The sequence below is a fragment of the Phoca vitulina genome, unplaced genomic scaffold (genome assembly GCF_004348235.1).
Source record: "Phoca vitulina isolate PV1807 unplaced genomic scaffold, GSC_HSeal_1.0 scaffold9, whole genome shotgun sequence".
Lineage (NCBI taxonomy): Eukaryota > Metazoa > Chordata > Mammalia > Carnivora > Phocidae > Phoca > Phoca vitulina.
In genome coordinates, this window is record NW_022589712.1 from 4,281,047 (window position 1) to 4,353,135 (window position 72,089).

Here is a 72,089-nt window from a genome sequence, read left to right on the forward strand (position 1 = left end):
TATTGCTAAGCATTTTCTTTTTGATGTTATTGTAAATGGGACTATTTTCTTAATTTCTTTTTTGGATAGTTTGTTGTTAGTGTATGGAGATGCAACTGATTTTTGTATGTTGATTCTATTTCCTGCAACTTTACTAATTTTTTTCTTTTGTTTTAATGGTTTGTTGGAGTCTTTTGAGCTCTTTTATATATGAGATCAAGCCATCTGCAAACAGAGACAGTTTTATTTCTTCCTTTCTGATTTGGATGCCTTTTCTTTCTTTTATCTTCTTTTCTTAATTTTCTCCTTTTCCCCCCAGTTGTTTTGGCTAGAACTTCTAAAACTATATTTAATAGAAGTGGTGAGAGTGGGCATCCTTGTTCCTGATCTTAGAGGAAAAGTTTTCAGCCTTTCATCATTAAATATGACATTAGTGGGACACCTGGGTGGCTCAGTCAGTTAAGCGTCTGCCTTCGGCTCAGGTCATGATCCCAGGGTCCTGGGATCCAGTCCTGCTTTGGGGTCCCTGCTCAGCGGGGAGCCTGCTTCTCCCTCTGCCTGCCACTCCCCCTGCTTGTGTTCTCTCTCTCTCTTTCTCTGACAAATAAATAAATAAAATCTTTGAATAAGACATTAGCTATGGAACCTGTGCTATTCATACACCTTATACTTTCATACATTATATTTTGACACAACAAACACCTTTTATATACTGAATTCAGGCTTTCATAGATCCACTGAGTAAAGTCTCAGCATTTTGAGATCACAAACTCATGGTCTTATAGACCAATGTCTTATAAGCCAATTAGGCTTATAGATGTGTTTAGGGTGGCCCACATGCATTAGAACACACAATCCTTTAAATTAGGTGGCAATATTTAAACATCAAGAAATATAAATATCCAGACTTCTGGTCTTTTTGCAAATTCACAATGTATGGCCAGGTAAACCTTCGTTGTTTCATGGCAACATCCAGATGAAGCAGGTTTGAATTGTCCCTTTACTCCAAGAATGTTCCCTTCAACTAAACCCGGGCCCCATCACTTACTCAGGCATTCCTGATTCATCTTATATTTTGCCTGCTTTGCTCATCCCATGTCACCTCCCTGGTGCCTGGTGTCACCAGCAGCTCAGAGTAAGCAGGGGGAGATAGACTGGGCCAGGTTCCAGCTGATGTCCTCTCAGGTATCTCTCCCCTTTTGCTTTTTTCCTTCTATATCCCTGGGGCACTGTTTGTTGGCCATAGACCATGCCCCAGCAGGCTGGACAGCTGCTTCACTTAATGAGGGCTGCTTTGCCCAGAGACGGAAGGAGAGAGAGCACGAGAGAGTAAGAAAAAGAGCCCAGGGAGAGAAGTTATCTTAACTTTGCTGCAGATTCTGCAAGTATTTTAATGCTGAAGAAACAGGCATGATTTGGTAAAAGATGCCTACAAGGTTCTCAATGAGAGACCTTATAACCTTTTATTAAAACTCTTCTTGAAATGGAAATCTTTTATCTTTTTTTTAAGATTTATTTATTTGAGAGAGAGAGAGAGAGCACAAGCAGGAGGGGCAGAGGGAGAGGGAGAGGGAGAATCCCAAGCATACTCTCCGTTGAGTGCAGAGCCCGGTTTGGGGCTCCATCCCACAGCCCTGAGATTACGACCTGAGCCGAAACCCAGAGTCAGATGCTTAATCCACCGCACCACCCAGGCGCCTTCAAATCTCATTTCAATGTATAGATCTGCTGTGACACTTGTGGAGGTTTCTAGGCATTAGGAATATAATGAGCATATAAGAACAGGGCTCTTTGCTATCCCTCTGTCCCAGTGCCCACCTTGTTTATGTGGAGACTTGAGCTGTCAGCGTTCGCTGGGCACACACATTTATGGTCAGAGAAGAGCTAAAGTCATTTCAAATGGACTTGTCAAACCACAGCTTTAAAATATTCTTTTATTAAATTGTATCAGATAAATAGAAAAGTTCACAAATCATAATTATATAGTTCAACAGTTATCCCTACATGAGCACACCCATGAACTTCAATCAAGTTCCTTGTGTTTTTACTTAATGAGGTATCTAACCTTAGGCCAACTTTAAAAATTTCCATCTGAAATATAGTCTTTTGATTTCAGTCCATCGTTATAATTCTATCCATCATGTTAAAGAAACAGGATCTCCAGTGGACCAGAAAACAATTCTTGTGGGTTTCTTTTGTCCCTACTGAACATTCAAACCCACTCTGTGGGACAAGTTTTTCTCTTACACATGAATGAAATCTGGGCCAAGTGCAATAATTTTTCAGTTCACTTTTTTAGTGATAGAAAGTTTTCAATTATTTCCATCCCTCCACAAGTGCTCTCAATTCCATAATTTTCCACAATTAAAATGTCCATAATTTTAGTAAGAAGAAGAAAAAAATCTAAATTAATTGGAAATTAAATCTATTAATTTGAGCCCGCCTGCACATAAGGGTCCAGATATTAAGGAAGGGTTGATGTGGTCTGCTTACCCACCTTATTTAAGATTGTTTTCTGATTCTTCTGAGCTCAGGGATGGAAGTTTGGAGTAAAGCAGTAGAGAGGCAGGAAATATTTTACTTCTGCTGGTACCGTCCTGAGAATTCCCAGGACTTGGTTATTATTCAAAGCTGCCTCTGTCTATATTTGATGCACGATCAACTACTCAAATTCTTTTCAAAACATTTCCGAGTGTTTCGGGGACCCTCCCAGGGCCATGAAGCTCTTTCACTCAACTGATCTGTGACTTTGGCTGTCTCCCTCAGCCTTTTGTGGTCCACCCAGCAGTTATGATCCTATTTCCATTTTGAGCATTTCACCTGGGTCAGATCTAAGGTTAATCCAAAGGAAGTTCCCTCTGTGAGCAGGAAATCCTAACAGATTTGTGGCCTCACTACACACTGGGATACTCTCTGTATTCATATTGCTCCATCTTCAGAGCATGCAGGCATCCCACAACTCTTCCTTAAAAACTTCTCAGCTAGGAGTCTGACACCAGTGGACACATGTGAACCTCTCCAGTGTTTTCCTTGATAGTCTTCTTGATATGGTTTTGCAGGACACACTCTTTGCTGAGGCAGCTGTAGGGGAATGAGAAGCTGGATCAGAAAGTGTCATACTATCATTTTATTACATGGTCTATGGAAATCTTTTTGAAATCTGGCTGTCAAAGTAAATTTACTATCCCTTTTAGCTTGGTTTCACTTACAAATTTTAAATGCAGATTTTCTGCCATTAACACTTTAACTGACAGTTGGAAGAAAGGGCCATGGCCAGGGATAAAGTCCACCTGGTAAGCCACTGCTCCTGAGCTGGTGTGATCCAGAGAGCAGCACTGTTCATGCATGATTTGACTGCATTGCTACCTAACTGTATTATCAGTCAAAATCTCTATGTTGTGCTCACAATTATGTATCACGGGTATTCTTTTCAAATGCTTTGTAGAAATCCACAGATATTAAGTGCATTTTTAAAAGGAAGTCTACTCAGAAGAATATACAAGAAACACACCAAAAAATAGGTAATGAAAGGAGGCTTTTAAAAAATTATTTGAGATTTCCTGGCAGGAGCTTCTGACTGAGATGCTAGAAATTGAAAAACCTAGTTTGAATGTCATTAGAAAATTATTAGTGTGAAAAAAGGCAAATTACAAACTGGGAAGAATATTTGTAACATGACAGGCAAATGATTAATGCTTTTTATTATTTCAAAACCCCAAGAAATCAGTAAGACAAAGACAATGTCTCCATTAAAACTGGCAAAAGATACGAGCAAGTAATTCATAAATTACCATGATGAAATCCAAATTTGTTAATTATCCAAGAAATGCAAATATAAACAAAATAGGAAGCCATTTTTTATCTTTCAAACTGGCAATGGTAAATGGTAGTGCTTGATGTTGGCAAATGTTCAAGATATTCTCATGCAAAGCTGATAGAAGAGAAAAAAATGTTATATATCTCAATTTGGCAAAGTGGATGAAAATGCTTACAATATGGATATCCTTTGACCCATCAACAGGTCTAGAAATCTAAATCAGAGAGCTAACGAAGGTTGTGTGCCAAGATTAGCCACAGGAATGCACAGCATTGCTTCTCATAGTGAAAATTTTGAAAACAAAATTAAACATGAAATACTAGATCAATAGTTGAATTACTTTATATACTTCTTTATAATGGTGTATCCTTTATCCACCAAACCACATGTAGCAAATTAAATGAAAAACGAATTATTCTTTAACAATTTGTATTTATTCAACATGCACATTATGTGAGGGGCTTTTCTAGGTGCTTATGATAAAGCAATGAACAAGATTGGTGAAGTCCCTAATCTCACAGACTTTACCTTCCAGCGAGTTCAAGCTAATTTCAGATAGCAAACACTTTGATAAAAATAAAGCAGGCTATGGACTAGAATAAAACAAATTAGGTAACAGTATCTATTGTATGATCTCATTTTAAGGGATAATTGTATACACACGCATAGAATAGATTCTATAATTTCACTTTTTTGGTGTCCTATATGTTTAAAAAGTATGCATATATTGCTTTCTTTTTAAGACAAGTTATTTGTAAACTTAAAAGTTAATCTGAGGGGTGCCTGGGTGGCTTGGTTGGTGGGGCGACCAACTCTTGATTTTGGTTCAGACCATGATTTGGGCGTGTTGGGATCCAGCCCCCAGTTGGGCTTCCACTCACCTGGGAGTATGCTTCTCTCCCTCTCCCTCTGCCCTTCCCCGATCCCTTGCACACTGTCTCTCTCTCTAAAATAAATAAATAAATAAATCTTTTAAAAGAAGTTAATCTAAGCAGCAGAAATACTTTAAATCATTTTCCTTTTAATGTTTTATAATTAACTGTTATAATTTCCTATATCTATTAATTATCATAAATTAAAACTCAGATTTTCTAATATCAAGTGACCTAAAGCATAATTGGATAAGGTGCATCTCTGTTCCTTTTCATCCACTTAGTAAATATTTATTAGGATAGCATGTGTTCACTGTATACATTTTTAAACCCACCCCCATAAATAATCTTATAGCAATACATAAATTTGGTTATATGCATGTATGTATAGTCCTTTCATAGTGAAGTCTGTATTTCTTCACACTCTTTTTTGCTTTATTGAACAGGTGTCTGCAAATTTCTTCTTTACCTGCACGTGGTGACCTGCATTATCAGCCCAAATGCACCATTCTACTTTTCCTCTTCCTCAGCTCCCTGGTCATATGCTACTCTGAAGACAAGTAAGCATCATGTGGAAATGCAGGGCGACCCTCAACCACCTGGACATGGGAGATGCTGGAGAAATTCGTTACTTCCTATTCTTCAGACTGATGATTCTGGAGACCCCCTGTATGATTCACAGGGGTCTCAGCAGATACGGGCTCGGGATGGTACAGCCCTATTGGCCTTTGTCATCCTTTCTGTTTCCTCGTGCCTACTAAGGTGCCGCCTCCTAGAAACTCAGTTCACCCAAGTCCCATCCCAGGTTCTGATTAAAATAAGATGTCACATGCACTCACAAAGGGTTGTGGGTTTTGTTGTTGTTCATTTTATAAAAATGAGCTGCGTTATAGAAAATGTTTTGTGTTGTGATTTGTTCATTTTTTAAATGGAAATTCCTCTCAGCATGTTAGTGCATATGAATATATCTCTCCCACTTATTCTCTCTCCCACCCTCCCTCTCTGCCTGCCTCAGGATGCATATGCACATAAGAGATATGATGAGTAATACACATACAGATATATAGATATAGATATGATTCTGGTTCTTTGTTTATCCTTTTACCATCTCAAATAAAGCTGGAAGGAACCTTGGTATGTTCTAGTACTTGTTTTCTGTGGGCTGAATTGAAGAGTGAGAGTTCCTTGTCAAAAGGTATGTCAATAGTATTTTAATAGTGTTACATGATGACAGATGGGAGCTACACCTGTTGTAGGCACAGCATAATGTATAGACTTGTTGAATCACTATGTTGTATACCTGAAACTAATGTAATATCCTGCGTCACTTATACTCAATTTTTTTTCTAAAAAGGTGTGCATATACTCTTCTTTATAATTTTAACAATGATGTTGCCAATTATTGTCTTTAAAAAAGGTAGTATTACTTCCCATTTTTATGAAAAATGTTTTAAAATATTCTTTACCACACAAAACCTACTGGAAATAGGCTTTATAACTTACTTGTTTTCAGTTTAATGTAAAATGGTATATTATTGTTACTTTTATTTACATTTGTCTACTAGTGAATTTCACTTTTCATATGCTTCATGGCCTTTACATTTGTACCTCTGTTAATTATTATATTTAATTTTCTTTCCATTGTTTGTTCTTTCTTCTGCAAATTTGTATTATGTCATTTTATATCATGATAATAACATATCACCATCTGCATAATGAAAGCTTTCCACCTCACATGTTTGTCTACTGGCATTTTTTATGGTAACTTTTGTTCAACAAAGGTTTACATTTTTCTGTAATTCAATATGCAAATTTTTCTTTAAGAAATACTTAGGTTTCAAGCCTTGATTAAAAAGAGAATTTCTTTGACTCCCCATTTGTACTCTGCTAGGTTTTCTGTTGGCGTTAACTCTTTTCATTTTGTTTTTAACATTCAACCATCTAAAATTTATTTTGATAGGAGGTCTAAGATTTGCGTGAGTGTAGAGCCCTTTATTTTCATCTAGATAGACAGTCGACTGTGGCAATACCATTCATTAAATAAGCCACTGATTTTTTATTAGATTATGCTAACACCTATTTCTATATTCTGATACCCACTTTTGTTCCAGTGATTTATTTTTCTAATTTCATGTTTCAGTAGTGATCAGTTAGCTTATGCTGAGCTTCAAACATCCCCAAAATGTCAATGTTTTAAACCAACAAATGTCTATTTTTTGCTCATTATGCATGTTTGGTGCAGCTATTTTGAGATCCATGGTGAACTAGTCTCCAGTAACATGCATCCTTCCACTGTTTATAGCAAGTAGAAGGGAGTTATGACCAGACATTCACTGTGTTTCTGCCTGGAAAGGACACACTAAGCATTACGCTAAATATATTTCACTGGTCAAAGCAAGGTACATGGCTATATTTCTTCAGAAATGATGAGGAAGGAAAAGGAGAATTAAAATAGCTGTGGACAACCATAATGTTTATCCTTACGTGCAAGTACCAGACTGATTTTATTAGTGTTTGTGGTACTGTGGATTGGTGTCTTTCATCAGTTCAAAAAAACCCCTCAGTCTTTACCTCTTCCATTGAACCCAGCTCATTTTCTATCTTTGCTTTCCTTCTGGAAATTCAAATAGATGATAGTTGATGCTCATACATAGTCCTCCATGTATGTTATTTATTATTTTACATTTCTACCTCTTTGCCATCTATGCTGCATTATAATTTATTTTTTTTTAATTTTTAAAAAGATTTTATTTATTCATTTAAGACACAGAGATACAGAGAGAGAGAGAGAGCTTGAGCAGGGGCAGAGACAGGAGCCCGATATGGGGCTTGATCCCAGAATCCTGGGATCAGGACCCCAGCCGTAGGCAGACACTTAACCATCTGAGCCACCCAGGTGCTCCTGTAATTTATTTTGATATATTATCCTACCAATTAATTTCTTCTGCTGCTATGTCTATTTTTAGAACATATTTATTGTGTTTTAATTTCATTCTCAGCATTTTTTACTTGTAGTATTTGCTTCTTTTGCAAGTCTGATAAGTTGTTTTTATTAATTCCCAGATTTTTACCATTTTTTCAAATTTAATTTGTATTTCTTTTTTTAAAAGATTTTATTTATTTGAGAGCAAGCGTGAGAGTGAGAGCAAGAGTGAGAGAGAGAGAAAGAGAGAGAGAGAGAGAGAGCATGAGCAGGGTGGAGGGGCAGAGGGAGAGGGAGAAGCAGACTCCCTGCTGAGTAGGGAGCTCAATGTAGGGCTCAATGTGGGGCTCAATCCCAGGACCCTGGGATCATGACCTGAGCCAAAGGCAGTCGGTTAACCGACTGAACCACCCAGGTGCCCCTAATTTGTATTTCTTTAACCAAGGTAAGATAGTTGCTATATCATATATTGTCTGATAATTTCCATATGTAAACAGTTTTAAGTCTATTTTTTCAATCTATTTTTTTCTACTTATTCTTGGTTGTGATGTCTTGATTCCTTGTGGGGTTAGGTATTTTTGATTGTTAGGTGCTAGTTTTCCTTGAATAATCATTTGTGGGGATTATTCAGGGCATAGGATGAAGGTGTTATCATTTGAAAAACATTTGAATCTGTCTCTCCCTGGGGCCTATAAACATTTTAAATTGGGGCCACTTTAAATTAAATTGATGGCTACAAGTGTTGCAGACCAGCCACGTTACATACGTTGAGTTGCAAGATGAACAAGCGCAGCTTTGTGTTCAAAGAAAGAAAATGGTCTCCTTGAAGGGCTAGAGAACTTGAATGGAGAAATAGAAAATATAAGAACTAAAACTCCATGCAGTGTGATAATTGAAATGAAAAATTCACTAGATGGATTCAACAGCAGAGTGGAGATGACAGAAGAAACACTCAGTGAAACTGAGGATAGCTCGATAGACATTAGCAAATCTGAAAAACAAAGAAAAAGCCAATGAGAAATGAACAGAGTCTCAGAGCCCTGTGGCACCAGGTCAATGTGTCAGTAGGAATGTAATTGGAATTTCAGAAAGAGAAGAGACAGAGAAAGGAGCAGAGAAAATATATGAAGGAACAATGATTAAAATTTTTCTACATTTAGTGAAAATGTTATACAGATCCATGAAGATCAACACACTCCAAGCAGGATAGATTTAAAAAAAAAAAATTCACCTGGGAACATTGCAACTGAACCACTGAAGGTTAAATATAAGGAGAAATTATGAAAACAAGAGAAACGTCCCATAAAAAGGACAAAAAGACAATCCATCCTGAGTTCCTTTTAGAAAAAATAAGAGCCAGAAAATATTGGCCCAATGTATTCACGCTGTTGAAAAACAAGCAATATCAAAATCCTTAAAAAATTTCTTTTGAGGGACACCTGGGTGGCTCAGTCGGTTAAGTGGCTGCCTTCGGCTCAGGTCATGATCCTGGGGTCCTGGGATCAAGTCATGCTTCCGGGGGGGTGTCCCTGCTCAGCGGGGAGCCTGCTTCTCCCTCTGCTTACTACCCCTCCCCCTGCTTGTGCTCTCTCTCTGTCAAATAAATAAATAAAATCTTTTAAAAAATTTATTTTGAGTATACTCAATGTTATATTAGTTTCAGGCATAAAATATAGTGGTTCTACTTCTTTATATGTTAGGCTGTGCTCAGCACACGTCTAGCTGCCGGCTGTTACCGCACAGCCCCCTTAAAATGCCATGACCTGTATTCTCTCCGTGCTGTCCTTCTTGCCCCCATGACTTATTCACTCCGTAACGGGAAGCCTGTACCTTCTATGCCCCTGCCCCCATTTTTCCCATCCCCCCACTCACCTTCCCTCTAACAAATGTTTGTTCTCTGTATTTGCAAGTCTGATTCTGGTTTTGTTTGTTTGTTTATTCATTTGCTTGTTATTTTTTTTTTTATTCCACATGAGTCAAAACTCAATGAAGAATTCTACCTGCAACTAACTTATCCTGAGAAAAATGAAGATGAAATATATTTTTGGTACCAGAGAAACAAAATGGAAACTATTTGTCACCAGAAGATATGCATTATAAGAAATGCTAAAAAAAAAAAAAAAAAAGGTACTCCAGGCCAAGGGAAATGATCCAAGATGAAAAATCCAATCTACAGGAAGGAATGACATGTTGCATGAATGGGGAATATGTGAGTAAACATGAAAGATTATCACATACACACACACAAGTGTGGACACCTGCACACACACGTGTATCCACACACACACATTCACGTTCACACACTTTGAAGGTTAATCATAGCAGTGGCCCTGGAGTTGGCTTGAGCTGTTGTGTTGAAGTAAGTGATGCACCTGCATAGCACTGACCCCTAGTGAAGGCATTAAAGGTACTGGTTAATTAATATGCTGTTTGTGATGAGGGGTCCAAGGAGAGTTCGGGGGGTTTGTGCAACAGAGTTGATGATTTGTGCTGGTCCAGGTAAGAAACCCAGAGGGCTCCACCTTGGGGGGCTTGTTGTACAGCAAGCTGGTCATACACCATGTGATGAGCCAGGTATAAGAAGCCCTGGTTGAGAATCTATTCTGATGTACTCCATGAACATGTTAGTGATTCTGAATTTGAAAAGAAAGCACACCCAGTTGTGAGCCCCTGAAGAAAGAGGACTATCAGGGCTGATCCTGGTCTCTGTAGGACTGTGCAGTGAGAAAACCCATAGATATCCTCACCTTAGTGTAGTCGCTACTTGTATCCTTTTCCTGAAGTAAGCGATTCATTGATGTTGCCATCTGGGGTCCCATGAGTCTCCTTTATTAAGAAAAATCAAACCCTGTGTGACTGAAACCACTAGTGTTTTATCTATCTCATTAAAAGATACATGACTATTTAAAGCAAAAATGGTAACATTTTTGTTCAGTTTATAATGTATATAGATAAGTAGGACAATAAGCCCTACAGATGGGAGTGTTACAAACATACTGATCAGAAGTCTCCTATTTTACCTGACGTAATTGAAAAATATTTCTAAGACTACTATCATAAATTAAAGATGCATATTATAATCACTAAAGAAACTACTAAAAAGTAATTCAAGTAAATAGACCAAAAAAGCCATTAGTGGGAATAAAATGGAATCCTCAAGAATATTTAATTAACAAAGAAATTAATGAGGGCAAGGAGGAACAAACATGAAGCAAAACAGAAAAGTAGTAAACAATTAGGAATAATGGTATACTGACACCCAACCATATCAGTAACAGTGTTAAATCAATCAAGACAAAGATTTTCAGACTGGATTTGAAAAGTGTCAATTCTAGTCTGTCTACAAGAAATACCTAAAACAACATAAATAGGTTTAAAATATGTTAGAAATAATATGCCCTGAAAACAAACAACATCAGAAAGAAGAGAGGCTATAAAGAGCTCATAATGATCAATAGGCCAACACATCAGGAAGCCATAACTATTACATACATATATATAAAACGGTTGTAGCTAAAACTGACAGGATTTTAGGGGGAAATAGAGAAAGGGGAACCCTCCTACACTGTTGGTGGGAATGCAAGCTGGTGCAGCCACTCTGGAAAACAGTATGGAGGTTCCTCAAAAAGTTGAAAATAGAGCTACCGTATGACCCAGCAATCGCACTACTGGGTATTTACCCCAAAGATACAAATGTAGGGATCTGAAGGGGTACGTGCACCCCGATGTTTATAGCAGCAATGTCCACAATAGCCAAACTGTGGAAAGAGCCAAGATGTCCATCGACAGATGAATGGAAAAAGAAGATGTGGTATATATATACAATGGAATATTATGCAGCCATCAAAAGGAATAAGATCTTGCCATTTGCAACGACATGGATGGAACTGGAGGGTGTTATGCTGAGTGAAATAAGTCAATCAGAAAAAGACATGTATCATATGTTCTCACTGATATGAGGAATTCTTAATCTCAGGAAACAAACTGAGGTTGCTGGAGTGGTGAGGGGTGGGAGGGATGGGGTGGCTGGGTGATAGACACTGGGGAGTGTGTGTGCTATGGTGAGCACTGTGAATTGCATAAGACTGTTGAATCACAGACCTGTACCTCTGAAACAAATAATATATTGTATGTTAAAAAAAAAAAAAGAAGACAGTAGGAAGGGAAAAATGAAGGGGGGGAATCGGAGGGGGAGACGAACCATGACTCCTCTATGGACTCTGAGAAACAGACTGAGGGTTCTTGGGGGGGTGGGAGGATGGGTTAGCCTGATGATGGGTGTTGAGGAGGGCACGTTCTGCATGGAGCACTGGGTGTTATGCACAAACAATGAATCATGGAACACTACATCAAAAACTAATGATGTAATGTATGGTGATTAACATAACATAATAAAAGAAAAGAAAAAAAAACCCTCACACAAATTTGGAGATATTAACAGTTGGCAATATTAATTCATCTTTCTTTGTAACTTACTAGACAATCAGAGAAAAATAATTCGGAGTAAAGTAGATCTGAAGAACCACTTTAGCCTAATTGACATTTCTGTAAGGGCCTTCTTGTCATTTTAAACCCTACTGCTGTATGAACACTATCTGGACCGGCTACTGCTACTCCTCTTGTTGTTTCCTCTGCTGGGTTCACACACTGTTGTTTCTTCTGCTTCATTGTTTCAGTTTTACTTTTTTTTGATAGAGTCTTTTTTATTAAAGATTTTTTTTATTATTTGAGAGAGAGACAAAGAGAGAGGGAGCTCGAGTGGGGGGGGAGGGGCAGAAGGAGAAGCAGACTCCCTGCTAAGCAGGGAGCCCATGACAATGATGACTATGACGTGGGGCTCAATCCCAGGACCCCGGGGTCATGACCTGAGCTGAAGGCAGATGCTTAGCCGACTGAGCCCCCAGGCGCCGCTGATAAGTGTCTTTTCTCACACGGTTTTCTGACAGCAATATACTTGGCTTGTTTGCATACCCCTTAGTTAGGCTTTTATTTTTCTTTTTATCCTGACAATTATAAATGTGATTATTTGGGCATCTCTCTCTCTTTTTATTTCCTCTTTGTTTCCAGTGTTGGTTTTTTTATCTGATAGGATACTGGATTTTCAGTTTAAAAACCTTTGAGATTTTCCCTGTATCCTCCAAATTATCCTCAAACCATGCCTTGATTTGATTCATAACTGTTTGTATCAATCCTCTCTGCAAATGGTGAGCCATTCTATTTTGCAGGCTCAGCTCCTTTTACCTGTCTTATCATCATTTGATTAATTAATTAATTAGTGTAAAGAATCAAATGATTATTATTACGAATAAGTTCTTGATTTGTCTATATTCTTTTTCTGAAGCTTCTGTTATGAATATTTTTGTCCTTCTAGTCTACCCTCCAATTTCTAATGTTTCCCTCAAGATGTCCTTTTTTTTTACATTTGTGCACTATGGGTTTGAAATTTCTTGAACTTGATTTTACAAACCACAATCACAGTGGTGACTGTGTTTTTCTTCAGTGCACCTATTCCGTTTTATAGAAGGCCTCATGCTTTTTTCTTCAGACCCAAAAAGATGAGTAGACATTTGTGTGTTACATTTCAAACCTTAATGTTCTCCCTCTCTCTCTCATATTTTTGTGGGGCTCCTCTGTGTCCCCTGGCAGACCAATATCCTGTTTTCCTGCAAGGTCTCCCTCTCTCTAGCTATTTGGCTATTCAGCCTACCCTAGATGGTTGTGTTGTTCATTGGCTTGTTTTATAGGAAGCTGTCACTATGGCATAGAGCTGAGAGAATGCTTGTTGCCTGCTGAGGATTCAGAGGAGTTTTTCACTCTCTGGCCCCAGTCTTTGGGGCATAGAAGACTCAACCCCCCTTGTCAGCTCTCTCGATCCAGTCAGCAACCTGTAATTGTCACATGATGGAGGGGTGACTTTCTTCTAAGGCCATGTCTTTATGTTGCCTTTGAGTCCTTTCCCCCAGCCATGACATTGTTCCTCAGTGTTTATTGAAGGGGATGAAAGCCTGCAGGGCATGCTTGTTCTCTTTGCAGGGACCCCCATGAATACCCCCCTCCTCACTTCGATCATCTTGCACTGCAGCTCTGTTTAGGAATGACCTGCTCCATGTTGTGCTCCCAGCAGAGCTATTTCTCCAAGCAGTATGCTCCAGAGCTGCGTGATTGCAGTTGCCTTTCCTCTAGCCCTTTTGGACATTATGTCATCTTGAAATTGAGGTTATAATAGATTTGTGAAAAATTCAGAACAATGAAGGATAACCCTCAGCAACCCTGTGCCAGAGGGAATCCTTTAGAATCTTGTGACTCTCCAAAGCACACATGAAAAAAATAAATCTTCTGTTTTTCTTGATTGGAAGCAGGAAGAAAATGAAAGAGCAATGGAAGAGCATTTTTGGAAGTCAACAAGACATGAGTTCCTGGGATGGGAAGACCATGAACATGGAGAAATCCCAGCAGTAATTACATGAGACTGGGAAGGTAATCGCACTGAGAAACATAATTGCAACTTTTCAAGAAAAATTGCCAGGACAACTTTGAGATAGTACTGGTTACAGAGCCAGAACCATTGAATTGTGTGCCTAATAAGAACCGTAAATAACAAATATATTGAAAGAAATTTTAATATATATTTTTGGTTTCAGAATTGATGAAATATATCTGAATAATACATAAAGTCAGATAGCATTTCCTGCAAATAATTCTCCAAGCTTCACCGGTTAATTATACTTTCAACTGAAATAAAGAAAAAAATACATTGTATTCCATGTAAGATGTTAAAATGACCTGAGACAATTTACCTATTATAATAAATATTCTAATCAAGTTTCTCCACTAGAAAAAAAACCATACGTAATGCATTGAAAAGAAATTACTATAGCTTTATTCAAACTCTAATTTGTACCACTGGCTATTGAAGCCTTTCTATAGAAACACCACACATACAGATTCATAGGAGAGAAAGGGAAAAAAAAGTCTACATTGTTGCTGCTTTTCTTGCAAAAAAAATTCTAGGGAAATGCCAAGTTGACATGAATGTGAAAAGAATTATAGCAGGTGTAATACATGGCCATTTAAATAAATGGTATTGATCTCCACTTATCGTAAACTGAAAAGCCCAAGAATCATTGACATTCTCGCTATTGGCTTTTCTCTCTAAATCTGTTCTAGAAGATAGCAATTTGTTATGACAACCTGTTCTATTCATTAGGGCTAGAAAGCATCAGGCATTTGTCAATATACATTCTGAGCAATGTATTCAGTACAAACAGCATACTGTAGCTGAAAATTAGTCTGCAAAACCAGCTACTTGATAAACTAGGTACCAATGCGGCATTTAGACCTTTTCTATAGAAACTGCAAAATGTAAGAAGAAATTTTGCTTTTTCCTGAATGCATATGTATATATCCATTTTCTTCAATACATTAAATGCTGGGTTGTGCTTTGGAAGCATGACATGTAAATGGCAATAAAACATATGCACATAAATTCAAACAATCTTACCTTAGGTATAATGAGTTGCTGAATTTTACCGAGATAAAAGTTCTATGGGTCCAAATAGTCTCTATTATTCTGTAACGACAAACAATCTCAGTGAATTACTCATAAAAAGAGGGTGTTTTTTCCCACAGATAGTGTGCTCTGGGTCTGTGTAACTCACTAGGGCAGCTGCCCCATGTGTTGGCTTGACATTCTGAGCTGCGTCAGTCAGGGCTTCCTTGCAGACATCTCCAAAGCAGTAAATGCTTCTGAGCTCACTACACCATGGGAAGAGCCACCTGGAGACGGAGCACCAGCTGGGAGGCGTACGACTATGTTTGCAAGTGATGAGAGTGACTCGTGTCACTTCTCATCATCAGGGCAAGTCAGGTGTACCTGCTTTTGAGGGGATGAAGGAACACAAGAATCCCGTATATGCAGGTGTCGAGGAGAACTGGACAACTGGACATTGCTGAACAATGGTTGCCTACCTCCTTTGCTGCTCTTTTGAATTCTTCCAACCCTCAAGTTCACCAATAAACATGTCCCACAGCCTTCAACACCATTGTGAATAATAGCTTTTATCCCAGATTGACTGAGAGCCTGGCACTGTGCTAGACACCCTGGAAGTGTTCTCTTACTCGGTCCTTACATACGTCTATATGGTCAGTGTTTTGGCATCCCCATTATTCAGACTGCGAAACTTTATTATCACAGTATGCATGCAGTCAGGACTCGAATCCAGTTCTTTTTCTGATTCCAAAGCTTATTTCCCATGTTACTGTCTCACCTTATGATTTGCTTCCATTCACCAATTACTGGCCTAGTTCTTTTATTTTAAAACCTACCATCATAAAATGCTTATGAAATGATATTAGAGAATGAAGAGTGGGAAATAACAGCTTAGAAGCTGGTCTGTAACGCATCCTTTTTATTGGAGAACATCCAGGGTGAGAGGGAAAAAGAGAAAAAAGAAAAAAAAAAATGATTAGATCTCCCTTTACACCTGCTAATCTGAATTCCTAGTAGAACTTACTAGTGGAAGATAATGAAGAGTCCTTATCTCCAGAATGCCTTTAGCAGGTTCTATCTGCACTGCTTGTATTTCTTATACTAAACCAATTTTATGGATTTATGGTTTATTGAATTTTGGGGCATTCCCACTTAAAATATCAATGGCAGTATCTATTTATAAGGGTATAAAATGGAGATGTTTTGTGCCCCAAATATCCCTCTTTGTGTAGGTGACACCTGTTTTTTTTTGGGGTTTTTTTTTGTTTTTTTTTTTAGGTGACACCTGTTTTAATATCAGAGATCTCACGTCAGTCTGGGGCAGAGAATGTCCTGATGCAGCAAGGAATGACCTGTAGCCTCAGGCAGACTCTGTGCTTCACTAGGTCTCAAAGCTGTCTCTGCCTTCTGGTTTATCAAAAAGGCTGATACTGCTTTGAATCTCCAATTCTTGTAGGAATGATTTGGCCACCCCAAACTTTGTGCTGTCCTAATGTCTAACCAACTTTATCACCTGTCTGATTTATATTATTAATGCTTAGGAAATAGGATTGTGCTCTTTTTTTAATTTAAATTTTAGTTAGTTAACATACAGTAAAATAATGATCTCTGGGGTAGAATTCAGTGATTCATCACTTAAACACAACACCCGGTGCTCATCACAAGTGCCCTCTTTAATCACCATCATCCATTTATCCCATCCCCCACCCACCTCCCTCCATCAACCCTCAGTTTGTTCTCTGTTGTTAAGAGTGTCTTATGGCTTGTTTCCCTCTCTCTTTTTCCACCTTCCCATATGTTCATCTGTTTTCTTTCTTAAATTCCACATATGAGTGAGGTCATATGGTATTTGCCTTTTTCTGACTGACTTACTTCACTTAGCATGATACACTCTAGCTCCATCTAGGTCATTGCAAATGGCAAGATTTCATTCTTTTTGATGGCTGAGTAAAATTCCATTATATGTATATACCACATCTTCTTTATCCATTCTTCAGTTGATAGGCTCTCTTTATAGTTTGGCTATCGTTGATAAGGTTGCTTTAAACATCGGGGTGCATGTAACCCTTTGAATCTGTATTATTGCATCCTTTGGGTAAATACCTAATAGTGTAATTACTGGATCATAGGGTAGTCCTATTTTTATATTTTTGAGGAACCTCCATACTGTTCTCCAGAGTGGCTGCACCAGTTTGTATTCCCACCAACAGTGTAAGAGGATTCCCCTTTCTCTACATCCTTACCAACACCTGTTGTTTCTTGTATTGTTGACTTTAGACATTCTGACAGGTGTGAGGTGGTATCTCATTGTGGTTTTGATTTGTATTTCCCAGATGAGTGATGTTGCGCATCTTTTCATGTATCTATTACCTATCTGGATATCTTTGAAAAAGTGTCTGTTCATGTCTTCTGCCCATTTTTTAACTGGATTATTTGTTTTTTGGGTGTTGAGTTTGATAAGTTCTTTATAGATTTTGGATACTAACCCTTCATCAGCTATGTCGTTTGCAAGTATCTTCTCCCAATCTGTAGGCCGTTTTTCAGATTTGTTGATTGTTCCCTTCACTGTACAGAAGCCTTTTATCTTGATGAAGTCCCAATGGTTCATTTTCACTTTTGTTTTCCTTGCCAACGTGTCTAGTAAGAAGTTGCTACACCTGATGTCAAAGAGGTTGCTGCCTGTTTTCTCCTCTAGGATTTTGATGGTTTCTTATCTCACATTTAGGTCTTTCATCCATTTTGAATTTAGTTTTGTGTATGGTATAAGAAAGTGGTCCACTTTCATTCTTCTGCATGTGGCTGTCCACTTTTCCCAATGCCATTTATTGAAGAGACTATCTTTTTCCCATTGGAGATTCTTTCCTGCTTTATTGAAGATTAGTTGATTGTAGAGTTGAGGGTCAACTTCTGGGCTCTTTATTCTGTTCCATTGATCTATGTGTCTGTTTTTCTGTCAGTACCATACTGTCTTGATGATTACAGCTTTGTAATAGAGCTTGAAATCTGGAATTGTAATGCCTCCAGTTTTGTTTTTCTTTTTCATGATTGCTTTGGCTATTGGGGTCTTTTGTGGTTCCATACAAATTTTAGGATTGTTTGTTTTAACTCTCTGAAAAATTCTGATGGTATTTTGATAGGGATGGCATTAAATGTGTAGATTGCTTTGGGTAGCAAACTTTTTAACAATGTTTGTTCTTCCTGGGGCACCTAGGTGGCTCAGCCATTAAGCATATGCCTTTGGCTCAGGTCATGATCCCGGGGTCCTGGGATCGAGCCACGCACCAGGCTCCCTGCTCAGTGGGAAGCCTGCTTCTCCCTCTCCCACTCCCCCTGCTTGTGTTCCCTCTTTCAGTGTCTCTCTCTGTCAAATAAATAAATAAAATTTTATAAACAAAACAAAACAAAAACCAGTGTTTGTTCTTCCAATCCATGAGCAAGGAATGCTGTTCCATTTCTTTGTGTCTTTAATATCTTTCATAAGTTTCTATAGTTTTCAGCATACAGATCTTCTACCTCTTTAATTAGGTTTATTCCTAGGTATCTTACTGTTTTTGGTACAATTGCAGATGGGATCAATTCCTTGATTTCTTTTGCTGCAGCTTTGCTATTGGTGTATAGAAATCCAACAGATTTCTGCACATTGATTTTATATCATGCAACTTTTCTGAATTCATGTCTTATTCTAGAAATTTTTTTGGTGGAGTCTTTTGGGTTTTCTACATAGAGTATCATGTCTTCTGCAAATTATAAAACTTTGACTTCTTCCTTGCTGATTTGGATGCCTTTTATTTCTTTCTGTTCTCTGATTGCTGAGGTGAAAACTTTCCAGTACTATGTTAAATAGTAATGGTGAGAATGGACATCCTTGTTTTGTTCCTGACTGTAGGGGAAAGGCTCTCAGTTTTTCCCCATTGAGATGATATTAGCTGTGGGTCTTTCGTATATGGCTTTTATGATGTTGAAGTATGTTCTCTCTACCCCTACTTTGTTGAGGGTTTTTTATCAAGAAAGAATGTTGTATTTTGTCAAATGCTTTTTCTGCATCTATTGACAAGATCATATGATTCTTATTCTTTCTTTTATTAATGTGGTGTATCATGTCGATTGATTTGCAAATATTGAACTATGTCTGCAGCCCAGGAATAAATCCCACTTGATTGTGGTGAATAATTCTTTTAATGTACTATTGGATTCGATTTGCTCGTATTTTAGAGAATTTTTGCAAGCATGATCATTAGGGATACTGGTCTGTAATTCTCATTTTTAGTGTGGTCTTTGTCTGGCTTTGGAATCAAGGTCATGTTGGCTTTGTAGAATGAGTTTGGAAGTTTTCCTTCCATTTCTATTTTTTGGAACAGTTTGAGGAGAATAGTTATTAACTCTTCAAATGTCTGGTAGAATTTCCCTGGGAAACCATCTGGCCCTGGACTTTTGTTTATTGGGAGATTTTTGATTAGTGATTCAATTTCTTTGCTGGTTATGTGTCTGTTCAAATTTTCTATTTCTTCCTGTTCAGTTTTGGTGGTTTATATGTTTCTAGGAATTTGTCCATTTCTTCCAGATTGCCCAGTTTGTTGGCATATAATTTTTCATAGTAATCTCTTATAATTGTTTGTATTTCTGTGGTGTTGGTTGTGATCTCTTCTCTTTCATTCATGATTTTACCTATTTGGGTCTTTTCTCTTTTCTTTTTGGTAAGTCTGGCTGGGGGTTTATCAATTTTATTAATTCTTTCAAAGAACCAGCTCCTAGTTTCATTAATCTGTTCTACTGTTTTTTTTGTTTGCTTGTTTGTTTCTACATCATTTATTTCTTCTCTAATGTTTATTATTCCCCTTCTTCTCTGACTTTAGGCTTTATTTGCTGTTCCTTTTCTAGCTCCTTTACATGTAAGGTTAGGTTTGTATTTGAGACATTTCTTGTTTCTTGAGGAAGTTCTGTATTGCAATATACTTCCCTCTTAGGACTGCCTTTACTGCGTCCCAAAGATTTGAACTGTCATGCTTTCATTCTCATTTGTTTCCATGTATTTTTTTTTTAATTTCTCCTTTAATTTCCTGCTTAACCCATTCATTCTTTAGTAGGATGTTCTTTAACCTCCATGTATTTGAGGTCTTCCTAAATTTTTTCTTGTGGTTGACTTCAAATTTCATAGCATTGTGGTCTGAAAATATGCATGGTATGATCTCGAACTTTTTGTACTTGTTGAGGGTTGATTTTTTGTCTTTGTGACCCCATATGTGATCTATTCTGGATTCTATAGGATTGTGCTCTTGTTTTGGAGCTATCTAAAGGTAAAAACCAAGCTTTTTTGGATTCCTGAGCACAGAGACCAGGAACCTGCAGGCTGCCTCCAGGGAAGACTCAGATGCCCTTTGAGGGGTTAAGTAAGCTGAGTGATTGAACATTTTGAGTCAGAGGATTTGCCTATGTTCTAGGTCAAGGCAATACATCTTTTAAAATATCACTTTTATTTCTGGTATGTGGATATAATAAAACCTGCCTCACAGAGTTCAGGTTTTTGGAACCTGAAAACATTTCCTGAATTTGTGTTGTCTTCCTGTCCCCCTCCAGGCAGCAATGTCTCAAGCCTGTACATGACATTGATTCCATTTGTGTGATGGACACAACTGATCAAACGAGTTCTAAACAACAGGCCAAGCACTATTATAAATACCCACACTCAAGGCAAGGGGAGTCTGCGCTTGGCTAGGATGTTGGTGCGGGGCTTACTTGGCGAGCCAGCCCCTGAATTCCTCTGTGCTGCTCCCCATTGACTGAGGGTCTACCTGTCCTGCCCTCCTTGCCCATTCACAGCACCTGGAGCCTCTCAAGAAGTGTCCTGGGTCTCAACACCCACTTTCCAGCCCTTTCTCTTCCTGTTTCTTCCTCCAGCTATTCTGCATTCTCTTCCCTTGTAAAGCCCTGCCATGTAAAATATACAAGAAGAGTTTAATAGTTCTTTGCAACTCAATGGACACAGTAAAAACCCTGTTTACCAATCCTGTGGATAAAGACAAACAAGTTCTTAAAAACAAGATGTCTGATCTCCTCTCCCTATAAAAAAGGGCACTGCTAATCTTCTTCCTTCTCTTTCCCACAGACTGTGTGCTAGGAAAAAAAATCATAAATCCACATTTAATTCACAACTTCTCCTACTATTACCTAGGTCTTTGAGAGGATGACATTCTATATCTATGCAAACAACAATTCTCTTATACTCCTCAAAATGATTGCAAACTACCAGCAGGCAGAAGCAACGTTTTGTAGACCTATTTTCTTTTAACCAAGAGCTGCATGCAGGCCTTGAACATGATAAATAATCTCTATGGATTCCCACCAGGGTACAGAGAAAACTTCCCCTAGTTGGATAACATGCACTTTATATGCAAACTTTATAGCAAATAGTTTTCTGTGGAACCAAGACCTGGAATATATCAAAAGTTATGCCAGAACATAATTTTTCCATGGTCACATAGTTTGTAGAGAAGGCATATTTGTAGTTAAAGTTATAGTTTAGCTATAGCTATAATACTAATAACACATTAAAATGTTGGCAGGGTTACATGAGATAAACCTTTTCAATTTTAACCTATTATTTCCCAAATTTATTTGAATCTGCTACTTTCTGTTTAGATCAGGGGCCAGTGAATGTTTTTCTTATAGGCTCAGATAATAAACGTTTTAGGTTTTGCTGGCAAAACATTTAGGCTATTGTGTAGGTACTTATATAACCATTTGAATATAAAATAAAATAAAGTAAAATATAACCATTTAAAATGTAAAAGGCCATTTTTCACTCTTGGGCCATAAAAAAAGAGGAGGTCAGCCAAACCTGGCAGGCAAGTTCACTACCCTTTAGTGTAGAGACTTCTATTGATATAGTATAGCAGGGTTTGGGACACCCACAGTAACATACATGCTAAAGGTATTCTCAGTTATGAAACTTTTTTTTTTAAAGATTTTATTTATTTATTTGACAGAGAGAGAGAGAGAGTGAGAGCAGGAACACAAACAGGGGGAGTGGGAGAAGGAGAAGCAGGCTTCCCGCTGTGCAGGGAGCCCAATGTGGGGCTCGATCCCAGGACCCTGGGATCATGACCTGAGCTGACGGCCGACGCTTAACGACTGAGCCACCCAAGCGCCCCTCAGTTATGAAACTTGAGTATTTGACTAAAAACTTGCTCAAGTGTCAGGAAAATGCTTGCACACGTATTTGATTCCAGTTTTTATGACTGTTAATTCCACTTGGAAAAAAAGACATCAGTATTTCTTTGCTTTCTTAAAATCACATGTTTTTCAAATTGTAAAAAAAATCACATACAAGTAACAAGAAAGAAAACAATCCCACAACTCAAAGATAAATATTCTTAACAATGTGTTATATTTCTTCCAAAGCTTCCTAATGCATATTTTAAACTATAATATCGATTCTTTGGAAATTGCACAATCCATGTACTTGAGGGTTTCAGTGTTTGCAATAAAGAATGTGTAAGTATAGGTCAGAGGGGCACTGTAGTTAGACTGGGGTGGGCTGGCCGTAAGACAGACCAGTGATTGACTTTCCATTTGAGTGGATTTTTTCCCCAAGTTTTAAAATATTTTTCCTCTAAATTTCTGTTAATGATGTGGGCTAAACTATTGTGCAGATCCCACTGTCCAGGGTGGTACCTCTTTTTATGTGCATGACAGTATTGTTAAATTAAATTCACTCAGTCTCGGTATCCTAGCTTGTGCTCTGTGTGAACTGAAACGTACCCCAGCACAAAGGTAAAACACCCAGTCACCCAGTGACGCTGTGTGCTTACAGCGCTGGGAGCAGCCTCTTCTAGTTTCTTCTTCATGAGCTGAAACTGAATTAAACAAATAATAGAGTTCACTGCCATAGAGACATGTTGCTAAGATCTTCTGCATTTCAATGTAATTTGCATTTTATTAAATGCATGCAGTTCGCTTTATCAGAACTTCTCACCCACTAATTCACAGTGAGATTCCGCACCCACAGAAATCCCTTTTGAAGGCTTTTACTAATATGTTATAAAAGTTGCAAATATACGTTGTGTTTCTCAGATTCGAAATCCATTTGCACTTTAGTGACTGCTGACTACAACAAAGGCTGCACTTCTTGGCAGCTTGATGGGACTGGGTCAGCTGGTGAGTCTTATATCCGTTGGTCTAAAAATGGACTATTTAAAAGCTCTCTACATAAATTTCCCTGAGTGTTCAAAAATGGGGGAATACTGCCAAGGGAAGAGAGACAAAATACTGCCAAGAAGCTAAAACAGACAAGGCTGCCAACAATTTATTAAGCACAAATAACAAAGAAATACGGTGTACATTGCTCGGTCCTGCCAGCTCCAAGCCACTTCCCAATTCCTGTTAAATTCTAATGTTGGCAGAAAAGAAGAAGCACATGCAGGAGATTGAAAAGGCCCTATTCACCAGTCCGCATTTCAGTAAAACAAAGTGAAAGGTAAGCAGCTCTGACAGAAAACAGTCCGTAAGAAGAATTCTAGTTAACAGAAAGGAAGGGTAGACAGGAAAAAAAAAAAAAAGAAAAAAATAGTAGAAATATTCAGGGAAGTACAGAAGCATCTAGTGATTATTTTCTGTCACCACATTTCCTAGCACTGGCAGGTTCTTCTCGACTTGTAAGGGAGAGAGGATGTTTTACGAGGAAACTATAGTGTTTGATTTTAAGAAGCATGGGGCTCTCTCCTCCAAATAGAATGAGCCTCACAGATGATTCCATGAAGAATGTGCCGGCCAGGGCTTCCCACAGTGAGGGTGCATCCCCAGCTCCCTCCGAGCCTGCTTGAGTGCTCTGCATTGGACATATCTCAGCAAAGCAACATTTCCAGGCTCCAGTTCACTTGCAACTTTCCTGCAGAGCTCACACTGATGGCAAATGACATTGTGTTTCTGTCAAGTGACTGAACTGTTAGAAGGCACAGAAGTGGTCTTATGTGTTTTTTGTTTTTTTTTTTTTAAGATGGGCTAATGCCTTAAGAAAGCAGCAAGTTGTAATCTCTCTGTGTTTCCTTTAGATAGTAACAATAGTGTGGAAACATTACCTTCCCTGTGGGTGGCCAGAGATGGGAGGGCTTGGCTAACGTGGTCATGGCGGTCCTGGGTGCGCATCACGCATGGCCATTTAGGAACCAGGAAGCAGGCTCTCACCAGACTCCGAATCTGCAGGTGCCTTGATCTCGGACATCTGAGAACCTGGAAATCAACAGGAAGACACGGAGGACAGCTCTGAGTACGTGTCAGAGGAAGCCAACCGGGACTGGTGGACAGGAGATGCCCCGGGACTCTGTGCAGTCCTAGTGCCATCCTCAGCCTAGGCTCAACAACCTAAGTCAGAGCTGGCGTTTGTCAATCCGGAACCAGCCCGTGATTTCCTGACTTCCAACCCTATCCCTCTTACCTGACCCCTGCTGAAAGCGCCGTCCATCTTCTGAGCCCTGGAGCCCGTCCCCTCCATCACGTGTTCTCTGGTGCTGGGTCCCCTGAACTTCAGACCAGGGCTCCCTTGATCACGCTCATGCTGCCTCAGGCAGTCTCTTTGTGTCCTGTCAATCCTACACACAAATGGTCACCTGGATGGTGACCATTTCACTCAAACCTTCCCTTCCTTATATTTACTAATCTCCACTAATATTACACTGCATGTTAAATAACTGGAATTTATTTACTTATTTACTTACTTACTTATTTTTTAAGATATTATTTATTTATTTGTCAGAGAGAGAGAGACGGAGAGAGAGGGAAAGCACAAGCAGGGGGAGCAGCAGGCGGCGGGAGAAGCAGGCTCCCGGCTGAGCACCGAGCCCGAGATAGGACTGGATCCCAGGACCCAGGATCATGACTTGAGCCAAAGGCATCCGCTTAACTGACTGAGCCACCCAGGGTCCCAGTAACTGGAATTTAAATAAAAACTTAAAAAAAAAATAAAAGAGCTTTACTCTTTAGTTATATTGCTAAGAACCTGGTGACAATGAAACATGCAACATGATTGATAGCCCTGATGAATACAGACATTCCTTACATCTCAAAATACTATATCTGAGGTACTATATTATAAAAATGATATATAAGATACAACAATATTATAACAGGTTGAGAATATATATACAAAGTATATATTATTTTTGAAAATACATACACAAAGCATATTAAAATGAAGTAAATTAGACAACAAGATAGCTATAATAAATATAAATAAAATATTTCATAGGGAGTTGTTCTTAATTCTCAAAATTTTGGTGATTTTAGTTAAATAACATCTCAAGTGTAGGCAACATAATTTAAAATACTGCTCTCTTTTTGTTTTGAAAATGTAACAATTGGTTATAAAATATTTACTGAAGCAGATATGTATAAAATATATGATAAAGTATTAGTAGTCTTCATTTACAAAGGTTCCTTGCAAATTAATCAATAAATAAAACCATAAGAAATTAATCAATAAATAAAACCATAAGAAAACTTCTATGTAGTTCATAGAAAAAGAAATATAGATAACCAGTGAACTTAGAAAGATCCTCTGTTACAGGGATAATCAAAGATGTGTCATCTAAAAACAATGAGATTATTAGTATTTTAGCATGGAAAGATGCTTCAAAACAGTCATGTGTAAAGCAACATGTACAGTGTGGTGATGCACCAAATAAATCCGGCCCTGCAATTACTCTTTAGAAAATATTTCCTCAGGAAAATATAAATGATGTCCATACCAGGGATGCTTATTGCCACACTGTTTGAAATCATCAAGAAATAAAAAGAGCCTCCGCATCCCATCACGACACTTTTTAAAATATAAGAAAGCTACTGAAAATGTTCTAGAAGAATATGGTATGAAAACATATTAATAATATACCCCTCTGTGATAGTGTTTCCAAGCTCTCTGAAATGGGCTTTATTATTTAAAAAATTAAAAAATTATTAAATATTCCACTGATTTTAGGACTTCATTAAAATCTAGTAAATCCCCTCAAAATACCATTTTCACTAATGAGTTAAGTGTTGCTTATAAAGTGCCTCCCTAGAACAATTTAGACAATGAAATGTAGCTTATAATAATAGTAATAGTAATATTAAAATAAGGATTTGGTCACACCTTTCTTTTTTAGAAGTTATTTTGTCACATACTTGTGGAAAGAATTAGATTATCTTCATGGAGAAGTCTTGCATGCTATCAAATGCTATTTTATGCTGGATATTTTTCTCAATCAAAGTTACAAATGTAGCTCCTCAAAATATTACATACTTTTAATCTTTCAGCATTTATTTGACATAGCTACTGGAAAACTCCCCACCCAGTTCACTGAAAAAAATCCCACAACAGTGATCACTTTATTCATTCGGACTTTAATTTGTCCCTTTCTTTAGGTTGTATAGAATTACTATGGCAGGCTGAAGCAGTGTCTTTACGGAGCATGTGTGTTATGTTTTGTATATTTGAATATTAACAGAATAAATGGCTGTACTCAACAAGAATGAAATATAAACATTGATAAATATTTTAGGAAATAAAAATGCTAATTAATGTAAGAAGGAGTGAAATTAGAAATGTGCTACATATGTAAGAAATGGAGAGAATGTATAAAGAGAAACTGATATAAATTTAATATAAATATATTTAAATATGAATGTAGTAATAATAAATAACAAATTAATAATAATGTATTTTAAAGTAATATTTACATCATGCAAGAATGTAAAATAGACACAGTGAAAACTCCATTAGGTTTGTGTTATTTGATTCAGTAAACCGAGGCTTACACTAATGGACTAAACCAGAATCATACAGCAAGAAGAAGAGTTGCTAGTATTGGTTACATTGCAAATTTATCTGTTATTTTAGCATTGTGCTGAGAATGCAGAAACGCTCAACAAATATTTGTTGGAAGTGTAAATAAATGATTGCTAATTTTAGTTTGTCCTTATTTGCCTTATTGGAGTTGTTGCAAATCTATTTATTTGCTTTGGGTCTTGGGGAGCCCTGAGGAACAAAAGTATTAATGAGTAAACTCTTTAAGGCTGAATGCTATATATTTCCTTTCTCATTTCTCCATCTGTCCCTAGGAAACTAAAATATTAATTATGAGTATCCCCAATTTATATCTTTTTGGTTTCTAAAAATAGAATAGTGACTCTTGATTGTGAATCATGTTTTGGAATATTAATAAAATTCTCGTACCTCTTTCCAAAATTACAAAAACAACAACAACAACAAAAAAACACCCCAACAAAACACCATAACTCAGAGATGGCAATTTCTCTGTCTAAATTGTTCTAGGGAGGCACTTTATATCCCTGAGTAACTTCATATATTTAAATGAAAGTAACCCCAAGATCATATAAATATTATACATACTTAAATTACATGAAAAGCAGTTGACAAAGTGTTGATGCTTTCATTATTAATTTTCAGAAAAAATCTTAATATTTGCAAATTAGAGAACTCAGCAAATATCAACAAAGCTCAATTTACATTTTGAGAAGTTATAACATTTCCTCAAATTGACTGAAAGATAATTTTGGGAATGTAAGATGAGAATAAATATCTAGAAAATATAGCATGCAAAATATTCCTACTTGACCCAAGATCCGAAGGGCTGACAATTAACAGTTTGATTTAGAAAGAACTTTGGTTCTGAGAACTGTTGCTTCAAAATCTCAGTGTCTGTAATGCACACATGATTTGTTGTTTTAAGTCATACATATAGAATACTGAATAGAAGTGTATCAGTCTATAATAGATTAAGATGATTGGTTTTGCTGGCAGATGTGAGAGAACATCACTGCTCATTACATGGTTAGCTTAATTGGTTTTCTCCTGGAATACATAGACAATGTTCTCCTAATCTGCTCCACACCAGGTACTTAAAATCAAAACCTCTGAATTATTATCTAATTGTCACTATTTTTAAGATAGTGGTTATATTCTGCAATTGGTTTATGATAAAACACTTGTTTGTCCTTTTCATGGAGATTCATGCATGACAACAAAGGTCATTTCTGCTATTTTCAAGCATTAACTTCTTGTTGAAGTAAGAATTCACTGATTTTAAAAATCAAAAGCTACAACAGGATACAGCATTTAATGAGAATATTCTTCTCTTTGGGGAATCGTTTTTGTTGTCATGTTATATATAGCAGAAAGGTCAAATGATGGATTTGAGTAAGTATTACAAATCTCAGTGATTTATGAAGGGGATATCTGCAAAACACAATCAGTCAGACCTCAGTGAGATTTATTTTAGTTGCTTTGAGAAAACAATGATCAAAATCTCTGTTTAAAATGGCTTTAATATTTATGTTCTGTAACTAGAAAATTAATAAACAGTGTTTGCAAAAAGACTTTGAGCTGTGATTTTTGTGATATGTTTTAAATAGTAAGAAAAATCTAGGCTAGGGAAGAACAAGTTAATATTGTGTTTTAAAATGCTGTTTGGAATGCAGCAATTCCTAAAACAGCCTCTCCCTAGTTCTCATTAAAAGATGGATGAAGACACAAAACAAAATGAAAATTCAGAATGCTGTAAATATAGACCAAATAACCTGTACTCAGAGTCTAGGAGGAAATTCCTGCAACTTGATTAAAGCTGGCTTACATTGTAACCTGTCTCAAAACAGTACCATGTTCAAAAAACAAACAAACAAAAAACAGTTGGATACACAATAAAAGAATTGAATAGCAACTTAAATGTTTATGGCCACCCTACAAAGAACTGCTGAAACAAAATTGCAATTCATGACACTCAGCAGAAAGACCTAAAATCACCTTTATTCACCCGAATCTCTCTGAATCCTCACAAAAGCTGTTCATGAGTCTCTCCTATAAACCCTTTTTCTTCAGAAATCTGCAGTCCACTCAGCTCAGGCAAACCCATACTCTCATTTTTGCCTTCTATACATGGTCTATCTGACCACCATTAGACATAAGCCTGATTCAGGGCCTTTTCTATTGTGAGTCAGTCTAACTTCTCTTGTTTTTTTAAAGTGCCCCCTACCTAATAACCCGTATTCAAAGAACTAGGAATTAACAAATAAACATAATCACAGTCTCTAGGAACGCAGGGAGAGATATATTTCTATTCTTATACAATTCCATTGAGCATAACTGTGCTGGGAAAATTTCAGTGACCTACCCATTAGCCTCATGAAACAAATAAACTGCACTCACTTGCAAGGAGAAAATATAAGCAAACAAAATATTATGTGATTTAGAAAGTAAACCACTGAAGTTCCCCTTTTCCCACATCTTTTAGAATTTTATTCATGTAAAATAATGAAGCATGTCTTACAGTATTTCAGTATTCAATATTTCAATAAATCATCTGCCATTCATCAAATTTTATAATACAATCTTAAAGTATTAACTTTGTGTGCCCCCATTACAGGTTGTCCCATTTGCTAGTCATTTGGTGTATCAATGGCCACTTTTTCTCAGATGACTAGAATAATAACATTTTCTTAAGAATGATTATTTTTGGAGACTTTTATAATTTAGGTCTTCATGGATGACCAAATTATATATTGAGATATTTTGCTGAAAATATCCTTCAAGACATACACTTTTACCAGTCCCCCAGATAGCTATTTTTCACTTATTAGATTGCTATTATGTTGTATCAGTTGGATCCTAAATTAAAATATTATGAAGTACAAGTTTTGTACCACTTAGGTCTCTTCATTTTTTCCATTGTTGTATGTTGTATATAGGTAAGAGTGTGTGTATATACACAGTTTTTAACTCTGCCACTGTAGCTCAAAAGGGCCATAGATGACACATAGATAAATGAACATGGCTCTATTCCAATAAAACTTCATTTATGAAAATAGGCAACCAGCTCATGCACTACAGTTTGCCATGACCTGTTCTAGTGTAAAAGAAGAGTAACATGAACAGATGGTAATTTTCATCAAAAACAGAGATGAAACCATAACAAATAATTTAATACAACACAGTAACAAACATTTAAAAATGCTTTAATGAGCTTATTATTATTAAACTTGATATAGCTCATGAAAAAATTGGTGACCTGAAGATAGGTCAATAATAATTATGTAATTTAAAAGATAAAAATAAAAATAAAAGAGTATGGTAGATGTGTGAAGTGATGTAAAGGATCCAACATGTGTATAATTGAGACCAGAAAGACCAAAGTGAGAGAAAGGAGCAGAAGAAATATCTGAAGAAATAATTGTTGTGAGTTTTTTTAGTCAAAATAAAAGATATAAAACTATACACTCAAGAATCTTATATAATACCAGAAGGAAAATAAAATAAAACATGCACACGCAGAAAATGTTTAAGACAGCCAGTGAAGGGGCCCCCTGGGTGGCTCAGTCATTAAGCGTCGGCCTTCAGCTCAGGTCATGACCCCAGGGTCCTGGGATCGAGCCCCGCATGGGCTCCCTGCTCAGCAGGAAGCCTGCTTCTCCCTCTCCCACTCCCCCTGCTTGTGTTCCTGCTCTCGCTGTGTCTCTCTCTGTCAAATAAATAAATAAAATCTTAAAAAAAAAAAAAAGACAGCCAGTGAAGACACATCATACAGATTTCAAAACAGGAATTACAACAGACCTCTCATTAGAAACCATGCAAGTCAGAGGACAATGGAATGTCATTTTTTTAAATGCTCAAAAGAAACAAACAAGAATTCTATACCCAGCAAAAATATGTTTTAGGAACTCTACATCTGAAACTAATGATGTACTATATGTTGGCTAACTGAATTTAAATTAAAAATTAAAAAAAAGGAATGAAGGGAAAATAAAAACTACAAAAAAAACCCCAAAAAAACCAAAAAAAACAAAAAAACCCAGAACCAGAGATAATTAATACTAGCAAAATTTACTGGAAGAATTAGTGAAGGAAATTTTTCAGGCTAAAGAAATATAGTCTCACACAAACACATGAATTGCAATAAAAAAGGGATACAAATAAAAGTAGCCATAAAACTCACTGTTTGTTATTTTTAATCACTATACAAGATAAATGACTTTATTTTAAAGATTTTATTTACTTTAGAGATAGAGAAAGAGAGAGAGCAGAAGGAGGAGTAGAGAGAGGGAGAGAGAACCTCAAGCAAACTGCGAGCTGAGTGAAGAGCCTGATATGGGGCTCTATCTGATGGCCCTGAGATCATGACCTGAGCAGAAATGAAGAGTTGGATGCTTAACCAATAGCCACCCAGGTGCCCCAGATAAATGACTTTTTAAAGCAAACATAGTACTGTTGGCTTCCATATATAAAATAAAATATAAAAAAATAGAATCTATGGAAACAGTAGCACAAAGGTTGAAAGGAGGAATTGGGGTAAAATGTAAGTTTCATAAGCTATAGATGAAGCATTGTGATATTATTTGAAGGCATATTGTGATTACTTAATGGATTTATAATATAAATGCAAATATAATCACTAAAATTTTTAAAGAGCAGTGTAAGAAATAAGACACAAGTGAAGATAAAATGGAATAAATTTTTAAAAATTATATAACCCCAAAGAAGGTATAAAAGAAGAAAAAAGAAACAAAAAAGAAAGGAACAAATAGGGCGCCTGGGTGGCTCAAATGGTTAAGCATCTGCCTTTGGCTCAGGTCATGATCCCGGGGTCCTGGGATCGAGTCCCCCGTCGGGCTCCCTGCTAAGCGGGGAGCCTGCTTCTCCCTCTGCCTCTCTCTCTTTCTCTCTCTCTGTCTCTCATGAATAAATAAATAAAATCTTTAAAAAAAGAGAAAGGAACAAGTAGGAAATATAACCTAGCAACATAGATTTTAATCCCAATAGCAATCACATTAAGTGTAAATGATTTATGCATACCAATTAAAAAGAAAAAAATAGATTTCATAAAAAGTGACACAAGTATGTGTTTTTTTTTTAAGGAAATCTACTTTAAATAAATAAGTAAATACCTATTTAAATATAGATAAAAATAGAATGGAGAAAGACATTCCATACTAGAAAGTTAGTTGGCTATATTAATATTAAAGTAGATTTATAATAAACAATATTAACAGGGATAAAAATGGACATCAAATAATGGTAAACATGTCAACAAAACCAATATATAACAATGGTCCATGCACACACACCTAACAGTAGAGCTTCAAAGTACATGAAGCAGCAAAAATTGATCAAAAATTGATAGAACTGAGAATATATTTTTGTTGTTGTGTTGTTGTTTTAAACCTTAGTGGCACTCCTTAATTATTTTTTATGTTTCTCATAATTTTTCAGTTTGGATTTTCTCTTTCTATTTGGATCAATATGGTAAATTACATTTATATTGGAAACAATTCACTTCATCTAGGTTTTTTTTTTCACTTCATCTATATTTTAAAGAGATTTGCATGTTGTCATAAAAAGAAGTCTTTTATATTTTAAAGTCTGACATTTCCTTCATTTGGTAGTTATTTGTCACTTGTCATTTCTTATATTATGTATTTGTGTTTCCATATCTTTCTATCAGTTGAGTTAAAGTTTATGTAGCCTGTTGAGTTAAAAATAAATCATTTTTGGAATTTTTGCTTCACTCTACTAATTTTTTTGTTTTCCAATTCACTGAGTTTTATTTTTATACAGTTATTACTTTTTATTTCTCTTGTGCTTTTTGTAGATTTTAGAGTTAGATTTTGAGAAGTGTTTTTCCCTCTCGACACCAACTGTTTCTCCAATCTCTGTGGACACCAACTGGGTGTTTTACAAATCACAATTCTGATCCTAACTACCCAAAGTTAGTGTCCAGTTTCCCAGGTTTAAGGGCACAGTCCCACAAGACTGTCCCCACTTCAGATGTCAATCGCAGTGTTAGTTCTGAGGTTATCCACACTTCCATCAAACTTGGTTACAAAACCAGAGGTTCCCATAACCCCCTCCACAGGTTTGATCATTTTCCAGAAAACTAGAAGTCTGGAAAATACTTTATTTTCTGTTACCGATTTATTATATAGAATACAACTTGGGTGGTGCCTGGGTGGCTCAGTCAGTTAAGGTCTTCCTTCAGCTCAGGTTATGATCTCAGGGTCCTGGGATCCAGCCCCATCTTGGGCTCCCTGTTGAGCAGGGAGCCTGCTTCTCCCTCTCCCTTTGCCCCTCCTCCCACTCTTGTTCTCTTTCTCTCTCTTAAAATCAATCAATCAATCAATCAATCAATAATCAATCTTGAAACAAAAACAAAAAGAAAAACAAAATACAACTCAGGAAGAGCCAAGAGGAAAAGGTGCATAAGGCAAAGCATGCTTATCTTTAATAAATTCTGAAGATTGGTCCATATTTCCCTTAAACTACAAATTGGTTTAAATTGTGTTTTAAAATTTTCTTATAGAAGTGTGTTTTTTGCATTCATTACCTTTTAATTTTACTGCCTTGGCATTAGAATTTTATTTTATTATTTTGGGTTTTTATTGCCAAAGCTATAGTCTATATTGCTTGACGCTCTGACACATGAATAAGTTTTTCTCTATATTATTTGGGCCCAGGGTACAATACATAACATAAGCTCTATTGTATTGACCATGTTGTCCAGGCCTTCTAAATCACTTACATTTTATTTTTTCTACTTAATTTGTCTTAGACTCTGTTAAAGACTATATTTTGGGTTTATAGCTACCAAAAAAATCAATATGGATACAAATGAACCAAATATCAAGATCAAGCAATTGGATTCAATTTTATTTACTCTGAATTACTACATAAATAGTAGAAATATTTCCATATCTTTTTATGCCTTAGCATAATCTCTATTCTAAAACATGATAAACACCTCATAAGAAAATAAAATTACAGGCCAATTTCACTAAAAAATTAACAAATATTGGAAAATCAAATCTCATATTATTTATAAGGAATAATACATCACAACAAAGGGGGTTTATTCCAAGTCTTTAAAATTGGGTAACATTTGATTATTAATCAATGTTTCTTTTACTACATTAAACATAAAATAAGAAAGGTTATATTATTATCTAAGTAAATTCAGAGAAAGCATTAAAAAAACTTAATACCCTTTCTTGATTAAAAATATTATTAAACCAGGAATATGAGAGTACTGTATTATTTGAAAAAGAATAACTACTGAAAAAAAAACACCTTTAATCTCCATGGTAAAATATTTATCTTTCCTACCTTTGAAATCAGGAAAAATAAAAAAGAATGCTTGCTATTCTTCTTGTTCAACAAAGTGCTTACTGAAGTACCTAACCTTTGCTATGAGGCAAAACATTTTTTAAAATCTATATGGATTTTGAAGACGGAAATAAGCCTATTGTTATTTGTAGGCAACATAATTATTTCTCTAGAGCATCCAAAAAAATCTACAAACTGTTTAAAATAAGTATGCAGACTTCACAAGGCTATTGGACACAAGGTTACTAAAAATAATCTATTGTGTTTTATATACTAGCAACATACTTTTGGAAAATATATATTTGAAAGACATGCCAATAGTATTGCCTCAACAATATCAAATACTAGGACAAAAACTGATGAAAAATGTGCAATATTTCTCAATTGCATGTTCGTTGATTCTTCTGATTCAATATTGGAAAAATGTCAATTATCTCCAAATTTTTAAAAAAATATTTTATTTATTTATTTGAGAGAGAGAGAGAGAGAAAGCACACAAGCAGGGGAGAGGCAGAGACAGAGGGAGAAGCAGACTCCTCACTGAGCAGGAAGCCTGATGTGGGACTATATCCCAGGACCCAGAGATCATGTCCTTAGCTGAAGGCAGATGCTCAACCAACTGAGCCACCCAGGCGCCCCTCCCCAAATTGATCTATGAATTCATTTCAATCTCAAACAAAATCCAAGTAAGTTTTTTTTTTTTTTTTAGAAATTGACATAATGATACCAAAATTATTATGGAAATGAAAAGGCACAAGTTTGGCAAGGATTGTCTTAAAGAATAATTTGGAAAACATACATTCCAAAAATTAAGACTTATTATTATAAAGCTACATGAATTAATACAGTGTAGTAGGGAATGGGTGTTGCTTTGTAACTGTATTCTCTTATGAAAAAATGTATTTCACATCCTATTTCAGACAATACATGAAGTTAAGTTTCAGATGGGATCCAAATTTAAATAATGACATTTAAAATAAAGAATCTTTTGGCAGAAAACATAAAAGAACATCATTATGACTGACTTTAGGGCAGATTTCTTAAAGAAATATAAAATCACTGACTATAAAAGAGAAAAAAATAAACTGAGATGCATTAAAAAGTTATCATATCAGAAGGGATTAAGCTATTGAAAAGACAACCATCACAGGGGGAGAAAATATTTTCAATACATACAAGCAATAAGGGACTTTAGAATACATAAAGAACTCTTACAAATGAATAAGGATAAGTTGGATAATCCAATAGAAAGACAAACCTTGAACAAATATCTCACAAAGGAAAATATAAAAATTGCCACAAAATATGTTAATTTGTTCATCTGTTTGTCATTAGGGAAATAATTATAATGGTATGATACCGTTACATATCCACCATTTTGGCTAAGATGGAAAAAATACTAAAAACTTACCAAGTGCTGGGAAGAAGGTAATGTAACCAGGACTCTCATACAACACTGATGAGAGTGTAACTTGAAAACTGCGCTGGAAGGCTATTGGGCAGGAGCTACTAAGGTTGAACATATGCAGATCAATGACATCACCATTCCACGGTCCTGCATACACTCAACAGAACTGCATACCTACCTTCACCTGAAGACACGGACAAGAATGTTCATAGCAACGTTCGTGGTAGTAGATATGAAGGTAATTTGACAATATGCATCAAATACCTTGAAAAGATCCACACTCAACACTATTTTAAAAGAATCTTACCTAAACCTATTATTAGAAGTGTGAACAAAGATATATGGAATTACTTAGAAAAATAAAACTAAAACTGTAAATAATGAGTGAATGGTTACCAATGATTAAGATTTATTCTTAAGATAGAATAATATACAGTCATTAAAAATCATGTTCACAAAGATTATTTAATGTCAACGATTAATGTTTCTCAAAATGTGGTCTGAAACTCCTGAGATGGAGACAATAGACTTTCAGGATACATACGCAAACTCTTACACATAGATGAGGATAAGATGAACAATCAATAGAAAGATGGGCAAATTATTTTCATAATAACATTAACATATTTTCCTTTTTACTCATTCTCTCATTAGTGTACAGAATACAAAATTTTTTGAAACTACTATTGACTTGGGGTTATTAAGTATACATATCACAATTAGCTGAATAGGAAAATTAAATACCCCTCCCTTTTCCAAAAACATATCTGTGTGAGATCAGATTTTATTTAATATGTACATTAACCAAAACAACATATTGCAGTCTATTGAATGCAGAAGCATATATGAGAATCCAGCTGTCTTCCTTTAAGCCAGACAGCAAAGAAATTTACAAAAATATAAAACAATGCCCCTTCTCACTAATATTTTGTTTTGGGAAACATGGTTAAGTGTCAGACAATATATTATCTTTGTTAACATGCAATAAATTACTGTTATTTTTAAATGACTAAATATGTATTTAAAATTATTCTCAGTTTTAAATTCTGATATGATATATCTTACATAAACCAAAGCCTCTTGATGGACTCAGTAAATTTTAGTAACATTATTCCAGAGATCAGAATGATTGAAAACTACTGGTGTAGGTAGTAATACCATAAGAAATTAAATACAGTTGACCCTTGGACAATTCAGGGGTTAGGGGCACTGATTCCAACCCCACTAGCTGAAAATCCACCTATAACTTTTGAATCCCCCAAAACTAAACTACGAATAGCATACTGTTGACCAGAAGCCTTACCAATAACATAGTCGATTAACACGTATTTGTATATCTGTTATATACTGTATTCTTCCAAATAAAGTAAGCTAGAGAAAAGGAAATGCTATGAATAAAATCATAAGGAAAATAAATTTACAATAGTGTACTGTATTTATATAAAAAAAATCTATGTATAAGTGGCCCATGCAGTTCAAAGCCATGTTGTTCAAGAGTCAACTGTAAAAACACAAAACATAACTGACTGCCTGGACTTTGCGCGTCCATAGTAGTGAGTTAGGAAAGTTAACTTCTCTGTGACTGTGTTTTCTTACCTTTTAAGTGTGAAAATTAATCATGTCTTGTTAGTTTATTGCAATTAGAAATGCAGTAACATATTTGACCTTGGCACATTGTAATCCCTCATTTTGTGTCTTTCATTGTTTAATAATAATTAATTGCTTTCCGATTAGAAAACATTTCAAATTCACTATTCTTTATATGCAAAAATTTTGTTAAAATAAGGATTATGAAAACATAGAGATACAAAGAGAGAGAGAAGGAGAGAAAGATACATAGAGAGATTGCATTTGCCACAACTAAGAAATTAAACTCTATTTCTAATCGTAAAATGACCACTAGGAATATGCTAATTTATTGCATTTAATTGAAAGATTTTGGTATACTTAAAAGGAAGTCTTAGTAAGATGATTCTGTTGATAATGTGGAAATCCAACATAGTTTTCGTTACCCAAAACTCAAGACCAGGTGACCACATTAAACCTCCAATATTGCATTACTAATATAAATATCATAGTCAACTTGCTGCATTTGTTATGGAAGGAATAAGGACTCTCACATAAAATACCATAAAACAAATAAATACCTTGAGCAATAAAAGCTATAATTTAGTAACTGAATAGTTTTTTAACCATGATTTGAAGAGAACTTTTCTCTACTCATTAATATTCTAGCTGAACGCAAGAGTATCCTTTTCAGGTTCAAGTAGGAAATTAATCAGGCATCTGATTTTCATTTTGCTTTGGGATAGTCTCTTTTAAACATCTAAAACTGTTAGCTCTTTTTTAAATTTTTATATTTTTTTTAAAGATTTTTAAAATTTTTTTTATTTGAGAGAGAGAGAGAAAGTGCGCACAAACAGGGAGAGGGGCAGAGGAAGAAGCAGGCTCCCCACTGAGCAGGGAGCCAGACTTGGGGCTCAAACCCAGGACCCTGGGATCATGACCTAAGTCAAAGGCAGACCCTTGACCAACTGAGCCACCCAGGAGCCCTCTTTATTATTTTTTTAAATTTCTTTATATTAAAGGGCTGTCCCAGGTAATTCTTTAAGGTTCCTTGTCTTCAGTTCTATGATTCTTTGGCCCTATATTCCCTGAAATGAAAATGGATTTTTTTTTTTTTACTAAAATTCTTTTGACATCTTCACTTTTATAACCTAATCCACTCAGCCAACATTCCTTTTCAATTATCCAATCGCTGTTAAGATGTCATGTACAATTTTTCATTTAATTCTGAAACTGCCATTGAACATATTTTATAATTATAATAAAGCAAAAATGTTATTAAAATTGAGCAGGATTTGTGTTTCCTTTGATTTGCTCTGTGTGATATTCTTTGAAGCAGGCTGACTCAATCGCATGTTCAAAGGCAGAGTTTGTCTAGTAAGCATTCTGGAAAAAATGACAGGTCTACCGTGGAGACGAGTAGCCATGGGAAAAAGAAAAAAGAAGGGGCGCAGGAGGAAATGCAAGTGTTGTTAAAAGGAGATCCCGATAAATAATTCAAACATATTCTGTCCAGATAGTTTTGTGAAATGGAAATTGGTTTTGTGTGGGTGGTTTAAGTTTATTTGGTAAGGAAAATGATGAGCTTTGAATGATCATTTTTTATTATTAATTTGGCAGCTTACGCTACTCTAGCACTTACAAGTAACGACAAATTACTTTCTTGCTTTGAACTTTACAGCAGCCTGTGAGGGTCTTTAAACGGGAAATATTTGCACATGAGGAAACAGGCAGAAAATTTAGTTAAATTGCCCTAATTCGTCCGCATGTTAAATTGAACCGGGCCTTTTTCCTCTGAGTACTGTTTATTTCCATCTCATTAGGATTTCTTCCTGTCTCCATAGGGCGGGAGAATGAAAGGAAACAAGCCATTATCCATCCACAAGCTTTCCTGGACATTCAGGAGAGCACGTTTGTTATAATTTAGTGGCCACATTATTCATCTCTGCTCAAATATGTACTCCATCAAATATACTATAAAGTATAGCATACATACCATACCATACCATACCAACCATACCATACCAACCATACCATACTATACTACAAACGTAGTTTTGGTTTTAGTGCTCTCCAATAAGATATTGTGTTAGATTATGAAGTTTTACTGGAAAATCCTTGTATTCATATAAGTTGGGCAATATTTATGTGTGAGATAGTTTTAAGCTTTTGGCAATAATTTAATTTACAAATCCTCAAATGACACACTTTTCAGATGGGTAGATGGATGGATAGATAGATGGTAGATGGATATGTAGCTGAAATAGTGTTGTGTAATTGTGCACATGTGCGTCCATGTGTAGTGTATGTGGTTGGTTTTTATTCCCCCTTCATGCTGTCATTACAGTAATATTTCCTGACTTCTACTATTTTTATTAATTCATCCCACAACTTGCTTCATAAGGAGTTTCCTGCAGCTTACATAAATCCAAATAACACAGCACAGTGTTCCACAATTTAAACTGGGTGGATGGGAGAGAAAGAAGGCAGGACCAGTGAATGGGGGAGCGGGAAAACTAAGAACGTTCATGCCGTTGAGCACCTGCGTCAGCTCTCGGCTCCTAGAGCTGCATTCAAGGTTCAAGGCTTTCCAGAGTGGGACCATAAATTTGGTTTCAGATTTTTTAGAGACTGTCGCCCAGTAAAATGAAGATCAGATGCTTGATCAATTGGGCCTGTTGGCTAAAAACTCGGGCATGGTCAGGAGAAATCTGTCCTGTTTAGAGGTGGACAGAATCTGGTCCAGCACTTTGTCTGCAGGGGTCCCCACGTCCTCCTGTCCCTGGCAGGCTTTGGACATCAATAGTGCAACAAGGGCATCCTCCCTGCTCAGAATCAACCCTTAAAATATCCTCTCGGACCTCTATGCCCAACATTCATCTGCTCTTCAAGTTTACGGCTGCCAGTGTGTCCACCAGTGGAGGGAGCAAGAAAAATAAACAAAAAATGGGATCAACAGCAACAACTGTCGAACGAACAAGCATCTGGTCAGCCCTTTCTCTTTCTGAGTGGCCGTCATTAATTTTCCTGTCACTCTTTTTATATTCAAAAGCAGAGGGGATGTTAGGATTTAGAGCTTATTTTCCATCTGTTGCAGCTTCTGCCGTATCTGTAGACGGGAGCTACTCGCTCTCCCTCGTTCTCACGGGGGGGGCGGTGTGAGCGGAGCCCAGCCACCCTGTGCGTTCCTCCAGCCTCCCACCACGTGCGCTAAGCGCAGCGCCCTGTTAACAAGAAAGGAGATTTCTTTCTACTCAACGTGAACAATTTTATTCAACAACCACCACCAAAAAGAAAAATCGTTTTTATTTTAAAAGCTTTAATAACCCGGAATTACCTGAAATAACCATGGTAACATGCTCTGAAGTAATATACATTGCTTACATAACCATAGAAACGGTACTAAAAACTGGAAATTACCTATAATTTATCTCTGTTTCTTACCATGACAATAATATAATGCGTATTTCTCAAGAAGCCCATATTTTGGCTATCGTGCCAATCAAGAAGTTAATCAAAAATTCTTTAAGGCTTTCCAAAAGGTATCAGTTATTGTTTGGTTGTTAAGGTTAGTTCTTATTAATGATTTTCTGGATGTGATAACACAACTACACACACACACACACACACACACACACACACAAGGGAGCAAATTTTAAATGAAGGAAAACCAGGTACTTCTGAAAGTTACTGATATGGAGAGCTCTGATCAACAAGAATTAGAACAACTGCTTATGTTATCTCATCTAGTTTCAGTTTTTTCCTTTGGACAATATTCAGTATTTCTATTTTTCTATATATTTATAACTCTACAATTGTGCTACATCTGTACTGTGTATTCCACCAAATCAAAATGGCCCATTGGCTCACTGGCCCACTTGAATGGACTCTGGGCACCATAAGCTGGGGTCGGGTACACGCCCTTGCCTCGCCAGCACCCCCACATGTGGGCCGTGGACACCAGCAAGACCTTCGATTTCTCTAGCTCTGCTGAGCCCTGAATCCCATGTTGGGCCCATGAAATACCTGAATCTAAGCTGTTGCCTTAGTTTCCAAGGGTCACGTTATCAATTTCCAATTCACATGCTGGAATTCACAGATAACCCTGATTTATTTTGACTTTGTAGATTCTCTGATTATTTATTTTTAGGGAGATTTTTCAACAATGTCCTAGCATAAATAAAGGTCCATACCTTTAATTTAATACTTGAGAATGAAATCCATTCACCTAATGCTTATAGAAAGTATTTTTTAACAGCTCTATCTGGGTATAATTCACATATCATAAAATTTACATGAGTGTAGAATCCAGTGTGTTCACAGAGTTGTGTAGCCGTGACAATGTTCTAACTGTAGAACACTTTCATAATCTCCAAGGAAGACCTTACCCCTTAGCGGTCACTCCCCATTCTCATTCCCACCCACAGGCCAGGCAACAACTAATTTACTTTCTGAATTTATATATTGCCTATTCATCACCATCCTAGTGAGGAAGCAAATAGGGAAGAAATATTTGCAATTGGGGAATTTAAATAAATGGCATATGGAAACTCTTTGAACTAGTTCTGCAAATTTTAGAAGTTTTAAATTATTTCAACACAATAGAAAAAAAACCTTTTCTCCATCCTCTTTCTCTTCTTCCTGCATTTCCAGTGACCTCTTATGCAACAGGGGTTATTTTGAAATGTAGATGTATATAAATGTATATAAAATATACGTCAAATATTATGAATAGGACACATAGTCCTTAATAGATATTATAGGTCAGATAAGGCTACAGTGTTTTTGCATGACTTCCTTTATGAGGTACAGTCTGTCACTGCCCATTAGATCTGAGCTGGCCCTGTGATTTGCTTTGACCCACAGAATGTGGCAGAAACTAAATTATGGAAATTTCAGAGTCCAGGCTTCAAGAGCCCTTCCAGCTTCCAAACTCTTGGAGTGCTCTTGCTACCATGTAAACAGTCCTGGGCTTCACGACTGAATTATAGCAGACAGACAGAGAGAGAGATGTCCAGGCAACAGTCCACCCCAACAACATGAACGTGAACATGGACGTGAGGTTGTCCTAGAACCCTGTCCACAGCTGAACTTTCAGCTGATGCAACCATAGAAGTGAGCCCAGCAGGACCAGCAGAAATATCACTGTTGTGCTGAGCCAGTAAGATTTGGGGTGATTTTCTGTACAACGGTAGATAATGGTGCACTCTGGGTGTCTACTTGTATATGCACATGTCGATTCCTCAGCTAGTCTTCTCTCTATTCATGCTTTGTGGACACTTTATACCTTCCAGTCTCTAGCGAACCTCCGACAATACCAACATTGATTGCCTTTTTCAAGCCCTCTTCTTGACACCTCTCAAATGAAGAAAGCATGACTACACTGGTTTTGTAACAAATAAAAACTTTAGGGAAAAGCAATTCCATCTACTGAATACTTATCTACCAAATACCAACCAGCTCTGAAAGTCTAGCTGAGGGCAGTGTGTCAGCGCGTCAGCAGGGCCAAGGGGGCCATGCCTCAAGCTCACTCCTTTCTCATGATTTAGTTGCTCTTTAGGGGCAAGTTATTCCTACAGATTTGGCCCTGAAACCGATTGACCCTTAGCTCTAAAACAGTGTCTGGCCCTTGGTAAACTGTCAATAAATATTTGTAAAATGAATCAATAAATGACGTCCCAGTACTAGCTAAATCTTTGGATGAGTGTGGCCCTCAAAATCTGGTTTGATTTTGTCTCTGTAACTCACCTAAGGCTCTGGATTTTGAGACCTTGCACCTTTTGGCTATTTTCCTACCTTTATGTTACTATATATGTAGTTATGTGTAGTAGTCATACGTAGTTATACACACACACACACACATATATCTTCAAAATTAAGAAAGCTTTGAGATTTAGGAATGTCACAGTACCTTTACCATTTCTTGGGTTCATGTCTTTACCAAAACATTATGCATTTAATTTGGATATTAGACTGTCAACATGCCTAATTATCCAATATTGTGACAAACCTGTAAATGCAGAGAACAGCATAACATTTTTTTTTGTTTGTTTCAAAGTGGTTGAAAATTTTGACTATAGCAAAAGTAAAAGCAAATGTAACAAAAGGCTAGAGTTGAAGTTGTGTTCTGTGGATTATCTATGAAGACAGTAGACAGAGAAGAATTATGAAAATAATCAAGGTCAGGGAACTGCTTCCCCAATCAACTGTTTTTTTTTTTTTTTTCCCCTATTATTGCAGTATCTGTATGCATAACACCTCTGCCTGCTAATAGACTACAACCATCCATGCTGTGTAATGAAACTGAATTGTCTGGTGCCTTATTTTATGAACCAATAATTTAAATCTTGCATTTTCCTTTTTCTGCTTATCAGGCTAAGTATTATACAGCTTTTTTTTTTCAGTTGATTTAGAGGAAAAACCAAACAGAAAATAAATCCTTATAACTGGCTCTTTCTAGTGGTTCTCTTGCTGCCCCACAGCAGTAGTTTGGGCTTCCCAGCTGCCACACTGAAACCTCAGACCACCCATGGGGATCAGAAAGCCCTCTGAGTCTCTGTTAGGTTGTGGGATAAATTCTGTGCAAAGAGAAGTTTTATGCTGCGTGCATTTAATGCTCTTTATTTCTTCCTCAGTCATAAATGAGAGCAAGAAACAGTTCCTACCAGAAGTAGAGAAGAAGGATATTAAAAAAAATTAGGCGCCAGGCCAGTACCCATAATGCCCACCCTAAATACCAAGTACTTCTTCCTATTTTGGTCATAATGCAGAAACCATTATAAGGCTAAAAAGGCAACATAGTTAAAAAGGGAATTAGGTGAGTTAAATTTTTATTCTTTAATGCCCATAATGACCATAGTGGCAGGGAAATAGGAGGTCCTTAATAAATATTTATTGATTGAATACATTCAGATATTCAGTAACTTATTAAAAGAATAGGCTTTTAAGAGAGAACACTGAATAACAACACTGGCTCCTCAAATGATTGGGTAGTCAATCACATTTGTTTCATTTTAGATAATTTTCAAAGATTTCAAAACTGAAATATCTTGGGCCTCAGCCTCCATGTTAGCTGATCCTTAAGGTGAGTTTGCATTACTTGTGAGTTGTTGTTTGCCACACTAGTTCAGTGGATGTTTACTTTGTATCAATAACCATGTTCCATGCAATAACTGAAATAAAATACTCAGTAGAAGGTCCAATAGCAGAATAGAGGGGAATCTTAGTTAGTTTGAGCCACCATAACAATATACCACAGACTGGGTGGCTTAAACAATAGACATTCATATCTCACAGTTGTGGAGGCTGGGAGGTGCAAGATAAGATCCCAGTGGATTTAGTTTCTGGTGAGGCCTCTTTTTTCAGCTTGCAGACAGCTGCCTTCTCTCTAAGTCCTCACAAAATCTGTCCTCTGTGCATCAACACAGGCATGAGGAGAAGAGAGAGGGAGAGAGGATGAGAGAAAGAGAAGTGGGGGAGAGAGTGCTCTTTGGTATCACTTTCTATAAGGATACTTATCCTTTTCAATCAGGACCCCACACTTGTCACCTAATATAATCTTAATTACTTCTGTAGAGACCCTATATCCCAATACAGACACATGGAGGTTAGGGCCTCAACACAGGAATTTGGGGGAAACAAACAAACAGTCCACAACAAGGGGAGAAAGGAAAGAATCTGTGAAGAACGAACAGTAGAAATTACCTAATCTGAGCCACAGAGAGAAAATGGGCTGAAAAAAGGGAACATAACACCAGGGGCCCAGGGGGGGACCATAACAAAATATACATTCTTGTCATAAAAATGCCAGAAAAAGAAGAGAAAGTAAGAGGGAGTGAAAAAGTATTTTATTATTTTTTTAAAGATTTATTTATTTGTTCTAGAGAAAGAGAGAGAGAGAATGGGGAGAAGAGGCAGAGGGAGAGGGAGAGGGAGAGAGAGAATCCCAAGCAGACTCCCCACTGAGCACAGAGCTGGACATGGGGCTGGATCCCACAACCCTGAGATCATGACCTGAGCTGAAATGAAGAGTTGGATGATCAACCAACTGCACCACCCAGGCACCCCTGAAGAATTACGTTAAAAATAATGACTGAACCTTCTTAAATGTAGTGAAAGACATAAAAATACATATTGAAGAAGCTAAGTGAATCCTAAACAGAACAAAATCGAAGAAATCCACACTGCAATTCATTATTGTCAACTATCTGAAAACTAAAGACAAAGAATCAATATTGAAATCAGTGAATGAGAACCACACCCTACCTATAGGGGAAAACAAATCAAATGACAGCAGATTGCTTACCAGAAACCATAAAGACTAGCAGAAAGCAGCACAGAATTTTTCAAACGTTGAAAGAAAACAACTGTCAATCCAGAACTCTATATCCAGGGAAGATATCCTTAAGGAATGAAAGGGAAATCAAGGCATTCTCAGATGAAAGAAAAGGAAGAGTATTTGTTTGTTTGTTTTATGTCAGAAGACCTGACATAAAAGGATAGCAAAATGAAGTTCTCTAAGTATAAAGGAAATGATAAAAAATTAGAATATGAGGAAGGAAAAAGAACACTTTAAACAAAAATATGGGGAGATATGTTATATAGTGATAAAAAGGTCAATCCAGCAGGAATACATAGCAATCCTAAATATGTATGCACTAGACAAGAGAGCTGCCCAAAATAGTAAAGCAAAAAACTGATTGAACTGAAAACAAATAACAAATCTACAATTAAACACCCACTCATGATAAAAACTCTCAGAAAAAAATAAGAAGAGACTTCAAATTGATAAAAATTATTTACAAAATACCTACAGTGAATATTCTACTTAATTATAAACACCAAATACTTTTTTCCTAAGATCTGGAGCAAGGCACAAGTGTCAGCTATTACTACTCACATTCAAATAGTAGGGCAATACAGTGAGAAATAGCAGTAAAAGCCATGTGGATCTTAAAGAAATAAAACTCCCTATTTCAGATTGTATGATGATCTCTGTAGAATAATCCCAATAAGGCTACAAAAATATTATTGGAACTAATTCAGAGTTCAGCAAGATTGCAGGATACAAAATAAACATTCAAAATTCAATTGTATTTCTATATACTAGCAATGAGCACAAGGATTTAAATTAAGACTATAATACTATTGACGATCATTTGCAAAATGAAATATTTAAGTGTAGCTCTAACAAATGGACAGAACTTGTACACTGAAAACCACACAATGCTAATAAAAGAAATCAAAGATCTAAATAAGTGGAGACACGCTGTGCTCATTGATCGGAATACCCAACATCATGAAAGTGCCAATTTTCCTTAAATTGAAATATAGATTTAACACATTCCTTCCAAAGTAGTAGCAAAACATTTGCAATTATAAGCAAAATTAATCTAAAATTTATACAGAAAATCAAAGAAACTAGAATATCTGTGGGACATAGTTAAAACAAGGCTGAGAGGAAAATTTATAACATCAAATACATGTATTTGGAAAGAAGAAAAGTCTCAAATTAATGATCGAAGCTAAAATTATTTTAAAAAAGAATAAAGAAGAGCAATTACTCTACCTAATTTCAAGACTTATTACTGAGTTGTTATAATCAGAATTATGTGGTATTGGTGAAGGGATAGACACATACATGAACAAAACAGAATAAAAAATTTGGAAGTAGAATCACATAAATATGCCCTGCTGATTATTGACAAAAGGGCAAAAACATTTCTTTTTTTTTAAAGATTTGTTTATTTATTTGAGATAGAGAGAGAGAGAGGGAGGGGCAGAGGAAGAGAAAGAATCTGAGAATCTCAAGCAGACACCCTGCTGAAGGGGGAGCCCAATGCCAGGCTCAATCCCATGACCCTGAGATCATGACCTGAGCTGAAATCAAGAGTTAGATGCCTAACTGACTGAGCCACCCAGGTGCCCCTGCAAAATTTTTTAATTAGAGTAATACAGACTTCCAATTAATGATGCTGGATATCTATGAGCATGAACAACAACAACAACGACAACAACAAACAGAATCTCAACTGAAATCTCACACTTTATACAAAATGTTAATTCAAAAATAGGTTATGGGGCGCCTGGGTGGCTCAGTCGTTAAGCGTCTGCCTTCGGCTCAGGTCATGATCCCAGGGTCCTGGGATCGAGTCCCACATTGGGCTCCCTCCTTGAGGGGAAGCCTGCTTCTCCCTCTCCCACTCCCGCTGCTTGTGTTCCTGCTCTCGCTATCTCTGTCTCTGTCAAATAAATAAATAAAATCTTAAAAAAAAAAAAAATAGGTTATGAACTTCAGTGTAACAGTCTAATTATAAAATGGGCAAAGGACAAAACCAGACTTTTTATCCAGGGGGAAATACAGAAGGCAAATAATCACATAAAAGTGTTCATACCTCAACATAATAAAAGCCATATGTGAAAAACCCACAGTTAACATCATACTTAATAGGGAAAAACTGAGAGCTTTTCCCCTAAGATCAGGAACAAGACAATGATGTCCACTCTCACCACTTTTATTCAACACAGTACTGGAAGTCCTAACTACAGCAATCTGACAACAAAAAGAAAGAAAAAACATCCGAATTGGTAAGGAAGAAGTAAAACTCTCACTATTTGCAGATGACATGATACTATATATATAGAAAACCCTAAAGACTCCACCAAAAAACTGATATATGAATTCAGTAAAGTCACAGGATATAAAATCAATGTACAGAAATCTGTTGCATTTCTATACAATAATAATGAAGCAGAAGAAAGGGAAATTAAGAAAAGAATCTCATTTACAATTGCACCAAAAATAATAAATTACCTAGGAATAAACTTAACCAAAGAAGTGAAACCTGCACTCTGAAAACTATGACACTGATGAAAGAAATCAAAGACTACACAAACATATGGAAAGATATTCCATGATCATGAATTAGAAGAACAAATATTGTTAGAATGTCTATACTACTTAGAGCAATCTGCATGGTTAACGTAATTTCTTTCAAAATATCAACAGCATTTTTCAAAGAGCTAGAACAAGCAATCCTAAAATTTGTATGGAACCACAAAAGACTTCAAGTAGTTAAAGCAATCTTGAAAGAGAAAAACAAAACTGGATCATAATTCCAGACTTCAAGTTATATTACAAAAGCTGTAATAATCAAAACATGATGGTACAGGCACAAAAATAGACACATAGATCAATAAAACAGAATAGAAAGCCCAGAAATAAACCCACAATTATGTGGTCAATTAATAAATCTTTCACAAAGAAGTCAAGAATATTCAATGGGAAAAAGTGTCTCCAACAAATTGTTGTGAAAACTGGACACCTACATGCAAAAGAATGAAACTGGATCACTTGCTTACATTATACACAAAAATAAACTCAAAATGGATTAAGGACCTAAATGTGAGACCTGAAAATATGAAAATTCTAGAAGGGAAGAGAGGTTGTAATTTCTCTGACATTGGTCATAGCAACATCCTCCTTGATATATCTCCTGAGTTGCACTCAACACCAAAAAACCCCAAATAATCCAATTCAAAAATGGGCAGAAGACATGAACAGACATTTCTCAAAAAAAAGACATACAGATGGCCAACAGGAAAAAGATGCTCAACATCAGTAATTATCAGGGAAAGAAATGCAAATCAAAACCACTATGAGATATCATCTTACACCTGTCAGAATGGTTAAAATAAAAAGCTCAAGAAACAACAGGTGTTGGTCAGGATGTGGAAAATAAAGAACCCTCTTGCACTCTTGGTGGGAATGCAAACTGCAAACAGTGCAGCTACTGCAGAGGATAATATGGAGGTTCCTTAAAGAATTAAAAATAGAACTACTCTATGGATTCAGTAATCACACCACTGGATATTTTCCCAAATAATACAAAAACACTAACTCAAAAGGATATATGCACCCCTATCCTCATTGCAGCATTATTTACAATAGTCAAATTATTGAAGAAGGCTGGGTCCATCAATCAATGAATGGATAAAGAAGATGTGGAGTATATATTCATTATTCAGCCATAAAATGTTATTATTCAGCCATAAAAAAGAATGAAAATATTATTTAGCCATAAAAAATGGAATCTTGCCATGGACAGAGCTAGAGAGTATAATGCTAAGTGAAATAAGTCAGAGAAAGACAATATCATATGATTTCACTCATATGTGGAATTTAAGAAACAAAACAAACAAGCAAAGGAACAAAAACAGAGACAAACTAAAAAAACAGACTCAACGACAGAGAACAAACTGATGGTTACCAGTGGGGAGGTGAGTGGGGGGATGGGTGAAATAGGAGATGGGGATTAAGAGTGCATTCATCTTGATGAGCACTGAGTAATGTATGGAATTCTTGAATCACCATATTGTACACCTGAATCAAATATAACACTGTATGTTATACACACCAGAATTAAAATTTAAAAAAACAAAATAAAATAAATATAAAAAATAGAAGAAAAAGTAAATAAAACCAAAAGAAACATCTATTATATTTGCACTTCTGACTGAGATGGAGTAATGGGACCAGGTTTACCTCCCACCTCTAGCAGACAAAAATACATCAAACAATGGATGGCAAGACAATGGGAACCAGACAAGAGAGGACTGTAATCCCTAAGAGAAAGGAAACAAAGGAGGTAAGCCCTATGGTTGCCTTGCAAGAGTGTACAAGCCACCCTGCAGAGTCCCTGAGTTGTGAAGAGAGGGATGAGAGTTTTGGGAGACCAATGTAGCTTGGGTTTACAAGTTGGAGTCCCAGAGAAGGGATGGCTACACAACCTTCTCCACAGAGTTCTTGTGGAGGATTCAGGGAAACATGAGTCCAGGGAAAGAACCACCGAGGAAAATTAGCAGTACTGAGAATAGTGTCTTTTTCCATAAACCAGATTGGAAGACCACAAGGTCATGGAGCATCCTTGCAGAGCACAGAGAATGGTCCTGACACAGTAGTGGGGGATAAGTAATGTCAGATTGAGCACTGCTATGGTTTGCTCCCCAAAAGTCTTAGAGACCCACAAGAAGCAAACTGTTTCCAAGCAACTGTACTGCATCCCAGATTAAAGTTCCTAAAAACTTACAGGAATAAAAAATATCAAGCACGCAGGTTAAAATGCACAAACTCTGGCATTCATTTAAAAAACTATCACACATGCAAAGAAGCAGGAAAATGACTTATAATGAGGAACTAACTCAATCAACCAATTAAACCGCCCCAGCACTGATATAGACGTGAGAACTAGCAGAAAATTACATTAAAACAATTATTATAATTGTGTTTCCATATGTTCAAAAAGTTAAGTGAAGACACGGAAGGTATAAAAAAGACCTTAATCAAACTTGGGTAGAGGCAAAAATTACAATGTATGGAACGTAAAATTTTCTGAATAAAATTAAAAAAAAAGATTAGACTTTGCAAAGGCAAGATTAATGAATGCGAAGACTTAGAAATACAAACGATCCAAAATGAAATGCAGAGAGAAAAATAAATTTTAGAAAATGAGCAAAGCAGGTGTGACATGCAAGACAACTTTGAGCAGCCCAATAAATGGATAAAGTTCCCCAAAGAGTAAGGGGCTCAGAAAAAAAATATTTGGAGAAATATTTTTGTATTTAATTTTTCAAATTCAATTTTTTCAAATTTAATTTTTTGGCTAAATTTTTTCCCCCAAATTTAATGAGAACTTCAAACCCACAGTTCCAAGAGGCAAAGAAAAAAAAAATCTAAGCACAAGATATATAAACGGAAATCCACCAACGCATAACACAGTCAAGTTACTCAAAAGCAGCCAGGTCAACCTCAAGTCAGATCATACATTTATTTGCTTGTTTACTCTGTGACTCACTAGCATGTGAGAGTGTAATTTATCTATTGCTGGGTAGAAAACTACCCCAAAGCCAGAGACTTTGGATAACAACATTTGTTATTTCATGGTTATTGTGGGTCAAGGATCTGATAGCAGCTCAGCTGGGGCTTCTGGCTCTGGGTCTTTCAGAGTTTGCAAGAAAGTCATGGCAGGTGTCTTCTAGAGTAAGAAAAGGGGCACCAAGGTGGGCCACCATCTCCTTGTAACCTAATCTTGGAAGTGACATCCCAGTACTTTGGCCAGTTTCTGTATATTAGGAAAGAGTCATTAGATCCATTCTACACTAAAGAAGGAAGAGATTACATGAGAACATGAGTATCAGTAGGTAAGTGTCATTGAGAGCCATTTTTAGTGGCTACTTATCACAGTTAACTCCATGGAACTAATACTATGTCTTGTGTGTGACTGATTCCCAGTCCCTAGTGTGAAGTAGACACTGAAGTATTCATGGGATGGATGGACAAACAAACAGTCTGATAACTGGAAAACTTACAGTAATTGTGTGTGCTAGAACAACTTTGACATTATCATCCAATGTCACCTCTATTAATAATCAATCACTCGGGACAGTTGGTAGTACAAGTTTCTGCCGGTAGATTTTAATTTTCAGAAGCCAAGAGTTCAACTTCAGCTGAATTAATGAGTGGATATGAGTGGATATGCTGAATTCTATTAATTTCACTTTTAAACAATGTAATTAAATAGATTTTTTTCATTAAACCATTACACGGTGGCTTGTGTTTTTATGAGGAAAGAAACAACAGAAAAATTCCTTTCACAGTCTTGGAATGGAGATTTAACTTTGATAATTCCTCCAGTATTTTATAAACTGCTTGTATTTATGTAGTAATGAAAAAATATAAATCCACACATATTTCACTGCAGGGGAAATAAATGAAGCCCAGTCCTGGGAGGCTTGTCTTTAATCATGAAATGTGCAACATTTGGCTGCACTGAATTAGCCATTTGTCTCACTAATGTAAAACCTCAAGAGCACCGAGAGCCGAGCAGAAAAATCCATGGAGTTGCAAATGTACCTTCCAGGGGCGTGGGCACGAGTTAAATGCAGACACAAAAAGATGCCGGCCTGTTGCTTCCTGAACGTATTTATGTCAGGGAAGTCCTAACTTCCGTGATTCTCTTTATCCCAAAAAGCCCCCGTGAAGGTATTTATCAGAAACACTGCACATTTTCAACTATAGGACACCAAATAAGAGATAATAAGCTTCCATCGCCTTGTGATTTACGCTCTTGTTCTGTTGGGGCTGTGTTGACAGAGTTCCTGGTTTCGGAGACCCATGAGGTTCTCAGCCTGTCTTCTGCATCTGTCTCGAAGGTTCCTCCACTGGGTGTTACGCTGTAAGACCACAGGAATAAAGGTCAATATCAGAATATTCAGAAATGCAAACAATTAACCCCCCTGCCCTCTGGGGATCATTTCTATCAAAAATATGGCCATTTTGATTAACTTGATCCACCTATTGTTATAGCAAACTATTCATCAACGCAGGTTGGTCCTACACAAATGCCATTAATATTGAACAGCTCAGCTCAAGAGACAGCAGTAGCGTTAATCTTCCCAGCTGTGCATTACTCATGCTACTTTACTCTTCTCATCTCGTAGGTCTCGAAAAAAAATCATATCCTTGCCAGATAGCCTAGAATTTTCAGATCAATTCACCCAGATTTACTCTCTGCTCTGTTACTCAGCTGATACGCAGAGGGGATGATTACCAGGAATATGAATATTAAATCACATTTCATCCCTAATCTTGCTTCTTTAAAGGAATTTTATTTTTTTCATCTGTTTTCCTTACATTTCAAAATGATTCCATTGTTTAAAATATCACCCCACTTAAACATAGTAAAAGTAGAACTGTGTTTAAGGGAAGTCCCTTAAGAATTTGAGATCAATTACACAGAAATGAGAATTTCTTTGTTAATTTTTATATTGAAGAAATTAAAAAATGATTTTTAGAGCTTCGCCTCTAAGAAACACTGAAATTCTAATATATTAAATATTTATAATAAAAAATAAAACTAGAGATTGGAAAGAGCATTACAGAACATAGATCTGATCTTGAAATCAAAGACCCTTCCTAAACCTGAACCAATAAGAAATGCCAAAGAAAAGAAAGAGTGAATATAAATTCAAATTTGAAGATGTTGAAATAATCACAAAACTCTTTCTAAAATTGTTCAGCTTAATGAAAGAAAGACAAATTAAAACAAACATTTCTTGCTTGAGAGATTAATAAAATTTTTTGAATGATAGTATCCAATTTTGGAAAGGTCAGAATAAAATGAGCTCTCATATATTTTTTGAAAAATCTGAATTTGGGGGGATGACAATTTAGCACACACACACTCTCCCTCTCTCTCTCTCTCTTAAAATGTTCATTACTTCTTAAGAAGTAATCTAAGGAAACGTAATTTGGGCAAAGATTTTGATATTATACGTATATATATATAACAACATTATGTATGATATATATACGTTATATATAATACTAATATTATATATAATTATATACAGTACTACAGCATTATAACATTATATATAATACTAAAACTTTAAAAGCAGAGTAAAATACCCATGGGCAGAAAAATTATTTAATTATCAAATGTTCACTTCATAGCAAAATTATCAAATAAAATAGTATGAATATTCTAAATTATATTTTCAAAGATTATTTAGTTACATATAAAACTGATAATGATATATTAAAAAGCACAACAACCATATCCATATATATATATATGGGTCTACATTCTGTGTGTGTGGATACATATACAAAAATACATAATTAAACGTGTGTATATATATAAACCATAATTAATATTTATATCATCATATAATAATTTAAACCTATATAATGATATATGTTTGTTGATAATTTTATATATGGCTATATATATAACTAATATATAGTGGAAGAAAATGAACTAAAAATTAACCACTATTAATAAACTTGTTTATCTTCTTAAGTTTGGGGGAAAATTAAATAAAAAGATGTGTAAAGTGAAAAGCAAGGTTTGCCTGCTTTTCAGGGAAACAGAGACACTGTTTCCCTGTATTTGCTCGGACCTCCCTTTGTATACACGTCTGCACGGCCCTTAGACAATTGGTCGGGCACATCTCGCTGCGAGATCAAGGAGTCTGAGCCCAGTACTTTGTGTGGCCACTTGATAAGACTTTTAAAAGGACCAGGAGAGTTTTTGCAAATGGTTCTGGGTAAGGAGTTGGAGTATAAGTAGCACTAGCTCTTCCTTAAACTCCATGCTTTCTTTATGACAGTACACCCTCATACACAGCTCACACACACACACACACACACACTTTTTTGGTGGCAGAAAACAATTTATTTTCAAATCCTAAGCCACTTTCAATACGCTTAGCAGCTGTCTATTGGAATTTCTCTGTGAGGTAGAGTTTATTTTATTTTATTTTATTTTTTTTACATTTAAATTTTTTATTGTTATGTTAATCGTCATACATTACATCATTAGTTTTAGATATAGTGTTCCATGATTCATTGTTTGTGCATAACACCCAGTGCTCCATGCAGAACGTGCCCTTCTCAGTACCCATCACCAGGCTAACCCATCCTCTCACCCCCCTCCCCTATTTTATTTTTTAATAAAGATTTTATTCATTTATTTATTTTAGAGAGACAGAGAGAGTGCAGATGGGGAGGGGCAGAGACAAGCAGACTCACACTGAGCCCTGAGCCCACTCGGGGCTCGTGGGGCTCGATCCCATGACCCTGAGATCATGACCTGAGCGGAAACCAAGAGTTGGAGCTTAACCAACTGAGCCACCCAGGTGCCCCTATGAGGGTTTAGAATAACATATCAGGATCAGTGTGGCCTCACTTACCATGCATGTCACAAAATTACCATAAAGCTGAACTTAAAGGTTTGAATAAAAACAAAAGCAGTAATGACTTTTCTGGATTAACTGCAGTCACCGAGGAAGTGCTGCACGTTGCGTCTGTGACTGGGTCCCTGGGCATATGTGCCTGGGAACAGAAAGCGCTGATTTGAAAGGAATCCGTAAGTCCTGTGGATGTTGTGAGCTGCGTATAAGGGAATTTTGTTCTTCCTATTAGATATGAATTGTTCACCCCTTGAGTGAATGACAGTGGGCAAAGGTGCTCAGAACTTTTTCCCAGAGTAGAAAATATGACTGAATGCTTTAAGAAGTTCAAAGTAGGAAGATAGACAAGTCAGAAGTTTATCTAAATTTAAAACTCTTTCCTTCTGACTAGGTGTCCATGTCCTTATGATAGAAATGAAACAGACTGACCCATTGGGCTGGACTTACCAGCAAGAGATGGTCAGGGTCCTGGGCCTATAACTGCTGCCTCCCACTGTGTTCTGCCAATTGTTGTAAGTCTTAGGATGTTCCTTGGGAAATAGTGATATTCAACCGCATTGACTTCATATGCACAGACCCAGGTGTCCATGAAAAGATAAAGAAAAGTTGTAAAACATTCTCTGTCTCTGGGAGTCTGTGATCTCACTGGAAGAACATCAAAAAATGAAATAACTTTATGATTTTTCCTTTATTTCCACTTCCAACTTGTTCTTACAAAGAAGGACATTGTGGGATGCTGAATTATTTAATGTTGCACCTGGAAGGGAGTAATTATTAGTAATTTTCTTATTTAATGACAGATTTATTAATCTTATGAGGTTACAAAAGTAAATATTTTGAGACATTAAGAAGTGCCATTCATCTACACAATTACATAAAACTTGTTCAACTAATGACTTAAGATTTATGTACTTAACAAAAGAAATTTCTTCAAACATGGAAACACTGATTGGAAATGTAAATATTTTGACATATCTTATTAGAATGCAAGTCTAATAAATCATAGTCCTTCAAATATTTTAAACTCTGCCAAAAATAGCTAAAATATACACAAAAAAATGTTAAAATGATTGCACAAGTAAAAAGCAAACTTATCCTAAATAAAGTTATTATTAATGAATATTAATGCCATTAAATTTGCATTGTTACTTATTCCTATTCTTTCCTAGGATAATATCTACATTTTCCTGGGTTTTGGTATATATGCTATGCCCAAAAGAAATGAAAATATCTTTTTTGTGCTAGCCATGGTTGCAAGATCTGGGTCATCAACTGAGTATTTTTGGTAGGAAAGTAAGACCTGCTCGTGCAGCCAAAGATTAAGCTTTAACAACAAAGTTTACTCATCACATCATAGAATCTCTCAGGACCTTGCACTTTTTTCCCTGGAATTTGATTTTTAGAGACTTAGTGTCTTTCCCCAAGCCAAAGTATTCTACAAGTTTTATATAAACTATCATTATGAACACCCATTAAAATTCCATTATGAGAGCACACAGAGTCTGTTCAAGTATTTAAACACATTTTTATTTATTATAATGACTTATCTAGAGTTTTCATTATTTAGAATCATTTCATCATTTAATATCATTTAGAAACACAGCTTTCCATTGTTGTTACTAAGCGACCATTGTTGTAGATTAGTTCATCTATTTCTAGAATTTCTTGCCTAACTCAAAATGGGCTGTGTTGGCTTGCATGCGTGGTAGAAGAAAGCAGATTATCTGTTTTATGAGAAGATACATAATTGTTAGAGAATAAAACTACATATAATCACTCTTTTACACTCAAAGTTCAGTAATGATTTAAACGTATTTAATGTTTTCTTTTTCAATGCTATGTATATCTTTTTATTAAGTTTGTATTTTGTCTTCTGAGTGTAATTATGAATTGATGGCTTGGTGCGGGCTCAGCTTGTCCCAATTTCCTATAACATAATCATAAATGTTTTGAAGATCAAATGGTCATAACTAAGCTGGTAGGCACTCTTTCACTTGGCTTCTTGTGTTTGCTTTTCATATTACTCCTAACATTCCTGAAACCATCCTTGTTTTCTGGATGTGACAGGAAGTTTCAGAATCATCCTGAGGTTTTCCTGCCCAAGATACAGAATCAAGAGTATTTAAAAGGTCTTGGTAGCCAGGAAACTTGGTGGAAAGCAAAGTGTTGCTACTGTTTTCATACCATTTTTAACAGTGACTTGGGCATTTTCACCAGTTCTCACTAATTTTATGAAGGGAACAATTTTTAGAAGACCTTACTCAGCCACTCTTGTTAATATCAGTGCCAGTTTTCTTATCATAGCTTTCTCTGGCCAAGTTTTTCTCTAGATTTACCGTGTGAAGGACATAAAATATATTTCTGGAGAAGCTTGCATTACAAACAAGTAAACAAATGAAATCTAGTTATTATTAGAAAATGAGGCCATCTATGAAGGTGTGATGAAGAGGGTGAGAGGAAGCTTTGAATGCCATTCATAGGTGTTCAGGAGTCTCCTTTATTCCAGGACATTCCAGCCCATGGTCTGTCGTGCCATGTTCCATTTCAGAAGATACTCAACATAAGGCAGTAGTCAGCAGAGTTCTGTCATCTGTGTCATCTCTCTTTATCTGGGGAACCAAGTTCTATGAACCAGGTTCTCAAAGCCTGAGTGATCATTTAATCTTGCAAGGTCAGGAAACCTCTATGTGAGGGGAGAGTAAAGAAAGTATCTGTTGTTACCATAGTGCAGACTAGGTGCTGGGACAGATGTTTACAAAGATTGTTTCATTTACTTGTCATAAATTCCTAAGATGAGTATCATCATCTCCCTTCAACAAATGGTCAAGGTAAAGGTCAGAGCAGCTAGGTAATTTGCTGAAAGTCACACAACTAGTAAGTAAGTTTCACTAGACCTTTTGAGTTCTCAGGGGACGTCTGTGTGTTGTGTAGTTAGAAAACATGGATTTAAACATTGTATCCACCATACATTAACTCTGTGACCATGAAAAAGTCACAACTTCTTTGAATTTTCTCTCCTCAATTAGGAATTATACATAATATTTCCTCCATGTCTGGGGGAGATGATTGGAAGCCAGTGAAGAGATGACTATGGTCATCTCAAAGCTGGTCACTGAGGAAATGGATCAACAGTGTCTCGCCGGGGCTGCAGGGGACCTGAGTCAACAGTGGTGTGCTCGGGAATTTGTCCATTTGCTCTAATCATTTATATTTGCCTCACATATGTGATAGCTCAAGATGGGGCTAATTAGTGGACATAAATGTAATCACTAATGTCACAAATTAATATAGTCATCTGCCATTTATAATAAAATGTTCTCAGATCAGACTGCTCCCAAGAATCTGAAATTTGGCTGAAGGTTTGTATGATTTCGAGGCCATATCCCTCCCTGTCTTCTAATGAACATTTATCATTACCCTTCTTTCTAAAGTATATGTAAAATGGAAAACAATGAAATAATACCCACCATGCAGACAGCCTCCGATGTCATTTTGTCAGTTCATCCCACCTGCTTCGGGGGCTCCTTCAGTTATGTTGGCTTCGGGCACCTTCCACTGCTAGCTGGAAGCCTCACTGGGAGGCGGCTGACGGCTACCGTGGCCTCCTGTTCTGAGTCGCCCTTGGATCACAATCCACTTGGAAGTTGTGCGCTCAGCCAGGGTCACCTTGGAGGCCCTGGGATCTCAAGGGAGTGCCCGGGTTTCTGCAGATTTCGGTGGTGATGTCCGCACGGCACAGATCTGACACATTCATGCTGGTGTCCTCACACCTGGCCCTCCAAGCACAGGTCTCTAGGGGATTTCCAAGAAAGGTGTTCTTTGGGTTTTCAGTGTAGACTCATCACTCACTTCTGGAAACATCCAAAATCAAGAAACAAGGGACTGAGCCATGTCCAAAGTCTCTGCATACGTGTCTACCTTAAAGTCCAGGGGATACACTGACATCTAATTCAAAAGGCAAGATATTGCTCTTTTGTCATAGAAGAGAAGTACTCCACCTGTGATCCTTGGTTAAGTATTTATATTTGTCTCTGGACACCATTTAGCTTTCTGTGGGTTTTCCTTCTCATGGCTTTGCTTCTCATTCGTTCCCTCCTCCTCGCCCCGCCCCCCAACCCCCAGGGAATGGATTCTGCAGCCAGGAAGCAGACTGCAGGTGGGTGCTGAGTTGCTGCCCCTGGAGGCAGGCAGGAGATGCTGGGCCGAGCTTTAGATTCACACTAATGGGGTGAATGACCTTGATCAGGTCCCTTGACAACCCAACACCTCCCTCTTTTGCAGACTGGGTCAGCTGGGGGTGCTTTCGTGCCTCATCGAGTTCCAAAAATCTCATTTTTTGAATAAAATTGTATGTGAAACTCCGATTCAGGTACTCCGTACTCAGCTCCAGTGAGGAGTTCCTGGCCTTGAGTGCTAATTGCACTGGTGTGGGATACGGCAGAGAGTGCCCACCAGTATCCCACTCTCTCTCTCATTATGCTGTTGCAGCTCAGCAGGGACAGGACACTGGGACCTGGCCACGCTCAGACTTGCATGCGCTGTCGTGGACCAAGGCTGTTCATATTGATACATATTACTAAACGTTTACACATCACGGATTCTAAATGATGTTCTAAGTATTGGTGGGGGAGGATGCATATCTAAAATGTCATAGAAATGACAGTTTTGTGTTTTTCTCATTACTTATACCTTTCACATTTTCTTGTCTTTTATGCTGATTTTTGAGAGCCAAGCGTGAGGGCCACAGGCAGCAGCAGCAACCTTGGTCTCTGAGCACGCGGACAGGGGAGGGAGTCCAGGCTGAGAGTGTCATAGAGACCAGGAGGTCACGGGAGGGGAGGCTTCAGGGCGTGGCCCTTTGTCCTTAGTGGATGGCTCTTGTGACAGCAAGCATTTTCCTGCCTGGTCCTACCCCTTTTACAGCCCCTAGTCTCAAGTCTTTCTTGGAATTCTGTAAGCTAGCCAGAATACTTGCAAAAGGATCATATGCTGCTTAAATCCATCAGTTAGGTTCTGCTTCTTACCGAAAAACCAAAAACCAAAAAACAAAAACCCCAAAAAACTAATCTCCGTGCAGAGGGTCTCAGTGGTGGAAACATGGTTCAGGACACAGACGCAAAGACTGGTGTCCACCCGAGCTTCAGAAAGCCCTGCTCTTACTGGCTGGGGGAAGGCAAGCCCTTACATTTTTATGCTAAATGATAGCATGATAATGACCGGACAGATGATCCAAAGGTCGGTGGCTGTGTCCTGGGGCAGGTCACCTCGAAGCTGCCCCCTTTGCTGAGGCAGAAGCTACTTCATACCATGCTTCAGGACTCCAACACTTGGTGGGGCACAGTTTTCAAGCCCTTGGATATTCTCTTAAGTTCATTTCAACTTCAAAATATTATGATCCTAAAATTATAACTATGTAAATACAGTGTGAGGACTTGATCAGAAATTTTGGCATAAACACTTCACCAGACAGCCTTAGTATGGCAGAATCCATCTCTTCTCTCAACAGCAGGCAAGTGTGGTTTCTGCCCTGACAGGAATAACATCCTAGTTATGCCGTAGATTCTTTGAGGGTAAAAGCTGTGTCCTATCTTTCTTCAGTGCCTATATGAGTTTTCAAGGGCTGCCATAACGAAATGGAGGGAAATGTACCCGCCACAGACCAGGGGGCAGAGTCTGACATCCAGCGTTGGAGGACCCCTTCCTGCCCCTCTGGCTGTTGGAGCTGGTGACCCGGGGTTTGGGTTGCCTGGCAGGGGCACCACTCATCACATGGCTTCTCTCTGGGTATCTCCTTCTTTGGGGACACTGGTCATGTTGTGTGAGATCCCACCCAACCCCAGCATGACCTCACCCTAACTTGGCTACGTCTGCAAAGCCCCAGCCTCTAAGTCAGGCCACCTTCACTGGTAGGGAGGCTAGCCCTCTAGCATATCTTTCGTGGGGGACACGTCTCAGCCCTTATCAGTGCCTACCTGGGCAGGGGAAGATCAATATGCTGTTTTGAGAGCATATGAAGTATGTTTCTTCTCTTCCAATTTTCCTTCACTCACAAATAAATCAGTAACCCACGGTTTCCTTTCTCTCCTACCTTCTTCTGTTGTATGATTTCAGCCTTTCTGCATATTTACCTGGGGAATTCACTATTCCCACCTGAAACAATCACCTCTTTCTTGTACTTGAGAAAAAGTTGCAGGGTGTCTTTCAGCTGGGTGCGCTTCTCTGCCTCCTTCATCATCACGAGGACAATGAGACCTCTGATTTCGGCATCTTTTCTTGGATCAGGCCTCCTCCTCATTTCTAGAAATAGTACTTCACAAAACAAGGGACCTACATATTGTGTGTCTTATGAGAATGTCTTCTGTGCTAGCCAATTCATTTCTTTCTCTCCTCCTCTGGCTCATCTAAATCCATCACCTCCCCTACGTGGCAAAGAGAAAACATCTGGAGAGGAGTTACAATGAGCGTGGCGATGGGGAGAGAAAAATGAAGCTTTAACTCTATGGCAGCCGAATCCCCATCCCTGTAATGAACCCCCCTTAGCCACGTGCTCACACGAGGCCCCTGCACAGAGGGATTCATAGCAGCAAACTCACAGACCTGCCCCCGGGGTGCAGACCAGAGACGAGTGTGATTTGCGTGTTTGCTGAGGCTAAATAACAGGCAGGATCTTTTCTCTACCTTGTGAATAGACACAGAGGATTCCACCAACTTACAGGAAGAGGAAAATCCACCCCATTAACAAATGTGGTTCTTCTTCACACCCCTCCTATTGCTTCGGCCTCGGAGGTGCTGTTTGGAAGGGTGTATAGATTACATCTGGGAAACTTTCCAAACTGTCTACAAAAAGAAAAGAAAGAAGGAAAAGATAGCAAGCCATATTAGGCTGGCCATATTAACAAGCAAAATGCTTTTCCTTTAGTTAACCACAGAGGGTCTGTGGTGAGGAGGGAAATCAGTAATTTCTGGGGTTTCTCACAGAGGATTGGGTTTCCTGTCTATGGGTTTTCCTGGATCTAATCACTCATGTGTTCCTACCACTGGCTGTGTGTGCAGCCGAAGTTCTAATCAATTTGCTGGCTTAACAGGGAGCCAGTGTGAGTGATGGGAGGATCTCCCCAGATGCCATGCATTTCTGCTTCTTGGAAGACATTCCTTGCTCAAAGTAAAAATTCATGATCATCTGCACTCTCTGAGCTCAGTAGTAACTAGGGACACATTTCACGGATCATCCCCATTCCTTTTTTTTTGTTGTTAATTTATTTATTTGAGAGAGTGAGAGCACAAGCGGGGCCAGGGGCAGAGAGAGAGGGAGAAGCAGACTCCCCACTGAGCAGGGATCCCGATGCGGGGCTCGATCTCAGGACCCTGAGATCATGACCTGGGCCGAAGGCAGACACTTCACCGACTGAGCCACCCAGGTGCCCCGATCGTCCCCATTCCTAAACGTGGTAATAAATAACTGTACCAGTAACTAAATAAAAAGTCTCTGGAAAAGTTTCATGAATAAAATCTCTATGAACTACTGCTGACAACATCATGACAGAATCCTTTCATTCAGAGTTGACTCTGCCAGGCACGGTGTAAGCTGGACTGACGGGCGTTTCCTGATTTTGAACTTCACCAAATGTCCATCAAGGTGGGACTGTTATCTCTGATAAGAAACTGAGCATCAGAGGGGCACCTCGGTAACTCAGATAGTTAAGTGTTTGCCTTTGGCTCAGGTCATGATCTCCAGGTCCTGGGATCGAGCCCCACGTCAGGCTCCTTGCTCAGCAGGGAGTCTGCTTCTCCCTCTGCCTCTACCCCCTGCTCATTGAGCATCAGAAGGATTAAGAAATTTGCTCAAAATAACAGAGCTAAGATATGGAAAAATTGAGATTTGAAACTAGGACCTCAGATTCAAAAATCCTTATTTTTAATACTGCACGACGCTGAAGAATATAAGAAACAAAACTGAAATAATGTAGTGGAAAGGCAGGATGGGGCAAAGGCTTGACTATGAGTCAACAGAAAGCTCAGAATAAGAAAAATAAATTCTGGTATGCAAATCAAATGATCAAAATTTAAAAAAAGATAGCAGCGGTATCCTAGCAGAAGTAAATTCTGAGCTGAATTTGGAGGTGAGAAAGAAATATTTAAAAGAGAAAACCCTCCTGTATTTCTTTATGTGGACTTCCTGTTTTAAAAGTGCAGTTGTTGAAAGAGAATTGTATAGAGATACAGAGATAACTCAGACTTGGGGAGAACGTTCTGTAGCCTGTGGTGGTGGGGAAGAGAAAGCACAGCTGTATTTGAGTGGAGGTTCACTGATTTTATCAGAAAAATGGCTTTCCAGGTGGCTTTGGACAATTGAGGTCCCTCCGAACAAAAACTAGAAGTAGAAGAAATAGTGTATTGCCCCAACTGAGTCTATAGCCACTACCTGAATATTTTTGCTGGATTCAGGGAAGAGTTTGGAATGACCTGAAGACCACTTTTTTTTTTTTTTTTAAATGTGTTTGAAAATAAGATGGACTCTTCATTTAGACTTGAAAGTGTGGAAATCACAGCGTGTTGCCCAAATAGTGGTGCTCAACCTTTGGGGCTAGAACAAGACAGGATGAAGACGGAACCCTGCTTGCGAGGTTGGGAGGCAGTTCTTACGTGATATGAAACCTGTACTTTGCAAAGCTGACTGTTTTTATGTTTCCTGTCCTTTCTTTGCTGTTTCCCTTTTATTCTGTCTCTTGGAGTTTGTTAAAGATCTTTTGGGAAATTCTGACCAGTCTCAGCTATTCTGGAGGAAACTGTTAAAAGGGTGCCTGCCTATGTTTGGGGAGGATTTTTTTTTGTTTGCTTTAGAAAACTGTAGTATGGTTTTTTGTGTGTGAAATAATTCATATGTAATACATGTTTTTTTAAGAGCAAAAAGTAAGATAAAAGACATATATATCTTCAGAATCATGTGTTTGTAAGTATGTACATACTTGTTCTGTAGACGATAGCATAGTGAATTATATTGCACAAGTTTTTGTGAGCATTTATTCAAAACTATATTCCATAACATCAATTTCAGTGGCTTCAGAGAGGTGAGTCCTGTGAATATCCTCTACTAAATTTAGCCTGCCCACCACTTTTTTCCCAATCTGGCTTTATAAGTAACACTATGAAGAACATAAAATACATTTCTGCATATACTTCTTCCATATCCTAAGTTTATTTAAATTTTCCCAAACATCCCAGAATTCTCACTATTGTAGTATCTCAGAAAACATCTCTTTTAAATGTGTTGTTTTGTCATATTTTCAATATTCCCCTTTCTCCACATACAGTGGGAAATTAAGTTATCTCATTATATGCCTTGTTTAATGCAGTGATTAACACATCTATTCACATGGTAAGAATTGAAGAAAATTGTGAGAGACTATTGAAAAGTGTAGTAACTGTTAATAGTTACCAACTGTTCATAGTGCACTTAGCTTAATTTATACAGAAAAATTGTGTGTGCAGCTACACTTGCCAATATGAAATTTTGCCAAAAGTAATGATCGTTTTGCCTCAAGACCTGTGATTGATCTCCACCTTGGGTCAGAGAGGATTTCTCCCTGTGCTTTAGTTTTTTATGGTTAATTCCATCATGGGGGCTTTCTGCTTTCCTCTGGAACATCTGGCACCAGCTGCTGTCACATGCAGAACTCCTGACTCAATGGACCATTAGTTTTTGTGCAGAAATATGTGTGGATTTACAAAAGGCACTCATGAGTGCCTATAATGGAGGCCATGTGTTATCAATTGGAAAGAAGGGAGAAATTGGCTTTGCTCAGATCATTACAATTCCCCAAGTGGAAGCTTCTGTCCTAAAATAAACCAAGCACATACTGAGGTTATGTGGCCTCAGAGATCTCTGCCTGATCCCCTTAAGTGGATGCCATCCCTATGTACTTGGAATCATCAGGTGAGGATTCTCTGTACCTGAGACATTCCATAAACCCCAAGCAATCAGAGTTCACCAAGAGCAGAGAAAGCAGCTGCTCTTTGGCATAATTTTAGGAATGCTGAGAAACGTCCTCTGACCTCAATAATTCCTCCTTGCTACCTTTAGCAACTCATTCCCAGTGTCAAATTATTTTTCAACCTCAATATTCTTTTGCTTATGCATCAGAATAGTAACGCCATCGGGAAAAGTCACTTCTAACCTAATGAAGACTAAAATTGGTCTGTAAGGCTTGTGAAATCACAGCTGTCTGTGTGTGGAGCAGAGTTCGGAGAACAGGTGCAGGTTTGCTGCATGTTGGTAGGAGAGCAGAGCGGTTGTAGAGAGCATGTCGGACGACTCAGGAAGCTGAATGGTTTGGTCACTGGATTGAGAGCCTTGGGACCAGAAGAGCACTGAGGACGTAGGGTCAGGGCAGCTGTGGCTCCTTATCACTGTTTTATCTGTGATTCTCAACTCCTATCCTTTCTCCCCCTGAAAAGACTGTCCTTCCCTCCAGTCTACTCAGCAGCACATCCCTCTATTATAACAGATTGCTCCACCCTAAGATTTTCACTTGCATGTCTAGTTTTCCAGAGTTCTACTGGTCTTAAAGAAAGGGACTGTGTTGGGAGGCCTGGGTGGCTCAGTCAGTTAAGTGTCTGCATTAGGCTCAGGTCATGATGCCAGGGTCCTGGGATCGAGCTCCACATTGGGCTCCTTGCTCAGTGGGGAGCCTGCTTCTCCTTCTGCCCCTCCCCCTGCTTGTGCTCTCTTTCCCTCTCTCTTTGACAAATAAATAAATAAAATCTTAAAAAAAAGAAAGGGACTGTGTTTTTTCTGTCTGCATATTCTAGTGCCCTTAAAAGTAACTAACACATGGCAGGAATTCAAAATGTACTTCTGAAAAAAAGGAAGGAAGGATTCTCAAAGCAGAAGGTGCTGGTTTCCTACTTAAAACATCACCTCTACACACTCGTACCTTTTCAGCAAAGAAGTAGTGCAAGTGCCCTAGCATTAACACACACACTGTCTGGGGAGAGAAGGGGAGTCCTGGAATTTCAGAAACACCTGGCAGAGATTCCTTGAAATTGTTGACTACTGTACGACAACACCATAAATTAGTAGAACAAGAGGGATGAACAAGAGTGGTCTATTTTGCTCCCTGCTAGTGAACCCAGGATGCAACAGGGCTGAGCATTGTTCTACAAATACTCATTGTGCACTCAGTGCAAGCTGGTGCCACTATTCCCGATCCTGATGCTACGGATGTTATGACACTGAACAAAACAAAGTGTCAGCCTCCCTGGAGCTTCCATTCCCAGAGGAAAGAAACAACCTTAGAAGTAAAATATAGTCTTCCAGAAAGCTTTAAGGCTATGGAGAAAAATAAGCAGGACATGGGAAGATGGGGGTCTGGCATGGGGGGCAGGGAGTTATCTGATGCCAGGTGGTAAGAAAGGGCTCATGGAAGCACGGTCCGCCTGTAATTTGGAACCTGGAGGGGTAAGAAATGTCAGCGGGATGTGCACTCCAGATAATGTTACAAACCGCGGTTTTGAAACTGTATCTGGAGCAGGTGAGTGTCTGGAGTACAAAGGCAGTGAGACTACTGAAAAGCACTAGGACCGTGGGAGTTGTTACCCCCACCCCCCAATCTGTCGCTCTAGATGGCCTTACAAGAGAGCTGCTGTCAGGTTTGCAGAACAGAGAACTAGAGGAGGAAGGTCTGAGTCTGCATGTTTTACACAGTGCACGGGAAAACGTTGGCTGTGAATACTCACACAAGGAATTAACTAAAAGCAGAAAGACCAGACACCTGTTAAGTTTTAGGAGCAACGTCATTGCCAAATAAATCACACAGCTGGCCATTGCTCGTATCTGTTAACCTCTAAAACACTCTTGACCCCCCAGTCTGGAAATTGTACCAGAAAGTAGGAGGCTAAGCTTAAATTTTTAAATTGTGATTCATGTCTATATCGTATTCCAAATAGAGACAGGTAGTTGCTTTTATCTGTGAGCAAATCTACCCTGTATTTGAGAAGTTTGTTGATTTGTTGATTGATCTCGTATTCTTCTGTCTTGTGAAGCCACTCCAGAGGGCAAACCTTGCCTAGTTAAGTTAGAGGCACATGGCCCAGTGAAATCAATTCTGTATATGTATAAATAGTGTAGGTTTTGAAGTAGACTTGAGGATGCTTCGTGCAGCCTTGTTTGTGATGGGGAGAAATAGCAGGGTTTTGGGGACTGGGCAGGGGGGCCTGTAAACGTGGGTGCACATCATGAGGTACCCTGTGAGAGTTAATATCAAGACCACAAGCACACCCTACACTGTAGATGGAAAATACACTTGTCGTGGTAGTTACTAACCTAAAACAACAACTGGCACCAAACCATATAACTACCGCAGAACGCAAACCTAGTTCTTGGGCAAGTAACACTGTTGAGTGTTACCCAGCTCAGGGGCGAAAGAAGGAAAAGGGCAGGCCTGACACAGCTCTTTTCTCTGTGTACCTCCCGCCATACTGGTGTATCTGATTTTTTATTTTTTTAAAGATTTATTTATTTACTTTAGAGAGAGAGAGATTGAGAACGAGCAGGAGGGGCAGAGGGAGAGGAAGAGAGAATCTCAAGCACACTCCATGCTGAGCCTGGAGCCCGACCCAGTGCTCCATCTCACATCCTGAAATCATGACCTGTGCCAAAACCAAGAGTTGGAAGCTCAGACTGAGCCACCCAGGCGCCCCCCAGTGTATCTTTAAAACTTCTCCCACAGTTTCAGCTGCTCCCACTTTCTATGGTGACACTTCATTAAAATTTAGAGTTTGCATGTTTTCTCAAAAATGTCCTGAAGGTTTAAGTTTTTTGTTGTTGTTCTACTTATTTGTCTAAAGGTTTCCAGGAGAAGCCAAAAAAAAAAAAAAAATTAAGAACTCGACTGCCACCATATTCCTACGTGAGGTAGAATACGATCTTTCCTTCACTTATGCACTGTTCACAGGGGCACGCCCTACGCTGTATTGCTCTCAAGTGGTTTCTAAAAGAGTTTGGGAGATGGACAGACAAATAAAGATATGTTTGGAAAAAAGTATGATGAGAAATTTTGATGGGAGGGATGAGGGTCATGTGAAGAGAATTAGGAAACAGAGGAAGAAGTTTTTTAAACAAAGCTGCTATTTAAAACTCCCGGAGAAAATAAAGCCGCGCATACCTTTTCCCCCTCTTTCAAACAAGATATTTACGAGGACATGAAACATGAAGTTAATTCAGATTTGGTAATAGAAAGGTTGGAGGTTTAAACCTTTGCCTTCTGCTTCACCAGAGCCCAAGTGCCTCAAGAGGTTTAATGTAATATTCAACAATATTCAATAATTCGAGTCAACGGTCCCTGAAACTAGGACTCCCCATTTTCTCAGCCTCTCTCTTTGGTTATCCATCTTCCTCTCATGTAAGGCAATGGAGTCTGATGAGATCAGCTCACTGAGCACAGGTGTCAAGCTTTGAACATGTAACTACGCACAAGTAGAGGGACCTCCGATGGAGGAGCTGGGCTACTTATCTGTGCTCACTGGGAAGCGTGCCTGTGTGTGAGATTCCACTGAGGTGGGTGGACATGGCGGGTAATGTTTGTGGGAAGTCTCTTCTGATTATTTCTATTTCCTTAAAGAAATAGGAACTTGTGTCATCAGCTGAGCGTGAGAATAAGCAAGGTAATGAAGTTGACGATTTGATTTTCTCCATGCAGTTACATCTCTGTATGGTCTCTTGAGAGTTTTAGGATTGGAAGCATACACCATCCGACCTTGTCCCTCAGGTAGGTGGAGGGGCATCCTTCCCTAAGCTATGGTGTAGAAGCAGAGGCTGAGTCTCCTGACCAGAAATGGGCTGACTGCTCCCTTGCCATTGTGCGTAGCTGTGCAGGCTGTGAAGTGCTTGCTGCCAGGGCCCCATTCCCATCGTATTCTCATTCGGACCCTGTCTCTGCGGGCTGTGTAGTCTGGACTCTGTGTGTGGCTCTGTCCAAGCTTAGGCAGATTGAAGAAGTAGCGGGCAGAGGGGTTGACCCAAGGATACTCGGCAACTTTCCCAAACCCTCCAGTTAGGTGAACATGACCTATATCCAACTTTGCTTTGGTTTTCAGGCAGCTTTCCTTTGTCACCTAGAAAAGATGCCACATTTCAGGTTTTCTACATATCCGATGTCCAAAGCAAGATTTCCATTTTTGTGTTTTGATTTGTTTTCCCAGTTTCTGTGCTCTGGAGGGAGGACATGACAGGTCGAGGCTGTCTGGCCTAGACCTGTGTTGACATCTGGCTCCAGCTATGGTCTTGGGCAGATTATTTCTCCACCTGTAAGGTGAGTCTACAGCATCTCTTCTGGAGACATAGTTGCAGATAGTCTATAATGTACAAGAAGTATAAAAGTCCAGCATTAAAGCGGTGCTAAAGAAAATGTAGCTGATGAAAGTTATCATTTCTTCAGTGCTTGCTAAACGGCAGTTACTGTGCTAAATAATTCACATATGTTAGCTCATTTACTCCTCACGAGAATCCTCGCACACAGGTTCTGTTCTAATTGTCATTTTACAGAAGGAGAAACTGAGACTCAAAGAGGAAATGTGACCTCCCCGTACTTACACAGCTAAGGAAGTAAAATCGGTTTTTAAAGTTGGCCAGTTTGACTTCAGAGTCCTTGAAAACTACCCATACTGGTTGGTGCTGATATCCCCTTGGCTTCTATCAGCTGTGCGTATGCCTGCCTTGGTTTCAAATTGTTGCAATCTAAAAGTCAGCAAGAAGATAATGAGAGGAACTTATGTTTATCCTCAAGGAAAAAATGACTTTGAAGAATGCCAATGTGTTTTGATAATATAAGAAATTCAATGAGATGCAGTACCTTCAGAGTTTGAAAATGACAAATTTTATTTTAAATTGTGAAACTGATATATTTTTGTATTTCAAACTTAGAAAATAAAGCCCTGGGACAGAAAAAAATTGTTTCTGTGTAAAGAGAGGAAAAGGAATCAGGGTGAGTTAAATAATGCCAGGAAAAATTGAGGATGCAATTCTTAGTATTTATAGGGGTAATCCTTTGCCCGTATGTTGTAAATACATGCACAAAAAGCAAATCAGAATTTCAGAAGTATGAAAAAAGTATAGTAACTTTAATAAAAAATGATCAGGAACTATGTAAGCTTCATAGGCCAACATAGAATTTCCGGAGAGTTCTTGAATTTTTAAAGATGTTTACAAAGTGGAGCTGAGAGGTCTAAAACCTGTATCCTCTTAATATTCCACTGGCTGTGGATGCATTAAATAATGAGTCAGAAGTTTGTAGGAACCACTTTGTGGCAATTGCAAAGCATAAAGCATATTTAATTAAATTAAGTAATCCCTATTTAGATGAAAATAAATCATTTTAGTGCTGACTGTTTTTAATGATTTAGGCTGTCATTCAAAAAGAGGACAAGAAGCTGATAAAGTACTTAGAACTCTACTTATGGGGCTTTTACAGCAAAGCACTAATGGGATTTTTCTTGCCAGGGAAATGCCACATTTTATTAATAAATGATTCTGAAATATTCACAATAATTAATAACATACATCACAAAATGTGCCAAAAAAGGGGGAAAATTTTTAAAGAGGTAAGCATTTTTGAACGTATAAAAATGTCTTTAGACTATTTAAAAAAATTATGGTTATTTAATCCATACATAGGCAAATTTCTATAAGAACATTAATAAAAAACCATAAGAGATCCTTACTAATACCTCTCTTTTTTCATGTTAAGATAGACAGCCCTCTCTTTCAGCATTCAATAATATAAGGACACAACACGGAGGATTCTGGGAAGATGGGGGAGTAAGAAGCACCCGGAATTGGTCTGTTCAACCAGACAATAATTGTACTAGCAGAATCTGATGTAGTTATTTTGGAACTCTGGAATCTACTAAAGGCTTGCAACTTCCAGGGGAAAGGCTTGGATGGCAAATTGTGGTTAATTTTGCTCAATTTTAGCTCTTAACACAATAGCAGCTATTCACCCCCCACCCTCAACCCCATGGCAGGCAGCTGTGCACATGTTCTTGGAGCAACCTGTGCACAATTTGCAAGAGCCAGGTGGGCAAAAAAGACTCTGCCCTGCAAATGTTGGGGATCTGTGCTCGGATCACTGATTGCTGCCTCTGGTCACAGAGGCACAAAAAGGTGGGTAGCCGCTCTTGTTGTACCTCTCCTCATTGTACATGGCCCTCCCTCTTTGGCTGAAGCAACTTCCAGGGGATTTCAATTTCAAGGGCTCTTTTGTTTCTTCCTATCATTTTCTTCTTTTTTCTTTTGTGGGAGCCAGACGTTAAAGACTAGGACATTCAAGAGCAACTATGTATATGGGATAATTAGAAAGTGACCATGACTGCCCAGGAAAAGGCACAGTCCCAGAAAAACAAACAACAAACAAAGAAACAAAAGACCTTAAGTTTATATCTCAGGCTGATTCTTGGCACATAAACAACCTGAACAACTTAAAAAAAAAAAAAGAAGAAGAAGAAAAAAAGAGAGAGAAAGAAACCATATCAAAAGTCATCAAAGCATGAAAAATGGGGAGAATCTCATATCCAGAGTTACCCCATTGTTAGATTCAAATGTCTGGTTTTCAACCAAAAAAAATCACAAGGTATACGAAAGAAAAAAAAAAAAGTATGGCCTATTATAAGAAAAAAAAATTACCGGAAATTGTCCCTGGAAAAGACCTTGATGACATATCTACCAAAGACTTTGAAACAACCAATGCTGAGAGAACTACAGAAAAATATGGAGAAAGTAAAAAAAACAATGTGTGGACAAAATGGAAATATCAACAAAGAGACAGAAAACCTAAAAAGAAATCAGAAAGAAATTCTGGACTTGAATAGTACAATGAACTGCAATGAAAAATCCACTCAATGGGACAATGGGAGATATTGAGTCTGAGGAACAGAAAGGAAAAAAGGTTAAAGAAAAGTGGCCAGTGGCTAAGGAACCTGTGAATACCAAGTAGATCAACTTTCATGGGGGAGCCCCAAAGGAGAAGAGAGGAAAAAAAAGGGCAGAGAGAATATTAGAAGAAGTGATGGCTTAAAACTTTCCAAGTTTGATAAAACACATGAATATAAACATCTAGGAAGCTCAACAAAACTCAGCTAAGATGAATTC